This window comes from Oryza glaberrima, chromosome 8 (assembly GCF_000147395.1).
Source record: "Oryza glaberrima chromosome 8, OglaRS2, whole genome shotgun sequence".
NCBI classification, from domain to species: domain Eukaryota; kingdom Viridiplantae; phylum Streptophyta; class Magnoliopsida; order Poales; family Poaceae; genus Oryza; species Oryza glaberrima.
Genome location: NC_068333.1, coordinates 18,617,145 through 18,685,890, shown reverse-complemented (window position 1 = coordinate 18,685,890; position 68,746 = coordinate 18,617,145). Strand labels below are relative to the sequence as shown.

At 41.5% G+C, this 68,746-nt stretch overlaps 9 protein-coding genes across 21 annotated transcripts; 4 read left to right on the top strand and 5 right to left on the bottom strand.

The window, feature by feature from the left end:
- Positions 1-3,844: 3,844 nt before the first annotated feature.
- On the bottom strand, positions 3,845-6,805 carry LOC127781186 (uncharacterized). 2 transcript variants are annotated; one of them, XM_052308105.1, is made up of 10 exons: positions 6,433-6,805; positions 6,223-6,317; positions 5,854-5,961; positions 5,652-5,734; positions 5,296-5,429; positions 5,105-5,154; positions 4,900-4,992; positions 4,680-4,771; positions 4,372-4,478; positions 3,845-4,052 (listed from the first exon to the last, which is right to left on the bottom strand). In XM_052308105.1, the coding sequence occupies exons 1-10, from the start codon at positions 6,706-6,708 to the stop codon at positions 4,011-4,013; spliced, it is 1,080 nt and encodes a 359-aa protein (XP_052164065.1). In that variant the 5' UTR covers positions 6,709-6,805; the 3' UTR covers positions 3,845-4,010. The 2 variants fall into 2 exon arrangements, with proteins under 2 accessions (XP_052164065.1, XP_052164064.1); XM_052308104.1 differs by lacking the exon at positions 3,845-4,052 and having other exon boundaries at positions 4,062-4,478.
- A 146-nt stretch (positions 6,806-6,951) lies between these two features.
- LOC127783234 (uncharacterized) lies at positions 6,952-7,694 on the top strand. The gene has a single exon (XM_052310470.1). The coding sequence runs from the start codon at positions 7,095-7,097 to the stop codon at positions 7,473-7,475; it is 381 nt and encodes a 126-aa protein (XP_052166430.1). The 5' UTR covers positions 6,952-7,094; the 3' UTR covers positions 7,476-7,694.
- A 1,521-nt stretch (positions 7,695-9,215) lies between these two features.
- LOC127783369 (zinc finger A20 and AN1 domain-containing stress-associated protein 12) lies at positions 9,216-9,980 on the bottom strand. The gene has a single exon (XM_052310629.1). The coding sequence runs from the start codon at positions 9,978-9,980 to the stop codon at positions 9,306-9,308; it is 675 nt and encodes a 224-aa protein (XP_052166589.1). The 3' UTR covers positions 9,216-9,305.
- A 5,085-nt stretch (positions 9,981-15,065) lies between these two features.
- Positions 15,066-20,333, bottom strand: LOC127782611 (uncharacterized). Of its 3 annotated transcripts, XM_052309880.1 has the most exons (10): positions 20,231-20,333; positions 18,081-18,233; positions 17,975-17,990; positions 17,646-17,868; positions 17,376-17,447; positions 16,395-16,459; positions 16,107-16,257; positions 15,949-16,026; positions 15,765-15,854; positions 15,066-15,514 (listed from the first exon to the last, which is right to left on the bottom strand). In XM_052309880.1, the coding sequence occupies exons 1-10, from the start codon at positions 20,316-20,318 to the stop codon at positions 15,392-15,394; spliced, it is 1,059 nt and encodes a 352-aa protein (XP_052165840.1). In that variant the 5' UTR covers positions 20,319-20,333; the 3' UTR covers positions 15,066-15,391. The 3 variants fall into 3 exon arrangements, with proteins under 3 accessions (XP_052165840.1, XP_052165842.1, XP_052165841.1); XM_052309882.1 differs by lacking the exon at positions 20,231-20,333 and having other exon boundaries at positions 17,975-18,000; positions 18,081-18,125; XM_052309881.1 differs by lacking the exons at positions 18,081-18,233; positions 20,231-20,333 and having other exon boundaries at positions 17,646-18,000.
- Positions 20,334-20,807: 474 nt separating this feature from the next.
- Positions 20,808-24,932, bottom strand: LOC127783342 (probable apyrase 6). 3 transcript variants are annotated; one of them, XM_052310597.1, is made up of 9 exons: positions 24,195-24,924; positions 23,842-23,954; positions 23,642-23,749; positions 23,450-23,504; positions 23,031-23,225; positions 22,519-22,616; positions 21,578-21,774; positions 21,413-21,499; positions 20,808-21,320 (listed from the first exon to the last, which is right to left on the bottom strand). In XM_052310597.1, exons 1-9 carry the CDS (start codon positions 24,793-24,795, stop codon positions 21,152-21,154), a joined length of 1,623 nt encoding a protein of 540 aa, XP_052166557.1. In that variant the 5' UTR covers positions 24,796-24,924; the 3' UTR covers positions 20,808-21,151. The 3 variants fall into 3 exon arrangements, with proteins under 3 accessions (XP_052166557.1, XP_052166555.1, XP_052166558.1); XM_052310595.1 differs by having other exon boundaries at positions 20,808-21,499; positions 24,195-24,929; XM_052310598.1 differs by lacking the exons at positions 20,808-21,320; positions 21,413-21,499; positions 21,578-21,774 and adding an exon at positions 21,781-22,446 and having other exon boundaries at positions 24,195-24,932.
- Positions 24,933-35,941: 11,009 nt separating this feature from the next.
- On the top strand, positions 35,942-42,593 carry LOC127782301 (polypyrimidine tract-binding protein homolog 1-like). 6 transcript variants are annotated; one of them, XR_008019160.1, is made up of 10 exons: positions 35,942-36,315; positions 38,016-38,225; positions 38,850-38,912; positions 38,985-39,058; positions 39,139-39,234; positions 39,338-39,395; positions 39,464-39,568; positions 39,658-39,739; positions 39,977-40,046; positions 40,615-40,727. XR_008019160.1 is itself a non-coding variant. In XM_052309450.1 (10 exons), exons 1-10 carry the CDS (start codon positions 36,133-36,135, stop codon positions 40,979-40,981), a joined length of 945 nt encoding a protein of 314 aa, XP_052165410.1. In that variant the 5' UTR covers positions 35,942-36,132; the 3' UTR covers positions 40,982-41,116. The 6 variants fall into 6 exon arrangements, 2 of the variants coding, with proteins under 2 accessions (XP_052165410.1, XP_052165409.1); XR_008019159.1 differs by having other exon boundaries at positions 39,977-40,075; XR_008019158.1 differs by having other exon boundaries at positions 39,974-40,046.
- Positions 42,527-43,805, top strand: LOC127782303 (chlorophyll a-b binding protein P4, chloroplastic). The gene is made up of 3 exons (XM_052309454.1): positions 42,527-42,711; positions 42,802-43,217; positions 43,337-43,805. The coding sequence occupies exons 1-3, from the start codon at positions 42,527-42,529 to the stop codon at positions 43,468-43,470; spliced, it is 735 nt and encodes a 244-aa protein (XP_052165414.1). The 3' UTR covers positions 43,471-43,805.
- A 1,584-nt stretch (positions 43,806-45,389) lies between these two features.
- On the top strand, positions 45,390-50,442 carry LOC127782302 (uncharacterized). 3 transcript variants are annotated; one of them, XM_052309453.1, is made up of 7 exons: positions 45,390-45,852; positions 45,965-46,203; positions 46,570-46,718; positions 48,809-49,027; positions 49,112-49,523; positions 49,638-50,007; positions 50,115-50,442. In XM_052309453.1, exons 1-5 carry the CDS (start codon positions 45,668-45,670, stop codon positions 49,112-49,114), a joined length of 795 nt encoding a protein of 264 aa, XP_052165413.1. In that variant the 5' UTR covers positions 45,390-45,667; the 3' UTR covers positions 49,115-49,523; positions 49,638-50,007; positions 50,115-50,442. The 3 variants fall into 3 exon arrangements, with proteins under 3 accessions (XP_052165413.1, XP_052165411.1, XP_052165412.1); XM_052309451.1 differs by having other exon boundaries at positions 48,809-49,523; XM_052309452.1 differs by having other exon boundaries at positions 48,809-49,523; positions 49,606-50,007.
- Positions 50,443-56,489: 6,047 nt separating this feature from the next.
- Positions 56,490-59,776, bottom strand: LOC127781375 (transcription factor CSA-like). The gene is made up of 3 exons (XM_052308322.1): positions 59,292-59,776; positions 58,780-59,196; positions 56,490-57,742 (listed from the first exon to the last, which is right to left on the bottom strand). The coding sequence occupies exons 1-3, from the start codon at positions 59,641-59,643 to the stop codon at positions 57,411-57,413; spliced, it is 1,101 nt and encodes a 366-aa protein (XP_052164282.1). The 5' UTR covers positions 59,644-59,776; the 3' UTR covers positions 56,490-57,410.
- Positions 59,777-68,746: the final 8,970 nt, after the last annotated feature.

The window sequence follows — 68,746 nt, the reverse complement described above, 5'->3', positions numbered from 1 at the left end:
ATCCACACGTACAGGGATGGAACGCCACGCGCAGATGTGCTAGCACCTGCGCGCGGCTAGGGTTTTGCTCGGGGAGGGGAGTGACGACTAGGGTTTCTCACGTGATGCAATACCTCCGCCGGTCACACCCCTCGCGAATATATAGTATCCATCACTCAGGTCTCTAAGGCCCGTAGGACTCCTATTCGGATCCCTATCCGCATTAAGCTCATATTGGATCTCCATCCAATCCCCTTATTCCGGCCCATTAAGCGTGTGACCCTGTAGGTTCATGTATACTCGGCTGTAACCCGAAAACTCCTTTTCGGTCCACGCGTCAACAGCGCCCCCTAGCAGAACGTATTGACCCAATGGGCATACATAAAGATCATATCGGCTGAACCCCTAGTGTATACTTGTATGAACCACTTTGCCTCACGATATCAATTAAGCTCAAGGCTAGATATGTGCCATCCTCTAATAGCTCAATCATTCACTCGAACCTGTTGATAGATTATATAACTTATGATTGACTCCTCAATCACCTTTGGCATGGCCATGCACTTCCATAATCTACAACATCGAGGGGCCCAAAGATATCTCTCTATAGGAGGGGCAAATCCCATCTTGATTATTCATATCTCACTACATGTTTCATAGCATATCCGAAAACTACTTTTATAACTACCTAATTACGGAGTAGCATTTAGCAGTCCCTAAGTAAACTATTACACATGTTGGGAACCATGATAATCTCAGGTATAAGGATTCAACACCAACACTAAATGAGATCACTGATGACACAACACATATGGCTCTTGCAGTGTCTCATGTTGGGTCTATCCAACAACATGTTCACTAATATGTGTCCACATTATTAATTTGGTATCTCTATACCATGATCCATGAGACATGATCATCAATTAATACATGTGCTGATCATCTAAACATATTTATTTCACATATGATATTTGATCAGGGATCCTTTAGAAATAGCACCACACAACATAAAGAGTCTCATGAAAGAATCACATATTCATTAACCAATAATGAGTTATCTATTTCAAGGAACAAAGTCGGATAAATATGTAAATATAGTATGTGATACAATCATCTCTATGATTGCCTCTAGGGCATGTCACTAACAGAAATCAACTTTTATTTAACTAAATGTGTCGACACAGGTAATCTTATTTATAAGTAGATACTCCTATACTCCTATTGTCCAGAAAAACTCCGTTTTTAGCCCATCTTATTTATCCTAAAAAAGCTTCATCTTTAAAGCAATATATGCATTGGAGTTTGCTAAAGTGAAGGGCATTCTAATATTTTCAGATTTCTATTGGTATGTGTGAGATTTGCTAAAAATAAAGTTTGTTTAGGGCAGGGAGTATACATGATCCTCACATTATGAATTTCGAATATAACAAGAAAAAGGTGTTATATATATATATATATATATATATATATATATATATATATATATATATATATATATATATATATATATGCAACAAGCAAACAAGGTTTTTTTAAGACTCAAGCATAATTTTGTCTTTTATCCTGATTCTTAAAAACATTTTGGAGTAATTTTTTTCGAAAGAAGCATTTTGGAGATAAACTGTCTGCCGATGAGCAATGGCAATTTTAAAAGGGACATTCTTTACACTTTCCATCTTTATCCATGCAGATGATGACACAAACTGAGAATTTTCCATACGAAAATTCTTCCAAATCCATCAGGCAGGCATCTTCTTCTGATAGTTACAGGCTTACAGCGATGGAAAAAATAATTTCTCAGAAAGCAACGTGTAACATCCACCTTGCAACGTCACCAGGAATGACACCGAGCAATACCGCTGCTGGTTAATAATAATACAGTAATTAAGGTTTGTCCCCTGGGGTTACATCTTTGATGTCACCATCAATTCAGTTCTCTGCACTAGTACAAAAACTCCAAAAGCAAAGAAACACCTTCTGATAATATTCAGATCATTATGGAACTCCAAAAGCTAGAGATTAGTGAAAAAAAAAGAGGAAACCATAAAAGCAGTGAAAGTAAATTATTTCAGAATTAATGGGAATTCTACTAAACTATTTTTGGGGGCACAAGGATATCTGCATCATCTGTATATATGTGATACAAATTGTTCTAACAACAGGAAAGTTTCTACAGCGGCAAGACCTACTTAACAGGAGACAGATGTTCACCAATAGCCCATATTTTCATTACAAAGATCCCTTTAGTGCAAAATACAATTGATTTCATAACTTGCAAGATACTCTTACATATCATGTTCTATATTAAATGTAGGTTTGCCTTCACACATGCATGTACTAATCAGACAGCTAACAACAGGGGTCAATATCACAATAGTAACAACTTATCACTCTGCTACATTATAATGCAGTATTTGGCCCTAACTGGATCCATACATCTTATAGAGATCCCTTGAGCATGCTTTACTCTCCCTAGCTATCCTAATAAATTAGTGGATGACCCTAAAGCATCCAATTGTGAGTTCACATTGGTTAGATGCATGAAAGAAAGAGCCACCCCTTTTTTAGTGAGAAAGCAAGTAAATCCTATTGGTGTTTTGCTTAAACAAGGAAGGAAAACCAAGGGGAACTTGTCAGATTCCAATATGGATTGAGCTCTTCTTGGTCAAATTGGAGAACATTAAAAACTCTGAATTAAATGAAACACTATATAATTTGATGGAACATTTCCCAATAGATAGCTACCTTAGTGGTCCAAACTATTCAGGGAAACAGCACGTGTAGAACAAAAATGTTTGTAACAAGAGGACAATGCACCTGATGGAGTACCTGACTAGTTTCATACTCTCATCTAGTTCAAGGAGAGTGGATACTGGGTAACAATGACATGAACATTCTGATCAGATACTATACTTTACATTGGCCATGATTGTATTATACACTTCTACTACATGTGTACATGGTCCTCAACTCCCCAAGAACATAAAAATCTCTAAAAATTAAGCACAGACTCATGGTCATGGACTGTACATCGATGCAATGGTTCTTCCTAGAAGTGATAAATGTATGAAATAATCAAAGATAACATGAGTGATGCATTATCAATGCAAAACATGGATAAGTGCTTTAGAACTCTCCAGAGTGTGAAATTCAAAATTTTAGAGCAAAGTGAAAGCCTGAGTTCCAATCACCAACATTCAATAATTAAATGTATTGAGCCATGTTTGCACTCACTTTAGTTTCTATAAGAGCACACAACTGACACAAGCACTAAAATAATCCCTCCATTGGTTTTTGTAAGGCATATTTTGATATCAAAAGGTCAAACTTTGTATATGTTGACCAACAATTAGTCAGATTAAAAGTACATTTATTCATATTCAAAGCACTTTCACAAAATGTTACATCAACAGTATATTTTGTAAGAAATAGATGGCCAAACTTTATTCTTCAAGACTTCTTCCAAAATAAATATGCCCTATATAAATCAACAGAGGCAGTACACCATTTACTATTAACTGAGTTACTGGTAATTGGTTGCTGAGGTTTCCTATAAAGTTTTAACCTTCGTAAGGAAAATGATCCCCCTCTGTTTACAATTGACATGTTTGTAAACTAAACCATTCATGAGATGTGAAGCTACTAGCCTACTACACTTAGGTTAAAAAATATAAATAAATGATTACTAGAAAACTATAATCTAGATGGACTCCACAAAGTGCATATGTTGACCACAGAGCAAGTACTCAGAGTTTCTGTTTTGCGTTGCCTTGAAATACGCCGTCACATTTTTTTAGATCAAAGGTCATACAACCCAGCTTTTAAATTGAGAGCAAAAAATAGCATGGAACCTCCTGAAAAATAAAGATGACATCATAGGAGAGCAAACTCTTAAATTGCTTGACTAAAAAGATTACTAGACCATTCTGAAAAGAAAAATAAGGATCATCTAAGAGTGTATTTGTCATCTTAGGTGCCTTTATAATATGCAAGGCAGCACAATATAAAACTAATATAACCAACTGAAACCTTCAAGATGCCAACAACAGCTCCTTGATATTGTATCCCTGCAACTGATGGACAATAAGTCAATAACAAAGCACATACATTAATTTAAATATGTTTTGGAGAAATACATTTACTGCAGTATATATGATTGGATGCCTAGTTTCTTTAGACAAAAGGAACCTTGCAGTTTGTCATGAAAACTCATAGCAGAGTAGATTAAACTTCCTCTAGAACTTTCTTTACAGTTGGCCCATTCTCAAATAATTTAGTAGATAGAAATAGAACTAAAAAGGGAATCATCAGAGCTGTCCATATTTCTCTCTAATACCAGAAAACAAATGTAAAAAATATGGAACAATGTGATGACAAGAGAACAATACAAACCTGAAGAACTGTTAGCAATAATATTACTCCAGAGTTCCACATAGCATGTATAATAATAGGAGTGAGAAGATTGCGAGTTTGAGCATATGAGAATCCCAGTACAATACCTGTGATCATTCAATGGATATAGGAAATACAGTCAAGTAAAAAGTGCTATATCATGCCAAGACAGAAGTCCCAGAACTTTTCAGTTTTTCCAAATTATTTATACCCAGGTGCAACACCTCATTGAGTAACTACACTGCGAGTGGGGATTTGGCAGGTTGCACTTTCTTGTGTTGTGTACTATCTAGCTAATAGTCACTTACCAAGCACAAATAGCTGTGGAAATTCGCCTGGTGTAAGATGAGCAAAGGCAAACACTGAAGCAGTGATAAGCACAGAAATTGGAGTAGAAAACCTGCATAGAAAATTATTTATTAGCTAAGGATACAATACCCTGAATGCATTGTTCTGTAATGTTCTATTTCTAAGATAATCTTTTGAAAGGAAGCCTCTGGACCAAGAAAAATATTATTTGTATAATACCACATGGTCAAGGACACCATTAGAAATCCTCGAAACACAGTTTCTTCCAGAATCGGCGCAAGAACCCCAGTGATGCCCAGTAAACAGGCAGTGCTACAAACAAGGGGGGAAAAATCAAAAGTTAAGTAACTCTGTATTGCCTGTCTTATTAACAGTAAATCAGTAACTTCTGAAAACAGCAAAAGAAAGTCCAGATAAACCGCACCTAATATTAGACGAGCCAATTAGTGGCAATAAAAGGACCAACGAGTCGGTCTGGAAGAAGATTATCAATAAGTAGATCAGTAAATGTGAAATATAAGCTGGTACCCCAACAATCAGGGTTGTCAACTTATAAAGGGCAGTACTAAGTATGACAACAGGAAACTAGATACTGAAGCATAAAAATGTGTACACCTCTCGCTCTGGAGTTTCACCACCCAGAAAGGACATTGCAGCTCCAGCTAAAGCAATAGAGATTATTGCGGCAAAGAAACCGATCCCAGCCCATAGTAGCCAACCATTTTCAAGCTTAAACGGCTCTTTCAAATCTGAAGGTTTAAGAACATAATTGCATCAATACATTGTCATTCAGAGCTTGAAAAGATCGAACAGGCTAATCATAGTCCAGAAAGCAGCAATATTCTCAGATATTAGGTATTCTTCATGCCATCAAAGTAATGTATACCAATCTAATCTTTTGAAATATGATAATGTGTTCATATGTTATAAGAAAGAACATCATGAAATGAAACATAACAGTATAATCTTACCATAACGAAATATATCATTTGAGAACGGCCGGTAGGTATTGGTGATGCCAAATATAACTCCAAGCACAGCTGCAGTCACGCTACTGTACTTGCAAATATCAGGTGATTTTACATTATGGCATTCAGTACTTGAAGATCATCTAGGTATTGAATTGCAATATCAGGTGATTTTACATATAGGAAGAGTAGGTTAGATCCATACAATTGCCCCAGAAAGAGTACTTCCGCCTTCTCATCTATAGTTGCCTCCCCAGCTTCAAAACCTATATACTCCAGAACAGCCTGCTCAACCATTCCTGTCAGAAGAAAGCTGTCTAAAGAACATTCAGCAATTTCTACAAGGCATTTATTGATTGATTTACAGAACATCCAAGATGCTCAGATTAATGTGGATCACTAGAAATGGACTGCACTAGAAAATTGCCAAACTGTAAAAGCAAGGCAGCTCATTGAAGATTTAACGACGAGTAACACAAACTAAATTCCATTTTACACAACAATGACAACAAAATTCTGAAACTAGAATGCTACCGCACAGCATCAATAGTCCAAGATGCATCATATATATCACCTTACTGCACAGGCCATCATGGTGAGTGAAATGGTTGGCCATTCCCATGGCACATCCCACCGGCGAAGCACGGACCAATCGTCCAAAATTTCCTTCTGAAAAAACACAACGTTTTTTGCAACGACTAAATCACAATTCACAACCGAACACTTCGGAAAAGAATTTTTTTAAAAAAAATCACAATTCAATAGAACTCATCATAGCACACACATTGTCAGGAGGAAGCTGGGGCGACTCGTTGCTGTCATCGAAGGAGCAAGAGCAGGCGAAGCCTCCATCGCCCCTTCTCCGGCCAGTCTCCGGCAACCGTAGCACCAGCTGCTCCACCGCTGCCTCTCCCACCCGACGGCGACCGGTTCTTGGCGAGAGAAGCTGGCGCAGCCTCCTCCGCTTGGATACGACGCGGAGCGGCCACATCCCCCCGCCGCCGCGAGGCGTCGGGCGGAGGCGGAAGAGCAGAGAGGGTGGCGCCGACGGCGAAGCCATCGGAGCAATCCTTCGACCGGAGAAGCCGCCGCCGGCGTGGGGACTCGAGAGAGAGGAGACGGGGATAAGATACAAGGGCTTTTTCGCAAATAAGTAAACTTTTTAGGGTCTCTATATAAATTAACTTTTCTATAAGGGTCTTTTTGTACATTGTCGTAAATAGTAGAGTTCGGAAATGAATCCGATTTTTTTTTTTAGAACGTTTCGGAATCCGACTCGGATATGGCGCGAACCGCCTTATCTTCTCTCTACTTAATGGCGCGAAGGAGGCTTTGCTTCCAGCGTCGTCCACGAAGCAAATCCGCCGCTGCTCCCTCCCTCCCTCCAGCTCTCCGAATCTCCGATTGCTGATTGGTTCAAGCAGTTCTTGATCGTCGCCGGGTTTGATGGCGGCGAAGCAGCTGGAGCTTGACGCCGGCGGCGGCGGCGGCGTGCCGTCCTGCGCTAACTGCTGCGGCGGCGTCGTCGCGACGACGACGGCGAGGAGCAAGAACCTGTGCGCGCGGTGCTACCGGGACCACCTCAACGCCGTCGACGGCACCGCCGAGGCGGCGAGGACGCGCGCCCTGCTGGCGTCGCTCGCCTGCGACTTGAACGTCGGGACATTCGGCGACGCGCACGGCGGCGCCAGCGTCTTCGGCTTCAAGAATGCCGACCGGGATAGCGCGAGGGGTGGTCATCATCAGGTCGTCGAGGTTGGAGACGACGGCGAGGGCGCCGCCGTGACACGGCTCCGGCGACGGCGAATGGTCCGGACGTGCGAGTGATTTGCTAAGCTTGTACTTAATAGCATCAAGAGTTGAAGGCTAATCGCCTAATGCTGTAGGGTAGTGAAGACGATGGATCATCGATCATAATTTAGAAAGATCTTCGGTTCGTGTGCCGATTTGTGTGCATGTGTACATGTTAATTACAACCATCTACATAAATTAGTTATTATGAAAAACCCAAATTGGGGATATTGGATCTCATCTTTCATTCTTCAAGGCGGGGGATCGATCATGACCTTGTATCAGCGCTATCTATAGATTCTGATCAAAAGTGTTCGTGCTATATGTGTTAGCGAACGAGAAGTCCTAGCTACTAGCATTACATGTCTTATTAATGGGACTACCTATATATATGCCACCATATTTTTGATGAAAAAATAGTTAACATATATTTACATTGTAAGTTCCAAATTTACATATGTAATTTGTAATTACAATGGATTTACACATGTGTAATTACAATGTATTTACTGTGTAAATAGAGTAATTAAATTCATTGATTACTAGCACGTGTCATGCAAAGCAAAAAGGAGTCGCCAACTTAGGAGCAAGTTGTTCGATGAGCTTATTCAGATGCACTTTGCATGAATCGTGAAGAAGATTAGATGGCAGACATCCCAACCCTGTATCTGATAGGGTCACCGCCACCAATTGACAGAGTTCATCAAGGTCACAGATGACCGGAGCATGTATCGCATTGCATATCAAGAATTTGTGAGATGATTTTCATTTTTAGTCAAAATGTACTTTGGCAAAATTAAAATTAATTTTAATTGTGCATACCAATTTATGTAGACTTCAATTATTCTTTACTACCAGAAAAACATTATATTATTAAAAGTTATTAGTAATACGCTCGTACTTTAAAAAAAAACTAAGCCCATATAGTTGGGGGCTAGGTGGGTGGAATTGAGGAGAAATGATTGGATCCTATGGTGGTTAACACCCACGAAGAAGTGTACAGTAAGAAAAAGAACGACTGCGTTTTTAAAATAGTAGAGATATATGCCAGTTGGCTAGCTCATATCTTTATTGTGTAGATTTTAACCAAACATCCAAACCAATTTTTAAGGTATCTTCTTCAATAACTTACACATGTTGGGCAGAAGTATGAGCATTGAGCAAAGGCATGGTAGAGCTTGTTAAACCACAGATTATATCCTATTCACACAAGTTTCCCGTGCACACCAACTAGCAAATATCATAAAATATTTTCTTTAAAAAAAGAATAGACATTTACTCTTGATAGTATTACACATATATACAAAGTCTCATATTTAAATTCATTATACATTGGCCGTAAAAAAAAAGATAAAATTCTGATAGTTTTAAGGTAAAAATCTATCAGACTTTTTTGTTATGGCTAAAATATAATGAATTTGAAGATAAGATTTCACACGTAGGTATAATACTATTGGAAGTATACGTGCAATTTTTTTTAGAATTTCCTGTGATATTTGATAGTTGATGTGCACGGGAATTAAGCTTGTGTGAATAGAATATTTTCCCTAAATAAATAATCGCAAGTTTGCATAAAACCTTATTATTGAAACCAGCAATTAACACCCAATAAAACTAAACACAGATGCTGATTATATATGAATAATCTGATTCTCATGAAATAGGTAGCATATGCATTACAGGTAGGCTGGTTACAGCAACCAACAGAGTCATATAGATGACTGAAGTAGAAACTAAGAACAAAAAAAATCATCAAGCCTTGAGCCACAGCCTGACTGAACTAAACTAGAATAGTAGAAACCTAGAAGAAAAATTTGCATGCATATGGTCTATAACTAAGATCGATGAATTTGGGGTGCTTCTTCTTCAGAACTTGGTGATCTTGGGCGCTACGATCAGCGGGTTCTCCTTGGCGATCTTCTCCCGGTCGCTCTTCTTGAAGTCGAAGGTGCAGGCGTGCTTGTCGGCGTGGCGGTGCGTCGAGCAGAACGTGCCGCCGCATCGGCACTCGAAGCCCAGCAGCCCCACCTTCTTCCGGCACGCCACGCACCTGTTAGGCTTCGCCGCCGCCGCCGCCGCCGACGATGACGCGGCGGCGGTCGCCTCCTCCTCCTTCCCCTTGAGCGACGGCGTCGGCGCCGTGGTGGCCGGAGCAATGGGGACGGTGATGTCGGTAGTGGATGCGGTGGCCGGCGACGACGACGACGAGAACAACGGCGACGTCGCCTTGAGGTGGTCGCGGTAGCACTTGGAGCACATGTTGTTGGTCTCCTTGCTGCCGAAGAACCCGCAGCCGCTCGAGCACAGCGCCAGCTGCTCGTCGGCGGCGGCGGCGGCCGTGCTCGCCTCCTCCTCCTCGTTCGCGACGAGGTCAGGCGCCGCCGGCGGCGACGACGGCGCCGCCTTGAGCTGGTCGCGGTAGCACTTGGAGCAGAGCTTCTTGGTCGCCTCGCTGCCGAAGAAGCCGCACCCGTTCGCGCACATCGACGCGCCGCCGCCGCCGCCTCCGCCGCCCGCAGCCGCCGCCTGCTGCTCCTCCATGATCGCCGTCGCCGCTAGCTAAGCCCGATGCTACAGGTGGTGGACGTTGTAGCCGCTAGCTCCGGTCGCCGGAGAGAGAGTCGTCAGCCCTTGCGCGCGGTGCTCGCCGGAGAGAGATCTCGTGAAGTCGTCGTTCGTGATCGCGATCGCATACGTTTCGTTGCCACGTTATATATAGAGAGAGGCAGAGAGGCCACCCACACGCGTGCGGACTCCGAGTCGTGTCAGACTTCGGACTCGCTCGCGCGTGCACGTACGTTACACTAGTGTAACGCGAGTCCGCGTCGGCGTCGCAAAAGCCCCAACCACAGGAAGGTTCTGGAAGGTTGCTGAGCACGTGTAGGGAGGGGGTCAAAATCACTTGTACTCCCTTGGTAATGTTTAAGTATGTCGTCGCTAATTAAAATTAACTACCAATCATTTTATTTAATTTTTTTTATAAATATAAGAATATTTATGCCATTCTTAAAGAACATTTGAAATCAAATCACAATATAATAAATGATAATTACATGAATTTTTTGAATAAGACAAATGATAAAAAAAAATAATCTTAAAAAGTCAATGGCGTAATACATTAAAATACTGATGAGGAGGGAGTAATTAATTAAGCTGTAACCAGTAAGGGCATGATTGTGTCCAAGTGCATCTACAAGGTTTTATATGAAGATAAGTCTAATTAATTAAAGTGCATCTACAAGGTTTTATCTGAAGATAAGTCTAATTAATTACAAACATAATATATATCTGCAAGGGAAGTCCATGATTGTGTAAGATGTGGACTAGTATATGAAAACAAATCATGAAGCTCTAATTCATGTTTCTATTAGATTAGATGCAAAACTTTCAGATTTGCTTAACCTAGGCATAGATCTTGGGGGCTCTTTTAGCAAAATTTCAGAATCTGTGTTGAACCTTAGAAAAATAGAAGAGGAAAGGTTGTCCGAGAGTTTGAAAGGTTCTTCGACTTTTAATTGCAATAAGTTAAATAACGAGGGGTATGGTTCGGAGGAAGAAGAGGAGCTAGACAACCTTGTTCTTGGCCACTTATGTGGTGGCTTAGTAGAGGAGGTTATGGATGGGGAGAATGGTCACCTAAGCTGTGATTTTAATAATCTCTCCATTAAGGGCATTGGGAAAAAGATTGAGAGTAGGAGCAAAAGAAAGAAGGTTAAAATTGTTGTTTTTAAAAAGGGGTCATCATGAGAGAAATGTTTTGGAATAGCAGAGGTCTTGGTGACTTGGCTAAATTTAGATTTCTGTCGGATACCTCAAAAGAGCAAAAGCTAGACTTTATTGCTCTTTTGGAGACGGGTAAAAATGATTTTTCGAACTCTTGCCTTAAGAATTTTTGTGGAGGTAGAGATTTTTTTTGGCATTGGACAAGGCCAAAAGGGAGATCAGGGGGTATCTTGCTAGGGATTAATGATGAGGTTCTTGACATTTCTAGTGTTGATAAAGGTGATTTTTATGTTAAATTTCATGTTAAGAATAAGGATGATGGCTTTCAATGGATCCTCGTGGCAATATATGGGGCTGCACAGGAGGATTATAAAGAAGCTTTCCTTGTTGAGCTGGTCAATTCTTGTAATAAGGAGGCGCTACCAATTTTGCTCGGTGGCGATTTCAACATTATAAGGAATCCCACTGAAAAGAATAATGATAATTATAGTGAGAAGTGGCCATTCCTTTTTAATGCCGTCATAGATAGTTTGGACTTAAGAGAGTTGGAGCTCACAGGACGTAAGTTTACGTGGGCTAATTCGTCATCAAAACCAACATTTGAGAAGCTAGATAGAATTTTGATGAGTACAAAATGGGAACAGAAATACCCGTTGTCTACTGCTCGAGCTTTGAGTAGGGAGCTTTCCGATCATATGCCATTATTGTTGGATACTGGTGTTAATTCTCTCAAACAACCACTATTCAAGTTTGAGCTTGGATGGTTGTTAAGAGATGGATTCTATGATATGGTAGCGGATGTTTGGAAAAAGGAGGTTAGGGGGGTTACAAGGTTGGAAAAGTGGCAAAATAGGTTACGAAGGCTGCGTCAATTTTTGAGAGGTTGGGCAAAAGATACAAGTGGGGCCTACAAGAAAGAAAAGGCTAGCTTGCTAGCAAAGGCGGATGAATTAGATAAGAAGGCTGAGGTGCAATGTTTGTCTGAACAAGAATTAAATCTCAAGAACTTTGTTAAAGATAGATTAGCACTTTTGCTAAGAGAAGAAGAAATAAAATGGTACCAAAGGGAAAAAACAAAGAAAATTGTGGAGGGCAATAGAAATACAAGATATTATCATATGATAGCTAATGGAAAGCATAGGAAAACCCGAATTTTTCAGTTGGAACAAGAAGAGGGTATAATCAAAGGTGATGTGCGACTAAGGAAGTACATTACAAGGTATTATAAAAAACTTTTTGGACCCCCAGAGGAAAATAATTTTTCCATGATGGAGTCTAGAAAAGAGGACATTCCTCAAGTCTCGAGTGAGGAAAATGAAATCCTAACAAAGGAATTCTCATAACAAGAAGTAAAACAGGCTATTTTCCAAATGGAACACAATAAGGCTCCCGGTTCTGATGGATTTCATGCGGAGTTCTTTAAAGTGTTTTGGGAGGTCATTAAAGATGACTTAATGGCCATGTTTAATGACTTTTACAAAGAAGAGTTGCCGCTGCATAGTTTGAATTTTGGTACAATAACTTTATTACCCAAACAAAAGGATGCTAAACAAATTCAGTAGTACAGACCTATATGTCTGTTGAACGTGAGTTTCAAAATTTTCATGAAGGTAATGGCTAATAGAATAGCTCTAGTAGCTCAAAAAGTCATTAGACCTTCTCAGACAGCCTTTTTACCAGGAAGAAACATTATGGAAGGTGTGGTTATTTTACATGAAACAATTCATGAAATGCATAAGAAGAAGAATGATGGGGTAATTTTTAAACTCGACTTTGAAAAAGCTTATGATAAAGTAGACTGGAGATTTCTCCAACAGACGTTGAGAATGAAAGGATTCTCACCACTTTGGTGTCGGTGGATAGATAAGATTGTCAGAGGGGGTAGTGTAGCAATTAAGGTGAACGATGAAGCTGGAAACTTCTTTCAAACAAAAAAAGGCTTAAGACAAGGGGATCCGTTATCGCCGATCCTCTTTAATTTGGTGGCTGACATGTTAGCAATCTTGACTAAAAGGGCAAATGAACGAGGGAGCTTTCATGGGGTGATACCGCATCTGGTAGATAATGGGCTATCTATCTTGCAATATGCAGATGATACGATCATCTTTATGGAACATGATTTAGAAGAAGCCAAAAACCTCAAACTTGTACTAAGTACATTCGAGAGGTTAGCGGGTCTAAAGATCAACTTCCACAAGAGTGAATTGTTCTGTTTTGGTAGGGCTAAGGAAGTGGAGAGAGAGTATGTCACGTTGTTTGGCTGCGGTTCCGGTAGGTATCCCTTTAGATATCTAGGGATCCCAATGCATCACAAAAAATTGTCAAACAAAGATTGGCTTACAATCGAAGAGAGAATTCAGAAAAAATTGAGTAGTTGGAAAGGAAAGCATCTATCGGTAGGTGGTAGATTAGTGTTGATAAACTCGGTGCTTAGCAGCTTGGCTATGTTCATGCTCTGTTTTTTTGAGGTACCTAAAGGTATTCTCGAGAAGCTGGACTATTATAGGTCACGTTTCTTTTGGCAATGTGAAGAACATAAGAAGAAGTATAGGTTGGCTAAGTGGAGCATTTTATGCAAGCCAAAGGAATGTGGGGGTCTTGGGATACAGAACCTAGAACTACAAAACAAATGCATGCTAAGCAAATGGTTATATAAACTTTGGAATGAAGAGGGAGTTTGGCAAAACTTGTTAAGAAGGAAATACCTATCTAAGAAAACTTTGACTCATGTAGAGAAAAAACCAGGGGATTCTCATTTCTGGTCAGGACTCATGATGGTTAAGAACATCTTCCTTTCTTGTGGATCGTTAAAAGTGCACAATGGGACTCAGGTCAGATTCTGGGAGGATAAATGGAACGGGAATACTCCCTTTGCTGCTCGTTACCCGGCCTTATACAACCTTGTGATAAACAAGTATGAATCAGTGGCAGTGGTTATGAGTAAAAGACCTCTAAAAGTGTCCTTTAGGAGGGCTATTGTGGGTCATAATTTAAAAGCTTGGTTGGAAGTGGTCTCAAAGGTTATATCAATAAAATTGACCGAGCAAAATGATACCTTTTTGTGGGAGACACAAAAGAATGGGCGTTTCTCAGTTAACTCAATGTACAAAGCAATCATGTACAGGGAGGTCGTTCCTAAAAAGGACATGATTTGGAAACTCAGAATACCACTAAAAATTAAAATTTTCTTGTGGTACTTAAAGAATGGAGTAATTTTAACAAAGGATAATTTAGCCAAAAGGAAATGGAAGGGTAATGTTAAGTGTTGTTTTTGTGATTCTAACGAATCAATTCAACACCTTTTCTTTGATTGTATTTTGGCAAGATTCATGTGGAATGCAGTCTATATATCTTTTGGAATTCACCCGCCTAGGAATGTTGCTAGTATGTTCGGCAATTGGCTAAAGGGGGTTCAACCCAAGCTAAGAGCTCAAATCCTTGTGGGGATTTCAGCTTTGTGTTGGGCGGTTTGGTTATGCCGGAATGATGTAGTCTTTAATGGCTCCAATTCTAATTTTCTGTTGCAGGTGATTTTCAGGGGGACTTTTTGGGCAAGACAATGGTCTTTGCTACTTAAGGAGGAAGATGGCCAAAAAGTGAGAGAATGTTGCTTGATTCTAGAGAAGAGAGTTTCTGGCTTTTTCGCAATGAAGGGATGGAACTTAAGGAAAAGATTGGGAGATTAATGCTCTCTTGTTTTCTTGTGTGGTATGGTTGAAGCTTTGTATTAACTTTTTAAGAATTGTTGTTGCTAGAGCCTAAGTGCTTGGGTCTAGTTGCTTGTGATGGTGTTAAACCTTGTGTAAGGGTGTGAGTCTATGTACTCTTGTAAGTTTCGTTGTGGCTGTGTACATCCTTTTTTGGGTATAGAGGCCGGTTTAATCCATTATCTAAAAGAAGATGCAAAACTGAAATAAAATCAAGGATTTCTGGGAGACAAGAATTAGGAACCTACTGAAAGTGTTTCTCCGTGCTCTCTGCCTATACGCAGGACACTGAACACAGAACCCATACCATACATACATAAAAAAGGGGCTTCAGTATCACAGACACCTCTTACACACACACACACACCAAAACATACATGAATTAATACATTCTATCTGATAAGAGATGACATTGCATCTCATCTTGTGCTGAATAATTAATTAATCATAATTAACAAATTCTTCGCCAAGTCATCAGCTAAACAATGCCACATGAACCTGAGTGATGCTGACAACATTAATTCAAGGGATAGGCTCATGCTGAGGTGTGGCAGGGGAATCTGGCGCGATGGTGAAATTCATGCCCCTTCTTTGTCCCGACTGTAGAATGAATGCCACCTCAGTTGCAGCTAGAGCAGCCGCTACCTAGATGGGAAGAAAATTACACAAATTTAAAGATTGGGTAGTGTTGAATCATGAAACCATATAAAAAGTACCAAAACACAATTTCCTAACTGTTGGTTTTCCATGTTTAAAGAATTCAAGCTCTCCAGAAAATTTTAATCGAAGCAACTTCCCAATTAACGTGGTTGTAGTCAAACAATTAACTGATTAGGAGTTCTTACACAATATTTAATAATCTACTTGTCCATTGGAATGTTTATGGTACCCTAACCTGCCTCCGCCTTCGGCCTTGTAAGATATTGATTGCCCAAGCCATGATGTAGAATGGTAGCAGAAACCCGGCGACTCGTAGTAGAAAAAGCTGCCAAACGATCGGTTTTCTATCAGTATGAGGGGGCCAGAAAGACAGAAACAAGTGTATCAATGTACACTTCCAAGAAGATTATTTCACTTGCCGAAAACATCGAAGAAGCGTCGTCTTCATCTTCATCAGTTAGTACCAACACATGCCTCAACACTAACAGAGCCATTAACTGAACACAAAATACAGTTCAAGTGTATAGTAAGCGAGAGCTATTAATAGATGTCTCGTGAATGCACAAAGGGAACTTACAATAAGCGCAGCAGAGCGGCAAAAGGCAGCAGAGCTCGCATTTGTTACTGAATAATCATCATAGTCAGCTTCCATTATGTGATTTTGTGCCATTGCAATAATCCTTGGATCACGCAAATCAAATGCTGTGCCGGTAATGGTCCAACCACCACTATACACCAGAGAGGAGGATGAAAGACGCATCAGAAAAAACATACAATAGATGATCATTCCTCTTACATAGTTATGGGGACAGGTAAATAGTTAAAATAAATAAAAAAATGACTATAGTAAAGTATGGATGCCTGCCTTATATCAATGGTTGTCTCATCAGGATGAGCTCTAGGAAGTGTAGTGTACCCGTGTTTGTATGGCTGCAAACAAGTAAACTTTCAGCCACAGAGCTCAGATGACTTGATTTTTGAATGATATTATGATGTGAACTAAGAAATATATGAAAATAAACATTGATCCATTTATTTTTGCTCCAGGTTCAGTCTACTTCTACTTTATAATCACTTAAAATGTCATCCATTGCTTTCATGAATTTATCGCCATTCGTTCTAGTGTTAAAAGAGATCGACTTCAAGACAACCTAATACAAGAACATGATACTATTCACAGATATAAGATAATTGATCTCTCAAGTCTCCCTTAGTTTTATGTTCTTCATTGAGATGTCTACAATCATCTACCAATATACAGTACTCCCTCTGTTTCATATTATGAGTCGTTTGACTTTTTTTCTAGTCAAACCTTTTAAGTTTGACCAAGTTTATACAAAAATATAGTAGTGTTTTCAACATAAAATAAACATATTATCAAAATATATTTAATGTTAGATTTAATAAAACTCATTTTATATTTTAGATGTTGCAATTTTTTCTATAAACTTGGTGAAACTTAATAAAGTTTGATTAGAAAAAAATCAAACGACTTATTAAATCCTTGATCAACACAAGAACACCACCTTTTGCACAAACATTTTTCCCATCTTTAACATACTTAAAATAAGAAGCCAATATGGAAAAAAAATATTGGAAATTTTTAGATGGCTTCGTAGTTGATACTCCATCTTATCACTTTTAAGGTGCACACATACTTCAAAATTCAAAATTTGTAACTTTTGGCTCCATCTGATCATGATTTTTCTAGATTAATTATATGATATAAGAGAAATTAATGCTCAAAGTTCATTTTAAAAGACCTTGTCGGGTAAAGCCGGGCTAGGTGCCGACTAAAATCCAGCAAGAAAATATAGAGATGTCATTTCAAAAAGTGTTAATTCACCTCATGGCAAATTTCACATGTCAAATCTCCTTTCTCATCGCACCATCTCTGCACGCAAGCCCGATGAGCATACTGCAAAACAAAATATTAGACAGATCTTTGTGAGTTTCCACACAAAATGCATTTTTAGTCCTACAGAGGTATACTAGTACTTGATGCTCATATAAAACAACCAAGACAATTGAACAATCTTTTTTTGCTTTTCATTTTCTGTTGTTTGCAACTGAAAGTACACAGGATGCAAAGGAAAGTTGATGGATGAATGAATACCTTTAGACTTCCAGTGCAAGCACATGGACTCTCAAGGTTGCTGATGTTATCCTCCTCTTGGCAAATACGACATTCTACTGTCTGAATAAGAGGCTCTTCCTCAGCACCCATGCTTTCCCGAACTGACAAAAGTGTATGAGTTGTAGACAGCGGTGGTAGAGAAACTCCCCCGGAAGGCAGATTCATGGCTGCCTCGGTCGCCTCAACAGACTCGGGAAGGTTGCTAACATTAAGCATTAGATGATCCTTCATTTGTTACTTAAAACAAAGAACCTTGCCAATAGAGTAATTCTATCCACAAGCAGTATTGAATAATAAAATTGACGTACTCTACTAAGATCCCTCCTGAAATGGGCTAAAAACACAGAACATTCAATCAATACACGATTAACTTGAATATTCTCTAACAAAATGGCTTCTGGAGAATAACAATGCCTGTTCTCAGGAAAGAAGGGACTTGAGTTATTAGTGGAACCGTGGAAGCTTCAAGACAAAAACAGGCACTGATTTTTCGCCAGGCCGGCGATGCAACGTTAGCCAACTTTATTAGGATTGAGAACAGGCACCGAGAACATGAGCTCCACCGTGCTGCAAAAAAAAACTTTATGAGCATGTATTTCTTTACATTGTTAACATTAGAACGAACAAATTCTCATGACTGGCAACTTTATGAGCATGTATTTCTTTACATTGTTAACATCTAAGCACCAAAGCAATTCAAAAGAACATATCTAAGAGAATATTACAAAATGTTTTTAGCAAACGTGTTTCGTGTAAAACTCTCATTACAAAAACAGACAGAAACAATCGGTTTGCAATACATTATTCATGGATGTTTCCTAACATTTATAACTAACAAACAAGAAAACAATTGTATTGGACAAGGATTGATTATCCAAAAACATAGTGGCAAAAAATTCACCAAACAAAAAATGTGAGTTTGTAAGAAACATTTCCTACATCAACCTATAAGCCATCCATTCCTTAGTAAAAAAAAATAAATGCCCGAATCCTACTTTTTGGACAAATGAACACAAATAATTGTCCCCAATCAAAACACAATTCATAAAAATCAAACAATGTTGCATTCAAACTTCACTTTGTGTTGTGATCAAATGTTACAATGTAACAATAAGCACTCAACCATCTTGCGCTTAACCACAATGCGATCAAATGTTTCTAATCCAAGGAATCAATGGGAACCAAACGTTTCTCCCTTTTTCCAGCATCATTTTTTCCTACATCACACCACTGTAGAAAATCGGAGGAGAATATAGATCAGGCGCCCGATATTTGGGAAAAATCGGGCGCCCGTCCGCCTGCTGCATGCAAGCTACATCTTGCACTCTCTCCCCGCCTGCAAGCCTTGCACATCTGCTACTCTGAGCGTCTGACACATGCAACAAATATTCACTATTCTCTCTCCTTCTACTCAAATACTCCTATATTGTTAGCAGCACATAACTACTTGTTTACAAATTTTAAATACTTTTTCTCATAAATTATGCATCAGATCTAAAATCTAATCACACTATTATATTCGATATAATTAAATCTTTACAACAAGATCTTACACTATTATATTTTTTTAAAAAAAAAAAGTTGTTCCACTACTCATAAAAAGATGTTTCTACTTATTCTATCAAATGTTTCAAGGAGATGCGACAGAAACAAAATATTGGCTGCAACACAGACAATCACTACACGAAACATTAATTACCAACAAATGAAACATCAAATAAGATTCATATGAAACATAGGTATATTTACAAAATACATGATTTGTTGAGATACTTTTATATATATTATACATGAATTATTGAGACTTCACAAAATACTATGTTCAATATTTGCAAATGATGCAGTGCAACATCAGGAAATACTTATTGAAACATTTAAATAACACTAGGTGCAACACTAGAAAAAATCCATTGCAACAAGAAAACTAAAAATGTGCAACAAAGTTGGTTTTAGGTGAAACATTCCCTTTTCACATATGTGACATATTTTTTTAATTATTGAGACATATATATTTTTTCATTGGAATATAATTATATGAGATCTTGTTGTAAAGATTTAATTGTGACAAATATAATGGCATAATCAGATTGTAAATCAGATAAATGGTTTAAAAGAAAAAAAATAGTTTGAAGTTATGTTTGAAACTAATGTAGTACCTGGGAGGATCATGCTTCATCTAACCATATGATGTCACCTTTATTTTCTTTCTTTTATGCATGCATGCACTATTACCTTTTATCTTGCATGTTGTTGCATGTTGCGGCGAATTCCTCCCAAAATCTCTCTCCCATCGATCCCACATTCATATTTGACAAAGGAGCAATTAAATCCCACGACATGCACACACAAACATCCCCTCCGCGCTCGACTACATCGATCGAAATCCTTCCGCAAATTCTCTCGCGCGTGACGCCACGTTTGGGCCAGAACACAGATCGCCCCTGGAATACTCCTCCCCTTCTCGAATCGAATCGAATGGAATCAATCCCCAGTGGAAGGAACGAAATCCTGATGATAAGAAGAGCGGATTCCTAGGTGGGGGGAGAAAAATTGCATGTTCTTACCTTGGGTGGGAGGAGGAGCTCTCGTGCGTGCCTCCTCGTTCTCTCGTCCTCGTCGACGTCGCCTCGCACTCGTGCAGGCATCGCTCATATTAAGGGGGAGGAGGTGGGGCCCATAGACACAGAGGCTGCCACGTGGGGTTGTCCGTCTGCAAGTGGGGCCTCAGAATGTTGCAAGCGAGAAGAACGGTGAGGCTCGCAGCAGTATCATTTTTGTTTTTCTTTTTTCTTTTTCTTTCTGAGATATAATTTCTTTTTCGTTAATAATACTATTACCACCGTTGAGAAGTAAGTAAACTGTATTTAAAGAGAATCAAACAGTAAATGCATGGTTATGGTACATTTGCATTTTATGGTTTCTTAAAAATACCACAATCGGAATTTGCATTAAATAAGAAAATGATTACAATCTCCTACCGTTTCTATTGTTAGAAATAAGGATAAGCTATGGACTCTCGTAACAACTAGACACAAGATAACGAGTTCAGTAGCATATGGATCATATGGATAACATGAAACTTGAAATTTGTCAATACAAACAATGAAGCAGGTGAAGTGCTAATATACAAACCGGATACTGTTTGCTGAATGTAAATGAAACAAAATTTCAAAACTCTCTCTTTTGGTGGTTGTGTACCTGATATTGATAATTTGTTCTCTGGATGTACATTTACAAATTTTAGCAAGTCAGCTCGAGAAATCATTGGGTACATTTTACGGAGACAAAATTGCTGCTATACATCAGGTCATCAGCAATATTTTGAGACCAGTACATCATTGAGCATTCTGGAAACACGACCGTTGCAGCAAAAGCAACCCACATCGTTGTATTAACTACAAAGGGCTGCTTTTACAGTCAAGATTCATTCAGCAAGGCAACGTCAGAACCATATATATGGCTGCCTAGCAGATATCGTGTATATACTACGAGAATTTACAAACACGATCACTGGCACCCCACCGCAGGAACTCCACCAAATCCCAGCGACGACGCGCAAGGCTCATCGTCTCACCCTGGTTATGATGTACCGGCCTTTCTCCATGTCGTATACCGTCTTCAGGCGAGATCTTCTCCCCCTCAGGATGGAGCATGCTGTAAATAGAACGACAGCGGAAATGAAGAGGAGTGGAACCAACCCAGAATAGTAATAGCTGTTTAGATATGGAACTGATGAATCTGAGTACTCTGTCTGGTTTGACGCCTTCTGCACAATGAAAGCACCCAATGCCCAGTCAACAGGCACACCGCCAATTTGATTCGCAACATCAATCCTGAAACAAAATGAACATTTTAAATCCTGAAGTTCAAAATGTGAAATAGAAATATTAGAACAGCAGAAAAGATCGCACCTCTTATCATCCAGCGGGACCTTTAGAGTATCATGCAGCAAAGCAACAATATATGCTGAGGAAAAGCAAAAAAGAAGCAGCTCCCCCTCATTGAAAGAACGGTACTCCTTTTTAATCTTTGACCAGTCTCCTCGGCAAAATTTCTCCCCAGCCAGCATCAGGTCAGAAAGAAAAGACTTAGAACGCAACCTAAAGAACTGCCAAGTAATGAAGGATCCAAAATTAGTTCCACAAAAAAGTTGAAATGTTCAAGCCGACCATCCTCGCAGACCCAGGGAACTGAATCTAAGTAAAACGATAGACTTATAGTAAATGACATGCTACAAAACACAACCTACTATAAAACAAATTAACATTAAAGAGGGCGCAGAAGGCCTGTGAGTAGAAATATTACAATGGCTGCACTATCATTTTCCTCAATGGGCAAACATTATAAAGACACATCTCAAGGCACTAACCGAATTTAGTGGAACTAACCAAATTTTGAGGCACAGGAGCATACCATTTTGATTCATGGGCACTCTACATTCTGCTAAGTCATTTTATTGCATAAATGCAATCCTCTTGTTTTAATTTTCCAAGATTTTCCCAGAATTCTTAATATGTCAGCAGATGTGAAGTCATGAACATGAGATCCACTAGGCAGCCTATCATGTTCTCGCTCTTTTCTACTAGCTGATCAGTCATCATTATCCTCTTTTGTCCTTGTCGTGTTGCCACCAGTGGTGGCAACTGGCAACAACCGAAAACATCCATAGTGAGTTCCATGTGTTGTGTCTTGTGAGATATGGTTCTGACCTATGGGGATATTGAACTTATCCCAAAAAAGGTGAAAAGCCAAAAGGTTGCCTTTGGAATTCTCGTCTTCCCTACACATACCAAATACACTTTGAAAGACACCCAAATGGCCAACCAGAAGGAGGGAGAGAGGGGAAATAAACCTTGGAAGTATGGTAGAAATTCTCTGTTGCTAAAAATTTCCCATCAAGGTCTGGTACAAATGCTGCTCCCATACGGCATTCATGGTACCTACATTCCTCTGCAACAGGAGGAAATTCTCAGCTCCTTTTATTATATTATGGAATCAAAGAACAAGAAACTGCCAGAAAAGGTATACACCATTGAATTGTTTACATTGCAAATCATGAATCAAGAAATAGCAACCTTAGGAATGAGTTTAGAGAACAGAACATGGCTGTTGTGGTCCAAACAAATTCAACAGTACAGACAACTTTGCTTTTGCTTTTTGTCATCTTCTCAAGGATAATAAGAAGTATAGAGAACTTCTGATCATTTATCAACAAAGCATGTATTTTTCATACTTTACAGTTTACTCCTCAACACAAAATATCTCATCAGTTAAATAACCTTTTTAAATTAAAGATTTTCCTCTGAAGGGTGACATATGTTCTTAACTAAAGGACAGCTCAATGCAGTAAGAGCAGATATATACCTCTTCCTTTCTGCAATAGTGTTAGTGCTGCAGATCTACATTCGGAGAAGTTACCAACAGCATGAGCATAAGGTCTGTACTCAACCTTCGACTCAAGAACACTGGCAGGAAGTTTAACTGCTCCCTCCATGGGCGAAAATCCCCTTGGAGTGCAAGGATCTCTGTACTTAGCTTGAGAAATTAAATGTGTTGCCACTGCATAACAAATCAAATCTTAAGTAGAAAGACCAAAGAATTGCACTGCTAGTTGTTTTACAGGGTAGGTAAGTGTATCCCATGGACATAGAAAGGAACCATATAAAAGGAAAAGAGACAATGGCATATTAAATGAGCAAAAAACTAATATCTAAGCTTTGGAATGGAGTGAAGTCTCAATCAGTAACATTAGCAACTACACATATATTAACAAATCAACTTACTTGATTTATGCCCAGGTGTGCTCAGCATGTCATGGAGTGATTCGTACGCAACATTCTGCACAGGAAACAAGCAAGATATTGTAACATACTTTTACCCAAAAGTTTATTGATGCCACATGAAACTAAGATAATGATCATAGCTCATCACAGGTAACAGTTAAATACACAATAATAAATATTTGCACAAATCACCTGACCAAGTTGTAGAAAGCTGTGACTGTACAGATTATATGTGGCATCACCGAACTTCAGAGTATGAGAGAACTCTGGAGGCAAAGGTTTGTCCGTAACAAAAGTTACCTATTCAACAAAAAGGGTACAATAATAAGACATCCTGACAAACTTTCATTGCATGAAGTTCAATTCCTTCGTGTGAAAATGATACATGAAACCTGAACGGAAGCTCCACCAAGCTCAATTATCCCCGTAGTATCTTGTGAGTCATCGCCTAGGGTACCCAGCGCATAATTTGCCGCAATCCATGCATACATCCCTTCCTCAGCTCCTGCACGAAAGTAATAAGCAATTTTATGATCACCTGAACAAAAGTACCCAATTATTCCAAACTATCATGCACGCAGGCGCACAAATCAGCCCAGATCAAACACAATCCCATCCCTAAACAGGCAATTGAAATGAACTCCATTCGATATCGTATTGATCAGTAGCATGAAAGAACTGTGGCTCCGCACTTTTCCACTATATACAAAAGATAAGAATTCTACGCTTTCATTATGTAGCATGCCTGAGATCACGGTGGCCCAATCGTCCTGGAACTGGAACCCCGATCCCCGCAGCAACACCCTGCACGAATCCAACACAGCCTCGGCCACCGCGGCGTCGAGCAGCCGGAGCCCCGCGGTGGCCATGAGGCGCACGTCGGTCTCCGCCCAGCTCTCCGGCGGCACGCGGCGGCGCGCGAACTCCAGGAGCGGCGCCAGCGACCGGCCCGCGCCGCCCGGGTCGGAGGCGAAGGACGACAGCCCCGGGGCCGCCTTCATCGACGCCGTGCGCGCCCAGTCGATCCGCGGGAGCGCGGAGGCGGGGGAGGAGGAGGAGGAGCGGTAGGCGATGACGTGGACGCGGCTCCCCGTGCTACCGGCGTCGATGACGACGCCGTACTCGTGGGGACGACGACGCGGCGAGCGGGGCACCAGCAGGAGGAGCGCGACGGCGAACGCGGCGGCGAGGAGGGCGGCGAGGAGGCGGCGGCCGCGGGCGCGGCGGGAGCCCATCGCGGAGGAAATGGTCGGACGAGGAGGAGGAGGAGGAGGAGCTAGGGTTGTCGCCGCCGCCTCCTGCGATTCGCCACGCGGGTGATGGGCGCGGGCATTGGGGCGGCGCATGCGAGGGGGGGGGGATCGATCGGAGGAGAGGCGACGGCGACGCGTCGGCGGCGAGGGGTGGTGGTGGTGGTGCCGGCGCGGCGGGCCGCGAGGTGGATGGGATCCGGTGCGGGGAGGGGCGCGTGGGGGCCCACGTGTGGCCGCGGGGAAGTGGGTGGGGCCAGGGTAATCGGCTCGACCGGTCGTGATGGCGATTGGCGACGGGGGAGGGGGTTGTCTGTTGCTGCCTTGCTGGTGCGGTGGAGTTTCTCACGATTTCGTGTCGTTTTAAATTTGACTTCTTATGCTACTAGTAGCAAACAAGTGAATAACATAATCACGTGCTCCCATAAAATTGGACTTAAGGAAGCCATTAATCGGCTAATTTTAAGCATAAGAGAAACGGTAATTTGTGAATAAAACTTTTATATATATGTTCTTAGTAATTTATAAGCAAAAGTTGAAAAATGAACTTCGATAAAAAAACCTCAAAATCAACTTCAAATTTAAGGTTGAAAATTTAAATTTTGGCTGATGAGTATAACCATAAGCGAAAAGATGAGGCTGTTATGTGCAGGGGCGGGCCTACAACAATTCAAGGGTATTTAAATGAATACCCAAGAATTTTGGCAAAAAAAAAAGATATATATATACTATGTATTTTATATGTGTATTTAAAAAATTAAAGAAAAGACATCAAATGGCCCAATCAAGCAAAGAAACCATCTAACCGTGTCATCCCCTTCTTTGTTGGCCCATTAGCACAATTGATTCACTCCATTTTACCCAACAAAAAATTCTATATACATGAAGTTATGCTCAATTTTGTGTTATATATGTTATATATTATACAACTAATAGTATGTGATAGGATATAAGCCAATTATTAGGATTTTTTAGTGTAAAAATTCTTTTCCCCTCTTTATTTTGAATACCTAACCTTAAAATCCTAGGCCCGCCCCTGGTTATGCGATAAAATTTTCAATATGTTTCCATCTTTGCGTAAGTTCATACACAACATTGTGTTATTATCGGTTATTGTAGGACAAAATACATATAGTTCAATTGTTGTTAATCACCAATTTTATGTAAGAGTGGACGTACTTGTAAGAAAAAAAATTCAAATACTGTACTTACATAAGGGGTCATCTATGGGTATAAATACAAGACCCCCTAAAAGGAGAGGGGACAAGCCATAAAGCCACAATACACAAGCCAATACACCGCCAAACGTCAATATCAGAGATTAGTCTAGACAAACCCGATCCGGTACCTATGGAGACCGGCAAGAGGGATCTAGCGCCATCTCTGATCTCAACGGGTTCATATTCAAGGAGGAAGACTACCCCGTAGTCGACTACGAGTTGGTGTTCATGCCGCCAAGTTGACGACGGCTAGATAGGTTATCCCAATTGTCGTACTCTGTGGATCTCTATATCAATCCCATATGAACAGGATGTAGGGCTATTACTTGTCAGATAAGGGGCTCGAACCTGTATAAAAATCTCTGTCTCCATCTCTTTTATCTCAATCTCGCATATACCCTGGTACTAACGATCCCCATACCATCCAAATACCGTAGTCGCGATCTCAAACGTCAACTGTGGCGCACCGGGTAGGGGGATTTTGGTGCTTCAAGGTTTCGACGAGATTGGTTCAAGAGATGGATTCTCCAACAATAAACTGCTCGACGACTTCGGCTGTAGAGAGATCTAACCCGACCGGAGTATGTCCCCCGACGAGATCGGAATCATCACTATCAACTATTCGATTCGGCGAGATCGACCAAGCTTCGAGACGTCACCACCGCGGATTTCAAGAGCACAGATGTTCTCCTGAGAGCAAGGATAATAGAAGAGCTCACTTCCTACTATTAGCCTATTTTAAAGCCAACATATATAATAGATTAGCTACAAGGTTGGGTATAATTTTCTTCTCCTTCCTCTATCTCTCACTTCACTTGTACATTTAATGTATTTGTCTTGGAGCTTGTATTAAGTTAGCTCTTGCATGAGAGTCAACACTCTTGAGTTTTGATTACCGCTCACCTTTATATAAGCTTAGATTAGTTTTATATAGCTCACTGTTATATTTGCTCTAAGGAGCGCCATCCACGACGCACGCGCGCTTCGAGAGAATCCGCGAGGAGGCGCTGTACTGATATGTTTCTTGGCCTATGTTCTAATAGGAATCGAGGAGTTCGTGTGTTTGCACTAGTAGAATTCAATTGCTAGTCGGCAACCTGACCACGTTCCAGGGATGCACGTCACAAGTAAACAGAACAATTAAACAGCTAAAAGTATAGAGCATATGGAGGTATATATGTACATGTGGCCCTATATAAATCTAACAGTACACCTGTCCATCAGGTTGCTGCACACAAATTAAGGTATTTAGTAAGATTGATTTCTTAGGCTGCGTTCGTTTGGAGAACAAAGGGAGTTTGTTTGTTTCGTTTTCCGCGCGCACGCTTCCCAAACTATTAAATGGTGTGTTTTTTAAAAAATTTTCTATATGAAAGTTGTTTTAAAAAATCATATTAATCCATTTTTGAAGTTTAAAATAGTTAATACCTAATTAATCATGCGCTAATGGCTCACCTCGTTTTGCGTATCTTCCCAATCTTCTCAATCACCTCTCCTCAAACACAGCCTTAATCGAAATCAATCTACTAATTCCATAGATATATCCGGCATATATCTACACAGGTACGCAATATTTTATATGCAATTTACCATACCTATATTTTAGATCTATACAATATTGTCAGATCCGTGGTTTATTATGTTTACCAAGAGTATGTTTTTTATATAATATCTATTGTGCGAATGTTTCCGATGTTAGGCCGACTACGATTTAATGCTGGGGGCTCGCTCTGTTTTCTTCTGTATAGATCATGCTTGTTTGCGGTTTACATAATGCCTGATATTTAATCTGCTCATTATATCCTGATAATACTAGAAGATTCATGCAGTCTTTTGAGTACATGCTCGATATTCTCTGCATATAACTTGTCTTCTAGAAAATATTTTTCAGGAACAATTGAGCACTCGAGTAGGATGTGGTCGAGTACACCGCATTATCGAGAACGTTCTCGAAAAATGCTGAGTTGTCGCACCCAACCTACCAACAAAAACCGACGACTTATCTCATGTATAGCGCTGGCTACGGCTGGACTATCTGAGAGAAGGTTGTTAACAGATAATTCCTCGTGAACGTTGTCGGCTTGATCACCTGACATGATTGCGAACAAACATCCGGATATGCTATAGGTTGGGTATGTGAGTCATGTTGGCCACATGAGATGCACATGTAATAACCAACTCTAGCGCCCCTATAGGTGATTAAGAGATGCCTACTCCTGGTTAATCGACCAGACAGTTGTAGCGACATCTCGCCGCCTATCAATCTAAATTCACTTGTGGACCGTTGAACTCCATCTATCGTTGTCGAAAACTCCATATCTCTACGGTCTTACACCAGGATCGACCAAGTGAGTACGGCGAATATTGATAATGGGAGTCGCGGATAACAAGAGATGCTTTCGCGAATACGGTTTGTTTCCGTATGCCTATCAGTTGCCTATAGGTGATCGAGGTACACCTACACTGAGTCCTCGACCAGTAGATCATAGCGATCTCTCACCACCTAAAATTCATCTTCAGGTGATCGAGATACGCCTACTCCTGGTCCTCGACCAGTCGGTTACAGCAATCTCTCAACATCTAACGACAATCAACATTGTCATGATAGCGACAACCAAGACCGACTAGATCGTCGTTGTCACCAGGACGACAACGTCTAGGACTAATGACATCAGGACGACAACGGACAAGGTTAACGACATCACGACATCACGTGATGACGACAAAACTCGAGATCCCCAGACTTCTAGAGGGCCCGAGGATGAGGTAGTAGGTCTAGAAGCGGAACCCCCGACTACAATAATTCCTCATTGCATTCGTCGTCATCAGGAGGCAGTTCTCACAGGTCACGAGAATGTCGTCCATCTATTATTCTAGATTTCCTTCAAGTGGTCGAGGTACTACTACGGTTGGTTCTCTACCAGCAACGTAGCGATCCTCGTACCACGACTTCTAATGGTCGAGTTATGACTACGACTGGTCTTCCACCAGCAGCGTAGCGATCCTCGTACCACGACTTCTAATGGTCGAGTTACGACTAATTGGTCTTCCACCAGCAGCGTAGCGATCCTCGTACCACGTCTTCCAAAGGTCGAGTTACGACTACGACTGGTCCTCGACTAGCAGCTTAGCGGTCCTCGCACCTCAATTTCAAACGGTTGAGAGACTCCTACTCCTGGTTCTCGAACCAGTAGGTCGTAGTGATCTCTCATACTTCTACTTCAAGTGGTCGAGTTATGACTATAACTGGTCTTCGACCAGCGGTGTAGCGATTCTCCCACTACTTTTGCGATTTGTTGAGTACAACTATACACCTGGCATTTGCCCAGTGTGGTGGTCGTCTCATCATCTACATCAACTTCTGTAAGTGTTTATATGTGCAATATTTGTCCGGTGATCCTCTTTTCTTATATCACCTCGTCTTGAAGTCGTTCCTATTGTCCCTTTACGCTATTCTGACAAGCCTCCGAGAAACCTAAGGGAATTTCAGCTGGGGACGCCCAGAGCAGATAATGTCTTATTGGATTATGAGAGCCAAACGACCATGTCAAACCTGGTCATGTAAGAGTTCTCAATTAACGCATATTAACCAAGCTGTGTAATCGGAAATTGATTTTTCCAACTTCATGGCTGGGGGCTAGGATTTGCCAGCTTCAGCATGGTTTGTTATAAGATTCGAGCTGTCTTTGTGGAAAATGGCTTTTCCATAAAAACAGTTGGGGGCTAGGAAGAGTACCAAACTCCATTTGCTGAGGGCAACTCTAGCGAGCATACTCTTTTATTGTCACATGCAGATTCAATTTATTTTCAATTTTTCCATACATATTGTATCATGTTACCCTTGAGCGCTCGCTCGAGGGCTATTTCTATTTAATATTCTATTTTAAGTATTGATTTCAGGAAAGTTCTATTCAACATTGTTGAAGACTCCGTTTCTCTACGGTTCTACATCGGGATTGACTAAGCGAGTACGGCAAATGTTCTGAGTATTGATTTCAGGAAAATCAGACATCAGAACAATCAAGTCAGATTTCAAGGCTTTGTCGCAGACTCTACGCCTACTTGATTACTCGAGAATGGTTGATGGATCTCGAAAGGAATATGGAATGAAGCGATGGTGTACCCGCCGAGATGGTTCTCTATATCAATCCCATATAAACAGGATGTAGGGCTATTACCTATCAGATAAGGGGCTCGAACCTGTATAAAAACTAGATGACACCCCGCGCGTTGCTGCGGAGATTTAAGAGAAATAGGAGATATGAAAATTTGGTATGAACAATCATGTCGAAAGAATAGCATATAATGTGCTAAACACTTTGTTTATGATTTGAGATCATACAATAAATTATATTGCCAACTTATAGGATAGTAATTAGCAAATGCATTTTGAATTGAAACAGAACTGTTGTTTAATCTATTTGGTGTTAAATAAAAGACAATTTAATTTCCTACCTATTTGGAACAAACAACAGTTGTACATGGACATTAATCGTATTAGCAGGAAAAAAATGGTAATAAAATACTCTAAGGTTAGTGCTTACTTAAATATGTTAACTCCAAGTTGTAGTGTTTTATGGAGCAGAAACTTCCTAAAGTCAGGTGAATATACAGATTAGTGCGGTCCGTGTGGATATGATGAACATGTCTATACATTACTAAAACACAAAAACAAAATATAATACTAATCAACTATGTGTGGAGACAATTGAAAACCGAATAACATAGACATAGAGAAGAACAATCACATAGCGTACTTTTATTATATAGTATAATGCATCACCCCCTTGTAATTTCCTCTTGTGGAATTGGCAACCTGCAAATCATTTGCGGTGCAGTAGCATCCATAGGTAGGTGAGAGTGATTTATTTAGTAGCTAGCTCAATCACTGTATAAAGAAAATTTCAAATTAATTATAGGTAATGATTCTTCATGAATGAAAATTTAAACGCTTGCTACTAACCGCATAAGACATGGTTGTTTGTAATCTGCAAGAAATAAAACAATTATATGTCCAATAATACCAGGAGCCTGCAACAGTATTAGCAAAAGCATGACATTAGGTGGTACTGCTCTGGAAAACTGAACTGGCAGCTCAGAGTACAAATTAACCAATGAAAGAAAATAGAAAAGAAAAGAAATGCTCACCAACATGCAAAAGAGATGACAATAGATTGAAAGAGACATGTGGTATGTTGATCAGCATCCATTTGCAGGACTGCCGAAGACAATCGAACTGCAGCTGCTACATTCGTTTTGGTAAGCAAGCATATAAATCATCCCAGGAGACAAACTGAAATAAAAATTCACCAACGCGGTAATGCCGACTGCTCACCTAAAACAGCAGTTACATAGGTAATTAAAAGATATAAGTGGAAGATGTACAATATCTGTGTGCGCCATGGTGGGTGCCTCCAACGCTTCGGCTCAACATAGGAAGATTTGCCAGGACGGAGTAAATGGTGAACTTCTAATGGGCCTGTTTGATCTGTAACTGGCATGAGCATTGAGTTGCCCTGCTAATGATTGCTATCCAAACGTTAGTCAGCAATCCGATGGCTAGGATGAATAGAACCGACGTGGCTTACTCTCAGAGCAGGAAAATAGTTTTAATTGCAATTAGTGGGGATGGTTTGTATAGGTATATAGGATTCCTATCTCCATCTCTTTTACCTTAATCTCGCATATACCCTAGTACTAACGATTCCCATACCATCCAAATACCGTAGTCGCGATCTCAAACATCGACAGGTTGCTTTTGTTGCCATTTATATATGTTAAATATGTATTAGATAATATTATAATGGTTGATAATATTTTTTTTCTTTCCTTGTTGAGAATAGTACCTAATTTGTAGTTTATTTGTAAACAATTTTTTATACGGTAACGTAGAATATAATAAGGCTAGCTTCTAAGACTATGTTATATCAGCATAGTTGTATTAATAACTTCTTTTCAAAACCAAAACGGGTGTATCCTTGTATACAAGGAGAAGGTCAAAAAGCACGAACCTTGGAGTGGACCAGAGTGTAAAAAGTTCTTTAAGAAATCTTCCCTAATTTTCTGTCGAGCAAATCCGATAAAAGAATATGAGTATATCCATTTATTGTTAGTGATGTAAAACTACATATACCTGGAAAAAAGCATATGCTTTGTAATCAAAGTGTGCAAAATTCTCTCTTATCACTACATTATTCTAGTCACAACAGAGGTTTGGCACATGGCATATAACTCGAAGTATATTATGGTTCTAGAGCTCTATAAAACCGCACAACTGACATATTGTCCTTTTGATACATTGTATTTGTAAGTTTTGAAAACAAAACTTAAATTAATGAAATTTTTGACTTATTATGTAAATATCCTAGCCATCTAAGTAGTGTATTTCTTTCGCTTTACTGTAGGGCTAATCTATACTACTCCCTCTGTCCCTTATTATAAAGGATTTTGACATTTTGCTTGCACTGTTTGACCACTCGTCTTATTCAAATAAATTTAGGCAAATATAAAAAATGAAAAGTTGTGCTTAAAATACTTTGGATAATAAAGTAAGTAAAAAATTCCAAATTTTTTTGAATAAGACGAATAGTCAAACAGTGCAAGCAAAAAGTCAAAATCCATTATATTAGGAGACGGAGGGAGTATATAAAAGTTACAACCCACTACATTCTAAAGCTCAACGTGCAAAGATACCACATTATCATCCATTAGCAATTATTACATCCTAATTCTCATACAAACATGATATATCATCTATATTTTATTATATTCCAAAGCTTTAAAATACAAGCAAGTTAAATCATCATCCCATACAATTTACACAATGGGGTTGTTCTCTTCAACCATACCATTTTTTGATAAAGTTGTCAAAAAAATGTCTACGTTTAGTTTGTTGCCAAATTTGGTAAATACATAAGAAATCCTGCCAAAATTTTGGCAATGATAAGATTTATTTTTCCTATAATCTAAATAGTCCCAATATTTCAACACATATCTCTTCATCATTCTTTACAATATCCTACATATTTTAGCCCCACTTAGTAAAATTTTCTATCTTATCTCATTAAATCACATCACCTCAATTGTTTATAGCCTTTAGATGATTAATCTATGGTCAAAATTATTCCCTCGTTTTTTTCTCTCATAAAGACACATCACCTTACATTTACTTTTGGATTATCAATCTAGACACTATTTAAATTATTATAAATCGCATCACCTTAAGTGGTTTATAGCATTTTCCAATGATCAATAAAAAAAATCTATAATTAAGCTTACATCACCTAGCTATTCTACACATTATTTCTAATAATATTATACTAAGCTCCCGCAACAACGTGTGGGGTTTCATCTCCTATGTTCTTTTCACGGTGTAAACCGCATACCTATATTTGGGCCAGGCCCTAGGCCAACCCATTGTGTGTTAGGCCCAAGAGAAAATTATACAGTAAAAATGCATATCACTCCATGGGCTTTTATCCATAGACTCTGGGCCATGGTCTAATGGCCCAAGAGTTTGTTTGCCACTAGCGTAATGATTTTATGAAAATTTATATGAATAAAACTGTTTTTGAGTGCACCAGTTTTACGGAAGGTACTACAAATGTTTCAAAAATCGGGCAGTCAAAATGTTTCAGTTGAAGATTGGGTGAAACATTAAGTCATACATGGAGAAACATAAAAACAACAATTGAAACATAAAAAAAAATGCGAAACATAGTGAAAACACATGTTGAAGCATGCCATTGTCATGTATAATACAATGAGTTTTAGCAGTTTGAAACATATATATTTCTTTTATCGTAATATATTCATGTGATATCTTATTGTAAAGATTTAGTTCCTATGAATATAAACGGTGTCGGATCATAGATCGGATAAGTAGTTTAGGATAAAAATTTATTTTGAATATCACTACATGCATGCATGGGTGGATGGGGTGGAGAGAGAGTATGGACGGCTAGTTGCGTAAATTTTGTGAAACACAGTGAAAACACGCGCTGAAACATGTTGCTATAGCGTGTGAAACATTGAGTTTTAATGGTTTGAAAATATTTTTTTCTTTCATCCGAATATAATCATATGATATCTTGTTTTAAATATTTAATTACAATGATGTTGTGATCGGAACGTAAATCAAACAATTATTTTATGAGAAAAGTTATTTTAATATCAATAAGCATGGAGGGGGAGCACGATAAGGGGAGAAGCTTATGCACTATATGGTCGCATCTAGTGGGTGGGAGCCCGATCGTTGGAGCTACATCGGGCACCCGACAGGAAGTAATTCCCAAGTTTTATAGTAATTTGAGAAAACAAGTACTCCCTCTGTTCTATAATATAGCAACCTATAATCGGATGAGATATTTTATAATACAAAGGAGTACTACCTCCGTTTTTTAATATACAACACATTGACTTTTTACATCATGGTTGACCATTCGCCTTTTTAAAAAATTTCAAGTAAATGTCATTTCTTTTATTGTGGTTTGATTTATCACTAAATGAACTTTTAAGCATTATTTACATTCGTAAGATATGCACAAATTTTTTAAATAATACAAATGGTCAAAAGTTGTAAATAAATCAATGGCATCGTATATTAAAAAAGAATGGAGTATTACCTTCTTCCTAAAATGTTGCAATCCAACCCAATCATACTTGCATATGAATTACTAGTAGATGTACGTGCACTTAAGGTTGTGTTCTTCCCCCTTTTTCCCAACTCACTTTCCTCTTTTTTCGCACACACGCTTCTTAAAATTGCTAAACAATGCATTTTATCCAAAAGTTTTTATATAGGAAAGCTCCTTTGAAAAGTCATATTAATCAATTTTCAAGTTTTTTAAGCTAATACTTAATTAATCATGCATACTTAATTAATCATGCATTAATGTACAATACTGGTTTTCCACACGGGAGGTGGAGTTTCCGAATTTAAGTAAGGCTGAGTTCTTATGTTCACTTTCCCAACCCACCACTCGTTTTCCACGCGCACCCTTTTCAAACGTTAAACAATGTGTTTTTTATAAAAAATTTCTATATGAAGTTGCTTTTTTAAAAAATCATATTAATCAATTTTTCAAGTTACTTAATTAGTTATACATTAATATTATTTTTTCGTCCCAAAGTCCCGATTCCCGAACACAACCTTAAGTCATTCATAGTGCATACATATGGCATTCAACCCTGATATTCCACATCACAGTTTCCATGCCACATTTGCTATTCCCGTAACCAAGTGAAAACCAGGGAGCTAAAGTAGGCCACGCGTTCTTCATTAGATTTGTCAGAGTGCGGGGAGAAATAGCTCGGGCTGCGCGTCGGGGAGAGGAATCGGGGGAAATAGGGGAGACAGGAGCGGTGCTGTCGTAGGGCTAGTCGCCACCCTCGGCTCCACAGGCCACTGCAGCCACCACGGGGGGAAGAGGGAAGAGGCCACGGATGGAGAGAGAGGAGCGGCGCTACTGCGACTGCTCGCTGCCCCCCCCGGCTTCGCTCGACTCGATGCCTGAGATGGCCGCCGCTTTTCCTCATCTTTGCTCGATCCACTGCTGCCGACAAGTAAAGGGGAGAGAGGAGTGGCGCCATCGAGCTCCCGCCACGCAGAGGAGTCAGGGCGTCGACGCGATCGATTCGCTGCTGCTTCGTGGGAGGAGAAGAAGGGTGGTGCGGCGGGGACCGCCGGTGGATCTGGCCGCTGCTCCGTCTGGCGCCGTGTCTGCTTGACGTCTCAGCTTCCTCCGCTCATCGCCATGTTTCCTTTGCCGGTAGGGAAAGGAAGAGATGCGAGAGAGGGGGCGATGAGAAGTGAAAGAGATGATACTAGTAAGACTCACTAAAAGTAACTTACACTGTGGAGGATATAACGTAACACATTCTTGATTCAGTTAGCATGTAAGGTTTGGCAAATGTAAAGGGACGCACTGCAATTGCCCTTTAGACGTCTACGGTCCCACACCGGTCACGCTCGCGTCTATCATCGTCTCCTTCTAGAACCACCCAACCCAGCCCAACAATCCCAATCTCTCTCTCTCTCTCTCTCAATCTCTCATCTCCAGCCGCGCTTTCTCTCTCTCTCTAGCTCCCAGCCTCGACTTCACCCAAACCCTAGCCCTATTGCGCGCGGGAGACCCGCCGGCGAGGCGCGCGCACGGAGCGAGCCGGGGGGCGGGAGGGCCAGCCGCCGCCGCCGCCGCCTGCAGCAGCGAGGATGCCGTCGGGGTCGGCGACGCAGTTCCGGTACACGCAGACGCCGTCCAAGGTGCTCCACCTCCGGAACATGCCGTGGGAGTGCACCGAGGAGGAGCTCGTCGAGCTCTGCAAGCCCTTCGGCAGGGTCGTCAACACCATGTGCAACGTCGGCGCCAACCGCAACCAGGCCTTCGTCGAGTTCGTAAGGACACCCCCTCCCCTCCCCCCGATTCCTCCCTCCTCCGCCCCCTGCCCCCTCCATCTGATCGATTACGGATTTACGGCTGCGTGTGCGATCGTCTCCTCTGTATGTGTGTGAGGACGTGGCTTATTAGGATTTGGAGGAATCTGTCCTTTTGTGGGGGTTGCGATTTAGGGTTTATGGCGGTACCAAGTCGTTTTGTTGCTCGATTATGTGGGAGTATGATGTATGAGAGGGAAAAAAAAATCTTATCTTCTGTGATGATTTGGGCAGTGGTAGTTCCAGAATTTGGTGTTTAATTGTTAGTTTAATATGTGGTTTGAATAACTAAGATAGTACGGCTCTGTCCAATGAGATGCATACAAACAATACATCCTTTTTGTCATGTGCTGGAAATGCGTGACTCTTGTTGGTGTTTGCACTTGTGTTTGTGTTTCCATGGTTTATTTTGGCATCTTTTGTTGTTGCGTGCAATTGGATTTTGTCTGGCATGACACGGCGAATATTCGTAGGAGCAGGGAAACAAACTGATCTTATTTGTTAACCTGAATAATAAAATTAACAGCGAGGAAGATACTGCTGTTGGAAGGATGACTTATCTAGTGAGCAAGCTTTGGGCTATCTGATAATTGATAAGAGATCTGCATTAAGTTTTTATTTATACATGTTTGATTGTTGATTGCTAAAAAGGTTGTGTTCCTCATTCTGTATGCTGTAGTATCACTTTTTGGAATCAGGATTTTTATGGCCAGTTTTGGTTCCTTGAAACTTTTCTATTTCAATGTTATTTGTTTTGTAAGGTTGTTGGCCTGTTGGTTATGTTGAATTGGGGTATCAGAAAAGATGATTTATTAAAGCAATTTTTCACCTTGTTGTAAAAGAAGTGTTCAGTGTTATTAAGGTGTTAAGGTGGTTTAAGATGACGTGGGTATGCCTAAGCATCATAGCACACAAGGTGCAACAAGGCAGTGTAATATGAGATGGAGGAGGCTTGATTAAGGGAAAAATCTGCAAAGAAAATAGCTAGGAGAAGGAGAAAAAAACCACTAGGCCAAGCTGCCAGTCCACAGAAGACCAACATCAGCTTCATGACAATACCCCCACGTCATCGTGCGCAGCCAGTTGAGGAGCAGAACACTAGGCACGCAAGCTGAGATCGACATCTGCAGCCGCCTGTTTTCAGCCACCTCCCCCATAGCTGACCTCTGCCAGCTATCACTGCCATCAGAGGTCAATGCCTCTGCCCACCTCTCTGTCCACCGCTGCCGCTGCCAGAGATTGAGCTGCAGCAAGCAGCAGCAGCTGGGATCTGGATCTAGATCTGATGGTAGGGGTGTGGGATCTGTGACAGCAAGCTGGCTGTGGTAAGGATTGAGGAAGGTGACCACAACCAGCTAGGGTTCCAGTATGAGCTTGCCCCCTTCTTTCCCTTTCTTCACTGGTTTTGCCTATAAGGCAGAGTGGGTGTCTTGACCCATGCAACCGCTAACCACTATGGAGACACTAAAGTGACGCCTTAACAGCCATGGTGTTCTCTATGTAATAAAAGAAAATGACACAATTATTATTATTTAGTTGCATAAATGTGTTGCCCTTTGGATTGATTTAGCGGAAGTTTCAAATGAACAGTGAACTGTAGACTGGACATTGAATTGCTGTTCTTTGTTCCTCACTTATATTATAAATGTACCTTTTTTCAGGCAGATCAAAACCAGGCAATTTCAATGGTTTCATATTATGCTTCTTCTTCAGAACCTGCTCAAGTTCGTGGCAAAACTGTATATATCCAGTACTCAAACAGACAAGAAATTACCAACAATAAAGGAACTGGTGATTCCTCTGGCAATGTTCTTCTTGTCACTTTTGAAGGTGTCCAGCCTAATGATATTAGCATAGATGTCATTCATTTGGTAAGTATGCATGTTTTACATGTGATGCACTTCACTTAGCTAACAGCTTGGTTGGAATAAACTTATATTGCCTATATTTCAAAATTGACTTGGGCCTCTGTTGCTATGATACAGTGATCTTTTTTTTATCGGGACATATCTTTATCAAAATAAAAGCGGCTTGATGTAAACTAATTACTAAATGCACACTATTATTGATTTGTTATGCTTGCTAGACAATGTTAATCCATGGACTTTAGGACATGCATACTGATTCCTGGCGAAAAACTTAATGATTCACGTAGTCTTTAAAAGCACTGCAGACTGCCTATTTCACATACATTGTATGGCAGTTAAGATACTTAAATGGCACCTCCATGTCAAGGGAAATTCAAAATCTCCTCTTTCTTCTACCAGGTTTATTACTTCTTCAATTTGTCATCCTGCATCATATGACTTGTCAGCATAGCATGTTCACTAATATAATAATAGCATCCAAGTTCATTACTTCAGTACAATTCAGTTCTATGCTCCATGTCCTTCTCTTTCTGCATAATCTTGCATGTGCTCTTCGACTGATTAGTCGAAACTCGAAAGTGGACTTGTATCCTCATCTTTTGTTGCAATGGTTTGTGAATGTTTTAGGTATTTTCCGCATTTGGGTTTGTCCACAAGATAGCAACCTTTGAGAAGGCTGCTGGTTTCCAGGTAAGATAGTTCTTATATTGAGCTGCTACTATAATTCTTGTAAGTTCAGCTTATCAGCTGGAATTTTCGTAGGCACTTATCCAATATACTGATGCTCCAACTGCACTAGAAGCAAAGAATTCGTTGGATGGAAGAAGCATCCCGAGGTAGCACTTCATTTTATAACTATTATTATTATGCGCTACAAACCTCCGATGCAGCATTACTGAAATGTCAAGTCATGCAGATATTTACTTCCTGAACATGTCCCCACCTGTCACCTGCGCATAACCTTTTCTGCGCACAAGGATTTGAATATCAAGTTTCAATCACATCGTAGCAGGTAAAGAGGGAAGCTGGCGATGTTTAAATTTGATTTTAACCTCCATTAGCATATGCTTGATGAGACAATACTCAAATTCACATCACTAACTGTTTGGTTACAGGGATTACACGAATCCATATCTTCCTGTGAATCCAACAGCAATCGAGGGAATCGCTCAGGTATGCTTTAACATTTCATACTATTCGTTGTGTTCTTTCTCTCCTTCCTTACAGTGGAGGTTATACAGCCCACTTTAGGCCCTGATGGGAAGATAAAGGAGCCTGAGAGCAATGTGCTTTTGGCTTCAATAGAGAACATGCAGTATTCTGTGACGGTGGATGTTCTACATACTGTAAGTATATTTTATTCTTACTGACTCCAGGTGTTTTATCTAAAATAAGGACAAAATTAGTATATAATCATGTTATGAGATAATTTCAGGTGTTCTCTGCTTTTGGTACTGTTCAAAAGATTGCAATGTTTGAGAAGAATGGTGGAATGCAGGCCTTAATTCAATATCCAGGTATTTTCCAACTAGCATGCAGCTCACAGGATTTTTTGCACCTTGTTTTGTTGGATGTACATAACCTGAATGCACTTGGGTGTGATATTTGTTCATTCATCGTATAGTACTATAGTTAGTTCCTGATAAGCCATCTCATAGATGATAATAAACCGTGTAACCTGTGATGCCATGCTGACTATTGAGCTACATATTTGTTTATGCATCATAAGTTTCTAAACCTGGAAACTTCAGCAGAGGGGTGTCGGAGTTCGTGAAGGCTTAGAATGGACATCTGCAACTATCCACAGCTATAAAGTTGCCTTTAGTAATTTCTTGATCATTTTTACCTTCTGTGTAAGCATATTCTCTTTCTTAGTAGAGGTTTGCTTCTGAGGTCTTTCTGTCATCACTGCATCAATATTTTCCTCCTGGTACTCTGCATTAGATAATACCTATCTTAATTGTTTCCAATCCTTGCACTTTTGAGTAAGATTAGCGTTCACCATGTCAACAAAGACCTGTCTTGCATCTGCAGTCCAAAAGCCATCGTGGCATTTGATGTGTGGTCAATTTCTATAGCTATATCTATACCTAAGTGTGACTTCATAGTGGCACCTCATATTACAATATTTGGAATTTGGTTTTATCAAATCTCTGATCCTCCAGAAATGACTTCACTAGTTTGTGTAACTTGGGACAAAAAATATTACTTCATCAAACGGAAAGAGTTTTGCTGTTCACTTTGTTTCCTCGATCACAAGCACTACAAATGCATTCCTCATTTGCCAATGGAATCTATTTTACTTCAGCTTTTCAATGATCTAATCATGCATTGCAATACCATTTTAGTTTACTGGAGTTATCTTATAATTGAAAAAACTGTTTTATTGCAGACATCACAACGGCAGCAGTTGCTAAACAAGCTTTGGAAGGGCACTGCATATATGATGGAGGTTACTGTAAGCTTCATCTGTCATACTCTCGTCATACTGATCTCAATGTAAAGGTATAAATGATAGTTTCAGGCTGTGTAAATTAACAAATATTGAAGTACATATATCAGTTGACTAATTGTTGACTAATGAATAGTGAATGTAACTCATTTAGAAAATAGTGTACTGCTACATGAAAGCAGAATAATATATCATTCATTCAATTTGACAAAGTACGCTTTCTGAACATATTTCTTTTTTCTCCTACAGCTTCCTTCTGCATTTTTCCTCCTAATGGAGTTCTATTTTTTTACATTCAGGCACATGATGAGAGAAGCAGAGACTACACTGTTTCATCAGATCCTAGTGCACAAATGCAAGCTGCAGCGCAAGCCCCAGGTCCTAGCACTCCAGGAGTGGCATGGCAAAACACCGCACCTAGTGCTTCCTTTTATGGCAGCACTGCGGCAGCGACTCCTGTTGGACAAGTGCCAGCTTGGAATCCAAACATGCAGGCAGGTGCTTTTGGATCGGCATCGTCTGCATACCCAACCCAACCAATGATGCCAGGATCAGTTCCACACTATCCAGGAATTGGATCCAGTTCCGGAGCACTGCCAGTATCGTTCCAGGCCTCGCATCAGATGCCACAGTATGGTGTACCCCCAGCTGCTCCACACCATGCTCCACCGGCTGGCCAACCAATGTATTTCCCGAAATAATCTATCTTTATCCGATGTACAAGCAATTAGAGCAATTGCAAATGTTGCCTGCAATACTCGGGTCTGGGTATCTTCTCTTCAAATTTTGGGTTGTAACTCGTCTATGCAGCTATTCATATTGTAACTCAGTGAGCTCCCTGTCGCAAATGTGCCTCTGCGTCAGTCGCTGTCTGTAAACTGTCCGGCAATTAGAAATTCCCATCCTTAGCATGCCTGGTATTGTTCAGCTCGAAACTGAAATTTTTCTTCGTGCCCTATATTTTTTCGGTGTAGATAAGTGTTCCGCTGGAATTTTATGCAGGTGCTGTACCCTATGTGCTGCTTTTTTTTTTTGTGTGGGGCGCCCCCCGGGGGGGGGGGGGGGGGGGTTTGTTGTTTCCTGGATGATTGCAAATAAGAACCCCCGCAAATCTGCTGGTTGGTTGCAAATAATAACCCCTCCAAATCTGCGCAGATGAAACCCCATTCAGGACATGAATTACGATTGTTCATGAGCTATTTGGATCATGGAAAGATTGGAAACAAACTCTTACGTCAAGGTTTCTACTAATTACGTGATTCCGATTTCAGAGTCAGCCATGGCTATACTGCCTTTGCTCCAGTAAACATCGCTGCTCTAGTAACAAACATTGCAGTAAACATCACAACTATCCAATTCCCTTGTTGCTGCTCTAGTAAAAAACATTGCAATTATCCAATTCCCAGATATTTTCTTTCACTGCTCCAAAACCTAAAGTACATATACGTGAGTTGAGTGATCCAGCAACATAAAAATCCGAGGCTCCGAGCGATCTGCACCAACCATCTCACCCGTCCGACGTGGCAGCAGCAACCAGCCACAGCTGAGACCTCCATCCAATAGAAACCCTCCCTTTGATTCCCCCGTATCCCGGCATCCGGATAACGCTGGATAAGAGGCGACGCCTCCCATTGGCCACACCCACCCAACAACGCATCCTGGCCGTCCGATCCACCCCCACCGCCGATCTCCGCCGTCCGTCGCCGCCCTCGCCGCCGTGGCCACCTGGCAGCGCCGGCCACTCCCGGACAGTTTAATACAAGCCACGCCTTTGCTCCGTGCCGGCCAAAACGTACCCTTGTGACTACACCCGCTTCGCTTCCTCCCCTCTCTAAGCCGGGGAAGCTAAGCCATGGCGTCCGTCACCGCCCGCGCCCCGGTCGCAGCCCTCCGCCCGTCGGCGTCGCTCAAGTCTACCTTCCTAGGGCAATCCTCCATCCGTCTCGCCCGCGCACCGACTACGAGGCGTAATGTTCGGGCGGAGGCCAAGGGAGAGTGGCTCCCCGGCCTCCCTTCTCCCACCTACCTCAACGGCAGGTGAGCACACACATAAAAAAATATATTTCTACTGCCAATAGAGAGCATCATAAGAAACTACTAACATGATAGTTAAACGGGTGTATACAGCTTGCCAGGCGATAACGGGTTCGACCCGTTGGGTCTGGCGGAGGACCCGGAGAACCTGCGGTGGTTCGTGCAGGCGGAGCTGGTGAACGGGCGGTGGGCGATGCTGGGGGTGGCCGGGATGCTGCTGCCGGAGGTGCTGACGAAGATCGGGTTGATCGACGCGCCGCAGTGGTACGACGCCGGCAAGGCCACCTACTTCGCGTCGTCGTCGACGCTGTTCGTCATCGAGTTCATCCTGTTCCACTACGTGGAGATCCGGCGGTGGCAGGACATCAAGAACCCTGGCTGCGTCAACCAGGACCCCATCTTCAAGAGCTACAGCCTCCCGCCGCACGAGTGCGGCTACCCCGGCAGCGTCTTCAACCCCCTCAACTTCGAGCCCACCCTCGAGGCCAAGGAGAAGGAGCTCGCCAACGGTACGAATCTAACCAAAACACGTAAAAGCATTGCACATCAATATATCATAAGAAAAGAAGAGCAGCATACAATGAAACGACGCCATTGTTCTGAATTTTTGTTGATGTTGTTGTTGCAGGGAGGCTGGCGATGCTGGCGTTCTTGGGGTTCCTGGTGCAGCACAACGTGACGCAGAAGGGGCCCTTCGACAACCTGCTGCAGCACCTGTCTGACCCGTGGCACAACACCATCATCCAGACGCTGTCAGGCTGAGCGTGTGATCGATTTCATCAGGGCCAGGGCATCTCAAGGAGCTTGATGAGTTCAGGCTGGTGAAACCGATGATTGGGCGATCGAAGATGTTCTCTTCTTGTTTCTTCTTTTTTTTTTTGTGGAGTATGCATGTATAAGATGTTAATGAATTGGGGGGAGGAGAGAGAGAGATATGGATGTGATGAGATTCAGACTTACTGTGTGTGTTGTGGTAATTGTTTCCTGCATGCATGGATCTGGATGCATGGGTGAGGGGGTGAGTTGAGTGGTGAATTTCTGATGTACAGTACTACAGGGGGATAAACTATCTCATGGTAGCAGCAGTGTTCTAGCTATCTCATGGTCTCGATCTTAATTATGGTGGATAAACTACGCTTAATTGCTTGTCAAGTGCTTCATTTGCGCATTGATTCAGTATTGCGTATCGATTCAAAGACAAAAAAAAAAAAAATCCGTACAGATTCAGTCACTTTTAATCCAGAGCTGCATCCGCAATGGTGAATGCTTGCTACTCTTTGGTGTATTCCCCCCAAAAAATGGTCAATGCGTACTTATATTTGTTCTGCTAATACGCTTAACACCAGACTCACCAGTAAAAGAATCACATTTTTTTTTCACCACACAAAAAAAGCCATAACAAAACAAGATAATTCTAATAACGTTTAAGCTTCTTAATAAGATTTACTCTGTTTGGTTTCAACGCTTCAGAGCAGTCACACAAAGCGACAACTGGTTTGCAATGAACACTTTGGATATAATCAGTAAAAGAAATACCTGCATGATAATGCACACAGATGCTTCGAAAACCATCATTAGTTATTCCTTAACATAATCACATATTTCTAGACTTTACACATAAGCTCGCAGATAATTATTCTATCAGTGATAGGCTAGGCAATGCATCCGTCGACAGCGAGACGTCTGCGATGACTTAGTTAATCTTAAGATATGCTCCGCTAGTCTTTCAAAAATGCTCATAAGGATGGTGTGTACGTGTGTGCGTTTATAGGGGTGAGTATGCATAAGTTATGAGAGCTTATAGTTTTTTTTTTAAAAAAATAAGTTCACAGAATGGAAAAGATGATGGTTATTTTGACGGAAATTGGCCGGCCTTCTTCTTCGGCTAGCCTGGTTAAAGAAAAGATCGACTGGTACTACAACCGAATAATTATAAAGAGAAAAAACGGTGTTATATATACTTACAATATTCTTGAATTTTTTTTCTAAGAAAATTCTAAGTTGGATCAAGATTCAATCACAATGTGTTACAACATATCGGGCCTTATCTTTTCGCTTATACTTATACTTATCAGCCAAAATTTAAATTTTCAACATTAAATTTGTAGTTGATCTTGGGGTTATTTCATCGAAATTTAATTTTTAGCCTTTGTTTTATTTCGCTATAAACATGTATATAAAAGTTTTATTCACAAATTATTTTTCGTTTGCAAATATGTTATTTCCCCAAAAAATATACATGCATGTTCCCCAAAGAGGAATACACTACCCATTTTATGGAGAGGCAATAACCCAAAATCCATTTCTAAATATATCAAAAGATAAACACACAATCAAATGATCATCTGTTTGTTGTGCAAGTGTGATTCGATATAAATTAGTGTACAGTTGAAAAACAACAGTTGATTTGATATAAACAGGAAGAAATAATGTGTTTTTTAAAACAAAAATAATGTGTATTGTATCTGCTAGTACGAGGCATCTACAACATGGGCTGGTCTGGTCATCTTTGCCCGTTGCATATGTGCAATTGGGCCCACACGAATGGGCCACACCTGCTAACTATCCGGCCCATGGAGGCCTAAAGGCTTCTTCTTCTGGTCCAATTTTTTCCAGCCCAGCCCAGATAGGACAGTATAATAAGAAAGCGAAAGTAAAAAAAAAAAAAAAGAAGAGGAAATCTGGTCAAACTCGTCCTCCTCTCTCGTCTCCCTCCCCGTCTCGCCGGCGGAGGTAGGATTCGCCCTCTCGCGGCCTCGCGCGCGCGTCGCCGGCGAGAGGGCCGCCCGTAGGCACGGCGCCGACGGCCTCGATCCTTCCCTATCCACGCGCTCTGCGTGGCATCCTCGCCGAGGTACCGGAGGGGTTGACCCTGCCAAGCTGCGGCGCGCGCGCGGCCTGTTCGACGGAATGCGCCACTGAGAGACTCCCAGCGTGAGCCGCCCATTCCGAGACAAGAATGGCCGCTGGGGTGGCTGGAGCGAGGGGCGCAGGTCGCCCGCTCATGCGGCTGGTCACCATGAGCGGCGTGCCGATCCTGCGGCAGCTGCACCTGGAGGAACGGCTGCTGCGCCGTACCGGGGATAACTGGTGCATCATCAACGACGGCACGGCTCCTGCCACCATCGTCATGGGCGTGTCAGGGTAAGCAAGCTCTTCTTCCTGGTGGCCGCCGTAAACAATGTGGTGTAGTGCCGTGTCCTGCTCGTTGTTGAGGAGACGACTTCTGTTGATGACGGGGTTTCGGTGATGACAGGAGAGTTTCGGAGCTTGTCGAGATTGAGCCGGTCCTCCGGGATAAAGTTCCGGTTATAAGGAGGTTCAGTGGTGGTGGCACAGTCATCGTCGATCAGGGGACAGTGTTTGCCACATTCATATGCAGCAAGACCGCCATTCCTGGACTGCAGCCATTTCCGCGGGATATCATGTCTTGGACTGGTCAGTTGTATGACAAGGTGTTTGATAGTTTCGGTGAATTTCATCTGCGTGAGAATGGTATGCCATAGCGTCTGGTCTTTCATCACTTGACAGCAAATTTTGTAATGCCCCTATTTTACTGAAATTGATGGAAATTTCCATGTTCGTAATCGTTATTTCATTTCTGCCCTCTATAGCATGTATGACATTGATTAATAAAAAAAACATGATGTGTTTTATACTACATGTACAACTTGCATATTCATATCCTAGTTTTCATTTAAAAGTCTCAAATTAAATGTTCAGTTTTTTTTATTAGTCCAATTTTACTATCGAAGAGATACTAACAACATATTTCCTTCTGATGTTGCTTGAGTATGTACTTTATGCTGTAGTAAGTGTTCTCCTAGAAGTTAATTTATTCACGTATTTTTACTTCTGCAGATTATGCCTTTAGTCAAAGGAAGTTTGGAGGAAATGCTCAATCCATTACAAGAGATCGTTGGGTTCATCATACATCATTCTTATGGGATTATGATATGAAGAATATGGATTATCTCAAAATCCCAAAACGTGCACCTGATTATCGACTGGTACAGTTCTTTTCATATTATTTTTCCCTCTATATACTTATCAACACCTAGATTTTAACATTTCAGGCAAACATAAAATTTGTAGTTTGGTTAGGTAGTAGATATGCTTGGATATCAGTTCCTGTAGTTTGTAAGCTAATAATCAAATTTAGGATTACTAGCTAAATACCCATGCTTTGCTATGGATTAGAATAAATTATAAGTGTGCCAATATTGCTTGGAGTTAATTAATTGTGAGGTTTTTGGGACAATTTCGTCCCTGTTAGATGTCTTTGTACAATAAATTTGTATTCTAGAGATGAAATAAGATAGAATTCATATGTAGAAGGATTATTTGTGATATCAAAGCTCATGAAGGAGTATTTGGTTCCAAAAAAAGGACTATACAACAAAGTTGGTGGGGAGCAGATTCACTGCCACCACCATTGCATTCTTTTAAAAGAGTATAGATATTTCCACAATATAGCGAAGAAAAACTGAGCTATAAACTGCTGGTTAGTAGCTACCTGGCTATTGTAGTTCAAGATAACTAATGCACTGAACAAGCTGGTAGTGGCTTCAATATTTTTTTTTCCTACCAGACGGTCTTATAATGTGTTCCATAGTTCTGAAAACTTGTGTTGACGGAAAACACGAGTCCACTGGTTGTCTGGTTAATGATTTGCTGCTTGAACCACCTTTATCTTAATATTGATAATTTATTACCAGGGTACTACTTTTATTCTGAAATACTATGAACATAACTATAGAAGTGCCACTTTATATTAACGACAAAATGGAGATACAGAGTAATCTAGTCACCTGTACCTGCATGGAACCTAACTGCATATGTATCCCGATTGAGCAATTTAGGTCAGGCTGTCTCTGCAAGCCTCTACCTCTACTGATCTTTGCCCCCACCCAGTCTGTACCAATGGCAGATGATGGCCCTTCTGAATTTTGGTGGATGACGGTGATTGTGGATCTGTGCTCCGCTCCATATTGTTGGACGACAATAAACTAACCAGATTGGGAGAGAAGATAGGCCATGGGAGCCCAAGGTGCTGTCTGGGCCAGACCACCAGTCAGCCCATTTAACCCTTTTCTATTTCTTTCTCTTCTCATGTCCAACAAAAAGGCAGTTCGATTGCTTCGAAACTGTCCGTTTGCTGGTTTTGCAAGATTGTTGGGCCTGTTTTCTCTTGTCCACTTCCACAAACAATCTTTGAAAGGAGCTGTGCCATTAAGGCCATGGTTCAGCTTTTCTCCTGTTAAAACTTCCAGTCTGATCTGGTTATTTAGACTATCTATGCACATGACTTCCAATACTGACTTCTGTTGTAGTAAGCGAGCTTCTGCCTAGAATTTGGTCTGAATTGTGAAAACATTTTTGCAGTCTGTGGTTAGAACCAAATGCCAGTAACTGATCACTAATGATTTTAGCAACATCAACAGTAATTCTGCAGAAAAGTAGAACAGTAGTAGTTTTAAGGGTGTATCACTCGACTAGGTCCAGCCAGCCCAAAGAGTTGAGCAATGCAAAACTCTAGCTTACCATTGACTGATGATATTGAAACCTTTTCTTTTTCCGGGGGATGATATTGAAACCTTAAAAGTGAAGTACTCAAGGGATTTCAATATAAGCATTTTTCTTGTACTTGAATATCATCTAGCTGAAAACAAAGCATTGAGTGGAGCATACTGGTTTTCCACCTGCTGTTGGATGTGAAGATCTGGTATTGCATGAAACAATTTATAAATTCCAGCGGCTGCAAGCAGCAACTTGTCTGGGAACCTGCTGATATCCTCTGGACCACTAGCAGATTAGCTTTGATCCTCAAGTGGCCCATTGCCACCGGTACCTAAATGTACACATCTCCTTTTCCCGTAGAACAAAATTCAATTATTCGTTATATGTAATGATGGTTCTGAAGTCATCACACGCTTTTGTTCAATTCAATGTATGTTTTGATTTTAGGAATGCTAAAACTAGAACTGAGCCTAAATCACAGACGCTGTGATTGCGCGGCTTGCATTTGTGAGCTTTTTAACTTTAGGGCTCCTCGACATTATGCTGATGTTCATATCAATTGCCCTATCTTATTTTTCAGGCGAGGAACCACACAGATTTCTTGTGTCGCATGAAGGAGTATATGCCATCACGATCCGTTTTCACCGAAGGGATCATCTCTGCCCTCGGAGACCACTTCACAGTCGAACCCACAGAACCAGAGGCAGTGCTCTCTGATGACACAGGGTTTAAGCCTTCCACGAAGCTGTTATCGCCACAAGACCTAGAGGATGTTATCGCCTCAAAAGAATCACTCAAGGTACAGGAAGTCGAAGCATGACAACAGCTGTGAAGATGACTTCTTTTCTCATGATCATGCCTGACAAGCGGTACCATCGAACAGTGAATAAAATCAACCTTCCAGTTTGGACGGCGTTGTGCTCACTGAAAATTTGGCACCGAAGGACACAACCACAGCTTCCTTGAAGCGGACTTCCGCATCTAAAGCATCATTGCTCAAACAGCTAATTGTTATTCATTCCGGTTTCGGAATCTTTTTTACTGGAATAATCAGCTGGAGAACACAAATGTTCCTTCGCTAACGCCATCCTCATCTCTTATAAGTTCTAACCACACTCTTTTTGACCTATGTTAACCTGTTCTTCATTCCTCAACCATAGTATGTGATATGTCCAGAGCAGTCAAGCAGAAGCTCTCCTTGTCACCACCACCAGCCAGTGCCCAGTAACCCAAAGTGGCAGGCAGCCTGAGTGATCCCCTGCTCCAAATTATTCCCCTCTGCCAATCCTAAGCAGGTACTATTACTAACCTGTGGCTCACCTCACCTGACCTGCTCCCTTTTTTTTTTTGACTGCATGTGACTTCCTTACCTGCAAGTTTGCATCTGGTTTTTTAACTTTTAACCGCAGATCGAGCTGATCACAGTCATGGATCGACCAGCCAGGGCGGCCGGCCGTGTGGCTGCTCTGCTTGATCTGGATAGGCTCCGGGGGAGGAGAAAGACTGAAAGAGAGAATAGTAGCTTGTACTGTTACTTGCGTGTGCCCCCACAAACCTGCAGGATCACACGGGGGGAGCGAGGGGGCGTGTGATGGATGGATGGATGGGGGATGGAGGAGGTCGCCATGGATAACGGACAAAAGGCCATCGCGTCATGCACGAACGCGGCCACAGTGCCCCGTGCACGGACACACGGCGCGTACCGTCGCCAGGGCGGGCGCGGCCGTACGCCGACCGGAGCAGAGACCGGATGATGATATGATTTGGTGTTTGATAGTAGTAAGCCGTTTCTCTTGTGAATTTGTAGCTGGTTATATTAATCGCGAGTGATGAAACAACCAGATATATAACTTTTTTTTTCATTTTTTTTTTGTGTTTGTGTGCAGGGTGGCAGCGTGGATGGTGACCGGCGGCCATGTACTCCAGTTACAGGTGGCAGCGCACGTTCCACGTAAACAATATTATAGTCGTTTGGTAGCCCTGCAGTGCAGTGCAGTGCACTGGTTGCAAGGAAGAATGGCACTGCGGCTGTTTGTCTGATGCGGCGAGGGGAGCGATGTTGATGGAGATGGAGCGCGACGTACGGGGACGGGGGCCGTCGATCTCGTGGCCGCGTCAAGCGCTTGGCATGGACCGTTTTTGCCTTTAATTTCTCCGATTGACACTTGCGTCTCCTCCACCGCCCAGGCGCCCACTTACCCCCACCCCCGGATATATCGCTCCCTGCACTGCCTACTTGCATCGTACATGGTACTCCATCAGTCCCATAATATTCCCTCCGTTTCAAAATGTTGGACACCGTTAACTTTTTAAGTATGTGTTTGACCATTCGTCTTATTTAAAAAATTTAAGTAATTATTTATTCTTTTCATATTATTTGATTCATTGTTAAATATATTTTCATGTACACATATAGTTTTTACATATTTCACAAATTATTTTAATAAGACGAACGATCAAATATGTGCTAAAAAGTCAATGGTGTCAAACATTTTGAAACGGAGGGAATATAAGGGATTTTAACTTTTTACTTATACTGTTTAATCATTTGTTTTATTAAAAAAATTATACAAATAAAAAAAATAAAAAAATATGCTTAAAGTATTTTAGATAATAAAGTAAGTCACAAATAAAATAAATAATAATTCTAATTTTTTTTAATAAGACGAATGGTCAAATAGTGTAAGCAAAAAGTTAAAATCCTTTATATTATGGGACAGAGGGAATATGTATTTATGCTCCCAAGGATTGCTAATTTGCATATCTAATCTTTCTTAGAAATACTGTAGAACACACGCACTAAAGTTATTATGGGTGTCTCGCTGCCGACACGTATACATCGTCTACAAGACTACAACTGAAAGAATAATTAGACATAAATTTGAGCACATGTGTAAGTTTAGAACTTAAATTTGGATGAGCTAGCTTCGTCTCATGAGAAATTTAACTAGTTAAGTTACGGTTACTTCGCGATTTGCGTATTCCACGGAGCTGCTCAATCCCATATATTGGTTGTTAAGTGCACTCTGCCTGTCGAAGTGTGTGGTTTGGAGGACACACTGGCAGTTGTATGAATGAAGTACGTATTGCACGAATAAGATCGATACGTACATGACGTGTGAATAGCGGTGACTGCATATATATGTACGTGCATCAATCGTGTAATAGAAAAAGACGACAGATATGCTGTGTCGAAGCTACCATATATTCACGCTCATCAGTGACTGTCATGTTTTTTCACCTCTACTGAAATTCAATTCAAAAACCATACATATCCTGCTGCTAAACGTGACGTATATGCGACGACACGTACGTACGAGAGTTCAATCAATAAATCAATTACTACTACTGTATTCACACCGGGAGCCACTAAAATAGAGGCTTGTCTCCAACGACGCATGGCGACGTCAGGTGCGTACGTAGGCACGTATTTAATCCGCATCATGTGCCGCCGCGGCCGACGATCCCGGCGAGGAAGCGACAAATTAATTAACGTCGTACGTACGCCGCCGCCGCCGCCGACGGAGAGCCAAGAGCATAGCATTCCTTGCATCCACGAAGACGACAACTCGATCTCTCGATCGATCGATCGCCGGCCGGCGCATCCGTGGCCGTGGCCGCGTGAGCCGTCGCCGTCGGCGAGCGTACACGTACGCGTCCGTCCATCCGATCGATCGATCGATCGATCTCACGCACCTCTCCGGGGACCATGCATGCCTGCCTTTGCCCGGCATCTCCGGACACCGGCCGGCCGGGCGCGGCCGGCCGCGGAGGAGACGAGTTTAACAAGGCTCCTCTCGGAGTATTGAAAACAGCGGCGTGTTCTGCGTGCGCCGAGAGGCACGGTGAGTAGTAGCTGTACTACTACTACTAATTGACATGATTCATATATAACTACTACTCCCTTCGTCCGTCCAAAAATATAAGTACTTTTGGACCCTGATATGATCTCCGAGATATTAATTTGATCAACAATATCTATACTTTAAATATAAAAAATACATATCATGATAATAATAAATCTAGTACCATCAATTTTACATGATTGATTATTTTTATTTTTTTCTATTAATAGTCAAAGTTACAAATATTTGACTTGATACTGTGCTAAAAATACTTATATTTTGGGACGGATTGGATATCTAGCTAGCTAGCTAGGGCCTAGAGATGGAGACGTAAGTAGTCCTACGTGTGTGTTTATCAGCGTCGTCGTCGTCGTCGTCTTGGTCGCCGGCCGGGCTGGGCGGGACCTTGGTTCCGGCCGGCCGGCACGTACGCCGCGCGAGCATGTGGCCGACAGGTCTAATCAACCGCTGCTGCTGCCGCGGCGGCCATTACGTTTTTGGCGCGTGCGCGCTACCTCTAAGAGCAGCTAGCTTGCATAAATCGAAGACCGCTCCTAGCTCACCGGTTTACCCAACCGATCGACCAAAAAGTATTAATTAGTAAAAACCAACGATTTTCTATCAACGTTGTATGGAAACCGACTAATACCTATTGGTTTCTGCAAACTGAGGCCTAGCGATTTCATGAAAACCGATCGCTTTTCGCGAAAGCTGATTGACTAACGAGTCGTTGTTGGCCTAATCGGTCATCTTGGTCAAAAAATGTTTATTTGGGAAGAAAATTACACTCCCTTCTCATAAAATTAATACATGAATATTTGATGTTTGTAAATAGATTTGGTCAAACATTTATGAATTTCGGAAGTTCTGGATGGTTAAAAAGTTTTAGGAGTTCAATCTATATTGCTTTAAAAGACATAGTGGTAGTGATGGCGACAATGGATCCCAGGCACGGGAGTTTCATCTATTAGGTTTCAGATATTTTTGAGATTTTCTTTTTATTATTATTATTATTGTTTTTTAGGTGAGCTCCTTTTGCGTACGGTTGTACCTGGAGAAGACGGTTACTACCCCACCTACGAATATATGTTTTAGCCGTTTGGAAAAATCGATTCTAAAGTAGTGAGTAAATTTGGACTAACCATCAACATTCGGGAGAAGTTGATGAATCTTCCATCTGCCACCACCAATTCCCACACCATCAGCTGACATATGGAGGCTACTATACCGAACAATGACGTGCACGCAGGACTGTCTTATCAAAACTATGGAGGAGAGGATAAAAGTATATTTAACATCTCGTCACAATTGGGCATTTGACCAATTAAATATGACATATTTATGAGCAACTTAGGGGTGATTCAATAAAATCTCGTGTGTACGTAAGGAATTTTCTTAGAAGTCGTGGAACAGAATATCTAAATTCATGGGTTTTAATTAATTCTGGAATCTATGAAACTAAATTTAATTATATACTTGAGTCGAAAGTGAGGATTTTAGTTATGGATGAGCTGGAGCTGAGAGCCTGCAGAGAAGAGCTAACAGTACCTTGACAATGCCCAATGAATCGACCATTCAGCAACTGATCTACTTGTACACAGGGTTTGTATCTGCGACCTCTCCCTTTCACTCACATAGGACCATGGGAACGAACTCCTTCAATCATATCACGCATGTTCCCTACCTGTGTTTTTTCTCAAAAAGGCTGTAAAAGAAACCAAAAATCTTCTCATGATCAGCAGTATAGTACCCCATTAGCTACCTAATCACGAATGATTCCAGCACAATTAAACTATACTCGATCCAAAAACAAGAATCAGTTGGAACAGTTGTATGTTAGCTAATTCTCTCTCCCTCTACAAAAGAGACAAGCCCATTATAACCCCGACACATGGAAACGTACGTATCTGAGATGTAGGACGTCTCAACTGAATTGAGCAGTCACTTTCTACTCAATTGAGTGCATGGACGCATTCATTGATTGCCTACGAACTATACACACATACACACACTCACACCATGGAAGGACAATCTCTAGTTAGCCAGGATGCAAACAAGCCCTTAATTATGAACACCATTTGGAACATGGTCAAGCTATAGCCAGCTTGTGTACATGTACAATCTTCACACTCATGAGCAGTGAAGTAGTTAATGTGGACACAAGTAATACATGCAGTCACTGGGGCTTTGCTATTTGCTACTAGTATAGTAGGAGTACTATGGTCTTAATTTTGCCACTAATTTTATGTTGGCACAGTTGATCACAGTGTTTTGTGTACCAATTCAATCATCAGAGGGCTTGCTTGCATTAATTACACTAGACCATACACACTTGAGTTTAACGACATTCTAGGGCTATATTTGGTATTGTGTTGACTGTTAATTTGTTTGTAAATTTAAGAAAATACTACTATCAAGTTTTTATAGAGCACCCTAAGTTCTTTATGAATGACACATTTCAATATATTACTGTGACTTGTAATACTCGTTTTTTTTTCAAATGGTTGTGGCGTTGTGTTACTGTTTGCTCATATATAATGCAAGTGACAATCCCCACACTATAGATTAAAACCTCACAAAGGAAAAAATGTTTGAGTTATACATTTGTTTTTCCTAGTTAGACATTATATATTACCCTAATCAACAATTTTTTTTACAAAATTCAAAAATCTAAAATCCAAACATTCCTATAATTTTTAGCTAAACTTTGTTAATTCATTCAAAACACAAATTTTGATCTTTGAGCAAAAAAGGTTGAGAATACCAAAACTTTTGGGCATTCGGGTAATTTAGCCTTTATTGAAATTGCTTCAAATTTGGTTTAAGTTTGTCAAATTTAGGGGTGGGGAATTCAATAATTTATGGTGATTTTAAATTATTCAAATTAAGCACTAGTTTTTATTTGGTTAGGGGTTTTCTCAATTAGAGGTATAAAGGATGAGAACATTATGAATGCAGAGATAGTTTTTTTTTTTTTTTGAAAACTGATAGTGAGCATATATTATATTCTCTCTGCAGCACAACGCACAACAACCACAATCTCATATACCTGTCTTTATCAAAGAGACAAATTAACATTATGAAACAACACCTATTATATTATAAATAGGAAAACATTAGTAGTAAGCATATATATATATATATATATATATATACCAACTAATACACAATTAATTACAGAAAATGTTCCACCGATTCTATCAATTTGTTTGCGTTACCTCATTTTCAGTCTCTCCCACTTAAATTAACATAGCTTTCTTGGATTAGTTATATTGTATGAAGACATATGTCAGAAATACACTTCATAGATTAATTAAGAAACCATCTATGTGTCACTCGACACATTTCTTCTGGCTACATCATGTAATTCTTCCGGTTCACTGTTGGACCACGCTGCACATTCCCACATCCTTCTCCCCACTTCTCGATTTCACAACTCTCTTTTTACAGCTCTAGTCGCTTATCACTATAAAATACGATTTTTACGGACATCCCCTTTATTTTTACAAATAGACTAAAAAGAGACCCATATGTAAAAATATACAGCAGATTTTCACAAGCGGTGGTTGAAGGGCTTTGCATGACTGAACACATCCCTCTCTTAATTTATTTTTCATGCACCCGGTTCTATATTCTATCCATTCACTTCTCCCTTTATTTATTTTTCCTTCCACTCTCCCCCATCACTTCACATCTTTTCTCTGCATTCTCTCCTTCCCTCTCCCTCTTCACTTCTCCTTCACTTCTTGAATGTGGCAACAGACGGCGACGGGAGCAGCTGCCACGTGCCTCAGCTCCTCCAACGTCTGCAGCCTCGCGATGGCCAGATCTAGCAGTGGAGGCCCCAGGATGACAACCATGAATTGCTAGTAGTGGCGGCGAGAGTGACGGCAACGGGATCGGCGCCGCACACCTCGAGTCATCCTCCATCATCGGTGGCCTCACGATGGCCAGATCTGGTGGCCGGAGGCGCCCTGAGACAACAACCTCAACAACGACAATGACTCTAACTGCATGCTAGCCGCTGCAGCTGCGCGACATCCCCTGAATCTAGCGCGGGAGGGGCAATGAGCAGTGGAGAGGGCTTCGGATTTGTTCCAACTTCATGTTTTGGCCATTTACAAAGATCATTTCTGCAGTAGTGTATACCTTCGTCCTCCTCCGACTCCAATAGCTCCCACCGTTAGATGTGTCGCCACTTCCCACCGTCTCCTAGTCACTACCTAGTTACCGTCCTATGCTATTGTGTCGAAGTGTTGCCACAAGCCATCGAGCCAATGCTAGGTTGCGGCCACTTCGATCACATCCCTCTTAACCAGGGAACATCTTTCATCTTAGCTTCCAGCCCCCCACCCACGTCTAACCCCGAATCCAAATCGGGTGCTTGGTGAAGACTAAGGCTGTATTCGGGAGGAGGGCCCCGGCACGTAAAACGAAGCTTGTATTATTTTATGATTAATTAAGTATTAACTTTTTTTTTTGAAAAAATGGATTAATATGATTTTTTAAAACAACTTTCATATAGAAAGTTTTTATATAAATCACACCGTTTATCAGTTTGAAAAGAGTGCGCGCGGAAAACGAGATAGGTGGGTTAGGAAAATGGGGGAAGAACATATCCTAAGAACGAACCACAGAAGAAATCACAAGGTCGGAAATTCTTGTGATTTTGCAATACAAAAATATCGAGTGATGTGTAACATTTATGTTGATTAATGCATATGGCAAAAATACCCTCCATGTTAAATGGTTTGATGAAAAGCTTTGAGCCATACAAATATAAGCACTAAACAACAAAAACTACACCCTGGTGGTCTCATCAGCTGAAAATTGATCTACACTTGGCTAAATTAAACTGATCAACTGAAAAAGCATCAGTTCACATTCATGAAGCTCATCAACAACATGATCTAGCCTTGCATATATATGCATGGGGGCTAATTTAACTAAAATCCCAACTAATCAAAGTGTAATCCTCCCTCCTCTATAAAATCAAGCCCCAAATTACCAACCCCCCCCCCCCCCCTTCTCTTCCCAGCTCTAGCTAGCTAGAAATAAATAAACACATACATATATATAGTTACACACTAGAGATAAATTAATTACTAATCCAGAAAATATTTATAGCTGGCTCTAATTGAAATTAAGCTAGCCATGCATCTAATGCTACTACTTCTTATGGCAAGCTAACTAGAGGAGCTAGAGCTAGTGGTAGCTAGTAGCTAGATCCACCTGAGCCGCATGCTTGAAACAGCATGTCAATGGAGTATATGCATCATGATCTTGAGCCCTCGTCGTCGTCCATGGATGGATTCTTGAGTTTGATCCATCGATCGATCATGTGGCGCCAACCCCGAGGAAGTCTATGAATGCCGGCGCCGCCGCCGCCTCGAAGTGTGAGCCGCCGCCGCCCTGATCCCTGCCTATCATCCCGTCGTACGACGACGCCACGCCGGCGGCGACGTCGCCGCCGTCGTTCACCATCACCATCATCTCGTGGCCTCCGAGCCACCCGTGCGGCGCCGCCGGCACCAGGAACGGCGGCGGCGGCGGCTCGGCCACGACGTACCGGCCGCCGCCGGCGCCGTCGTCGATGACCTCGCCAGCGGCCATGGCGTCCGGCCATGTCATGCCACCGCCGCCGCCGCGCCCGGCCGTCGCCGCCGTCCCTGCAGAAGCTAGCTCGCGTTAATTAATTAATTACCTAAATTAGCCCGTGGAAAATGCACAGTAATTAACCAGCAGGGTAGGGTAGAGCTGCTACTGCTACTCGTGGTCGCCATTGACCGCCACGAATCAATGGAGTTGGTTGCGTGCGTCACGGCGAGGAGGCATGCATGCAGAGACGAGATAGCGATCGATCGATGTAGCCAATTAAGCAAAACTTAAACCAAACTTTTTGCAAATGTGTGGCTAATAAAAGAAACTAAACACACCAAACCAATCCAATATAATCCAATCAAGAAATGAAGAGACTGAATTTTTATGTAGCTAGATGAACAGGGAGAGAGGAAGAGGGAGGCCGGTGCAGGGGTTGGGAGAGGTCAGGGCATTAATGGAGACGGATGGGTACGTGCAAAATGAACAACTGTTGCGTGTGTGTGAGGCCCGAAGTTCACTGGTGGCGTGCGTGCGTGCGCATGTGGTGTTGCACGGGCGCGTCACGGCGCGGCGCACGCACGCACGCACTGTGCTCGACGAAAGTCCAAAGCCAGTACCTGGTCTTTGGGGGGCAGAGAGAGAGAGAGAGAGAGAGAGGCGCTGATCCATCTCGCCATGGTTCCTATTTCAAGAAGCAAAAGCGACCCATCCATTTACTCCTCGTCGACCGGCCCGGACCGGACCGGCCGGCCGCCTGCTCGATCTGCCATTGGCGCCGGCCCCTCCGTGCACTGTCCCCGAATCACATTTCTCCAGTGCCATGCCATGCCTCTCTCTCTCTCTCTCTGTGTGTCACTGTGCATCAGTGTACGTGTACTAGCTAACCCGTGTGTGTGCCTAACCATGGCGACTGGCTAGCTCACAACAACAATGGAGGATTATTTTCTTTGTATAGGTGTGGTGGGCATGGCATGGCTGTCAGCGAGAGGAAGGAGAAGCAGGTGCAGAATAATCAGTGCGGTGTGGGGCCCACCTGTCATTCTCTCGGGAGCTGGGAGCGTGTGCAGAGATGCTGTAGCTGAGAAGTGTTTACTTGTTTACTTACCGGGGAACAAGCAGGTGAAGGGCGGCTCGTCGGCGGCGGCGGGGCAGGCGGCCGGAAAAGGGAAGCAGTAGTGGCGGAAGGTGAAGGCGTAGGGGTCGTGGGCGGCGGCGTAGGGGTGGTGGTGGGCGACGACGACGTCGGAGGCGGTGGTGGCGTCGAGCTTGCGCTGGACGGCCTGGTTGAGCTTGCGGCGGCGGTAGGCGGTGGACTGCTCCCTGTACTTGCGCGCCATGATGACGTGCCAGTGGTTCTTGACGGCGTTGTCGGTCCGGCCGGGGAAGAGGCGCGCGATCATCGCCCACTTGTTGCCGTAGAACCTGTGCGCCGCCATCAGCCTCTCCTCCTCCTCGTCGCTGAACGGCCTCTTGCTGATCCTCGGGTCCAGCTGGTTGAACCACCTCAGCCTGCAGCTCTTCCCTGCACGCCGGCGACGAGGACGACGACGACGATGTCAGCATCAGCCATCAGCAAGCACGGCGGCGGCGGCGGCGGCGGCGTGCGTAAGTACGTACCGGATCTGCCGTCGAGCTTGTCGGCGATGAGGTTCCAGTTCTGGGGGCCGTAGAGCGCGACGAGCTCGCGGAGCTTGGCGTCCTCGGCGGGGCGCCAGTGGCCGCGCGCCGCGAGCCTGGATGACTGCCCGCCGCCGCCGCCGCTGCTGCTGCTCTCCTGGTGGTCGCCGCCGCCGCCGCCATTGCCACCCCCACCCCCACCACCACCTCCATTATTGTACCCGCCCGTGTCCATCGTCGTCGTCCCCGCCGTCACCACCCTCCCCCCTCCCTTGGACGACGACGACGACGACGCCTGCTCCGCCGCCGCACCACCCACGTGCAACATCCACGCCGCCGACGTGCACGGCATCTCTCTCACTCTCACACAACAACACAGCTTTAGCCAGAGCTTGAGGTAGAGCTAGCGAAGTGAGCTAGCTAGCTTTTTACTGTTGGATAGGGGAGAGAGAGCTAAGCTAAGATAGCTCGAGCTGGAGGGGGATCGTCTGTGGAGGGAGAGAGATGGGAGACGGTGGCGGACATGGGGTTATATTGGTGGAGATGGAGATTGGAGAGGAGCCGGGAGACGAGACGAATACCCCACCGGCCGGCGACTGATCGAGCAGCTACTATACGTACGTACTCCTAACTAGTACTATACACGCGTACGTGTACGTACTACCAATATACCTACACCCATCATATCCTCCTCTTGCGTCCCTTTTGGAATTTAGTTACCGGTATTAATTATGGGAGACGCTACATGACGGACGGAACGATATTTCTGAGAAATCCCTTGATATCCTTCCGTTTCAAGTGGTAAAATGTTTTAACTTTGGTTAAAGTCAAACTGCTTTAAGTTTGATCAAGTTTATAGAAAAACGTAGTAACATTTTCAACCCAAAACAAATTAATTATAAAAATATATTCAATTACTGATTTGGTGAAACTAAATTAGTATTATAAATATTATTATATTTATCTATAAACTTAGTCATACTTAAAACAGTTTAACTTTGATCAAAGTCAAAAACATCTTATAATCCGAAACAGAGGGAGTAATAGGTATCGGTTGATACCCATAAACGGAGGGAGTAATAGGTATCGATTAATAACCCGTTCGGACATACTCCTCCATCCTAAAATATTGTATTTTTGGACTCTGACATGATCTTCGAGATACTACTTTGACCAACTATATCTATAAAAATAAAAATTAGATGTTTTAAATAAATAAAAAGAGTTTGTTTAATAATAAATCTAGTAACATCAATGTTACATGATTCATCTTTTTATTTTTATGCTATTAATAGTTAAAGTTAAAAATGTTTGACTTGTTACTATGTTAAAAATTCTTATATTTTAAAATGGAGAGAGTAATGATATCTCTGAGATATTGCATGATACCTGGCAGGTATCGATTCTGAGCTATCATCCTGTCCGAACGAGATACTGTCGTGTAACATTTCCCATTAATTAATGCCATGTTTTCGTTTTGAGTTAATTGATTAGGGCAAGGTGAATTCAATAGTAACGAAATGAATCGGAGAAGATATGTTTATTAAGATGAAGGAATATATTTGAAGTAGTACGTGTTTGTAAAACGAGTTATTTTTTTCTAATATTTGTCCTTGTGTTCCTGAATAATCGAGACGGTTGACTAGAGCGGTACATTACTTGCTCAGTTTCATATTACGAGTCGTGGTTGACTTTTTTTAAGTCAAACTTCTTATTTGATAAAGTTTATGGAAAAATTATTAACATAAACAAGATCAAATTAGTTTAATGAAATATAATATTGAATATATTTTTATAATATGTTTGTTTTCTATTAAAAATATTGATATATTTTTCTATAAATTTGATCAAACTTAAAAAATTTAACTAAAAAATCAAAACGACTTATAATATAAAATGGAGGAAATACATTTTATATTATGATGAATAAAGTTAAGTTGTGTGGCTATATTAACGATGCTAAACTTCAATTCGATAATTTAACATATATTCAATTTGTTATTATTTTAATAAAAAAATTATACTTGAATGGTATCAATGCAAATAGTGCTAATTATTCAAGAATGAAGGGAGCAATATTATAATTAATTTGGTCTGTTTGGTTTGAAAAATGTGAGAAAGCTAGTGGGGAAGATTGATCACTCAGTTCGATACGGCTTGTCTGGGGATAAAAAAACACAATACTAAATCAGTGCGTCACTTCGGTCCTAATTAAAATTAGGGATTAGCTAAAAAACTGTCGAAAAAAACTTTCAAATCTAACTATAGTATATAATTTCAGTAGAACTACACTATAATAATAATAATAACTCGTATATATGTATTAAAATAATATAAGCAACTATATCTAATTTATATAGAGATAACAATATAGTTATAGTATAGTTACACTATAATTACAATGTAGTTACAATGTAACTATAGTATAACTACAATGTAAGTAGCATGTAACTAGGATGTAACTTAGGTGTAATTTAAACAAATCTACCATAAACGTGCGATGGTGGAACTAGTTTGTGAAAAGAGGGTTTAGATCCGATAGCAAAATATTTGAGTTCAAATCTTAGCGCGGAATCAACGGTAAAAAAAATTGACAGTTTTCAGTCCTAAAAACTGTCTACAGCTACCTAGCAAAACATTTAAAATTATATATTGTCTTGAGAGTCGAAAATTGGTCTTATGTATAAACTCTCTTTGAAATAATTCTAACAATAAAGGGCCCTTTGAATTGGAGGATTGTCATAGAAATTTTGGAGGATTTAATTTTCTAAGAAATTTTTCCTATGAAACCCTTGGATTCATAGAAAAGTGTAGGAAATTTTTCTTAGGATTGCATTCCTATAATTCAATTTCATAGGAAAATAAGCAAGAGGTTCAACCTCTTGGAAACTTATCCTTTGCTTTGTTTGTTTCCTATAGTGCTATCAAAGGGACCCTCTTCATCTTTCCTGTGTTTTTCATTCCTGTAGAATTAGGAAAACATGCCACTTCAATTTCCACGTTTTTTCTATTCCTATGTTTTTCCTATCCTGTATTTCAAAGGAGCCATAATTCATTAATGGTTCGTTTAGTTCGGGACGACCGCACAATTTTGTACAACTTGTATGTCTTAAATAACGGATCGATGAGGATTGGTGATCATTACATAGCTATTGGGCCTGAAAACATTGTACGTATGTTCTTTAATTAAAAACGACATTTTTGTTTTTCATTGGCTGAAAAGTTACTGTAATGATTAACTGATAGCCATTTGGTTCGACGAAAAGGCGGAATTGAACACTCGGTTTTACACACAACTTGTCCGGTTTACATGACTGGATGAGAAATGTTTCAATCATTACCTTAGGTCCTAAAAAACATTAATTGTACGTGCATCTTAATTAAAAACCGACATTCTGTATTTGTTTTCTTAAAAACGATTCTGACCATTAATTGAAAGCATATGAAATATACATATATTCATAGAGGACAAGGATGTATTCCTACCCTGCATGGTTGGCCACAGGGTGTGACATGCATTTGTATCTCTCTCACCCCTCTTGGCCGGCCTATTGAATTAGCATGCATATATACGTGATCGATGCTGCACAAATGGGGTCAAGAAAAGAGTTGAAAAGGTCATCAATGTTTATATACAACTGGTTTAAAAGTTTATCTCTAACTTTGCACAGCTTTTGTTAAAGTTACATAGCTAGTACATGATGAAAAGATATACCTGAGAAAAAGGATAGGCTAAAACCTGTCTCAACAATAAAATGGACAAGCTCTATATATCTTAGAGCAAAAGAAGTTAGAAAGCAATACATTTTGTTTGACATATGAAATTGCCAATCACATGCAAACTGAGAACTCATAATAAAATAGGGATATGCAACACTACTCCACGTTGATATTTCCTTTCTTCGTGTCTTTTTTGACCTTTGATTATTTTCTTTGGAATAAATGTGTTATGCTTGGTTGCGTAATATGTACATCTCTAGTTGGTGCGGACGTTAGAAGTTTATCACCATTGTTACGGGACAGCGCTCTCCGCGTCGTCCACGCGCGGGCGACACGGGGAGGAAACCCTAGCGCGCCGCCAACCTCCCTCCCCCTCTCCTTCACCGCGCTGCTGCCGTAGCACGCCACTGGAAAGCCGGTGGCATGCTGGGAGGGCGGCGGCGGGGCGCAATCCCGACGACATCCTTCGACTCTGGCGCGGGGGAGAAGAGGAGAAGCCGGCAAGGAGGCGGCGGCGGGGAGCTCCAACGACGGCGGCCGTGGATCCGACGCTGACATCAATGGAGAGCCGATCCGGCTCTCCCACACCTGGACTCGGCGCCCTCGTGTTAGATTTTTTTTTTTGGGGGGGGGGGCGGCGGGGATAGGGCGTGCACAGTGGCGTGACGGGGCGCGGAGGAGGCCAAGCGGCACGCGTGCTGGCGGCCGGCGCGGTGCAGGCCGGAGTGAGCACGGCGGATCTGGCCCTCCAATGGCCAGATAGGAAGGGGGCGGCTGTGAAGCTCACGGCTCCGACAGCATTGGTTCTCGTCACTGGAGCTTACGGTTGGAGGCGTAGGGCGGAGTGAGAGAGCTCTCGTGACCAGTGGCGGAGGAGGACGACGCAACGGTGATTGCAGGCACGGAGTTCATCGTGGCGGTGGCGTCAACGGCTGTCTGGCGACAACAGGTGGCTGGACGACGGTAGCAGCGGCTGCTATGGCAACCGTGGCTGCGGTGGGAGGAGGCACGGTGTGGTAGCGACCGTGGCGGCCTCGGAAGGCTAGATGAGGGCGTGGCAGACGGCTGCATCTGGCCGGCGAGGCAGTGTTTGGAGGAGGGGTCGGAGACCGGCTTTCGCAGAGAGGCGCAGCCGATGGCAGCAGAGGTCGGCTCAGCGCGGGCGGCGAAGATGGAGGCCGGTTTGGTGCGAAAGGCGCGACCGATGGCGGGAGGCTGGATTGGCGCGAGAGGCGCGTCCGGTGGAGGAGGCCGGCTTGGGGCGAGAAGCGCGGCCGGTGGTGGAGGAGGCGACCAGGGTGCGAGGAGGAGCTATCGGTGGGTGTGGCGCGGTCTTCGGCGCACGAAGGCTAGCTGGCGGAGGGCGCCGATGTAGTGGTCCCACATGTCGGCAGAGGATGAGCGATGGTGGAGCATCGATGCGTCAGCCGTGGACTCGCAGGTGGTGAGCGGCCGGTGAAAACCCAGCCCGGCCTTGGCTGGACCGACAACAATGGTTCATTCCCTCTCCTGAGGGCATTGTCGTGCTGTCTCATCCCTCAAGGGTGGTTGCCGGGCGAAAGCCTAGTCTTTGCTCCTTTGAGCCCCTGACAGACGGTGGCGGCGGTTTTCCGTCGCTTGTCTTCTTAGAGACATCATTTTGTCATCCCCTTGCCGAAACCTCTTGAACGAGTGCAAGCACGTTGTAGGATAGAGTTGAGCTTTGTGTTGGTTGTGGGGGCGTTTTTGGGGCGATACCGTCTGTATTCCTTTGTTGGTCTAGTGGCGGTCGGTTACACTTAGCGGTGGCCGGTCCGGTGCTAGCCTTCTCCCAGATTTGTGTGTTGGAGCTGTTGGTGTGTGGGTGGTGGTATATTTTTTCCTTTTTCCTGGTTACGACCCTCCAGGATTGTAATCTTGTAAATTTTTTCTGCTCTATCAATAGAACTTCACACCGTCTCGTGCAAGTTGTTAAAAAAAATCACCATCGTTACATTTTGGGACAGAGATATAGTACTCCATTTGTCCCATAATATAGCAACCTAGTGCTGGATGGGACATTTCATAGTACAATGAATCCGGATATACTTCTTGTCCAGATTCGTTGTACTATGAAGTATCTCATCCGGTTCTATATTGCTATATTATGGGACGGAGAGAGTATATAGCAGTAGCAATGAACTGAAAATTCATCTTTCTTCAGATTACATGGCGCTGCGCAAGATCTAACCATTACCATACGATCCAGAAGAGAACTACTTGATCTGCTCTGCTACTATTCTCCTATGTATCCGGAACACACGCACTGTCCACGCTGACCAGCTTAGCTTGGGGAGAAAAAAAAGAAGAAGAAAAGGGCCCGGTGATTCGGTGAACACCCGGAGCTTTTGGCTGCAGTACTCAGTCATGTGGCATGGAACAGCGAGACTTTGCAGCTCGATCTCTCGCTCGATCAATGGAGGAGATCGATCGAACTGAAGAAGAAGAAGGAGGAGGAGGTGTAGAGCTCTTGCATTGGGTTGGTTGCAGAAGATCTTACTGGCTTACTACTGCACTCTAGGCTTGTCACTGTCCCAGCTGTCTACTACTGCTACTGCTGCTGCTCATGGCTTTCACCGAGTTTAACAAAGGCATCAAACAGCTCAAACACAACACCACCCCGGCCCGTCCCCACCGCACGTGTAGATGTCATCTCAGTCTCGCACACATGTGTGGCTCTCTGCCCTCTTGCAACAAGGACGACGACGCACATCCAGTCCAGACCCCAGCACATCACAGACTCTCTCTCTCTCTCCTCGATTACATTAAAAAAATTTTAACCAAAAACATCACGTCAAATATTTAAATATATGTATAGGACACTAAATATAGAAAAAAAACAAATTGCTCAGTTTGCATGTAAATTGCGAGACAAATTTTTTTAAGTCTAATTACGCTATGATTTGACAATGTGATGCTACAGTAAACATTTGCTAATGACAGATTAATTAGGCTTAATAAATTCGTCTTACAGTTTGTGGAATCTGTAATTTGTTTTGTTATTAGTCTATGTTTAATACTTTAAATATGTGTTCGTATATTTTAAAAATTTTACACCAAATAACTATACACACGCTCTGATCTCTGATACTCCATCCATCCATATTTCTCTCTCTCTCTCTTTCTCTTGAGGATCTGAGGAGGATCATGCAGTAGTAGCTAGCTTGGGTTGGCGTATGGGAGGAAGAATACAAATGTTTTTGCTTCGGATCAACGTACAGGGAATCGATCGGTACGTACGTACGTTGGAATAATGTATGTCTACATGCGCCGAATAGTTCTTTGTTGCTTTCTTCTACTATTACCTAGCGTAAATAAATACTCCATATACTTTGACAATGGTATCCTTTTAGTATTTATATTTTTAAAAGAAGAAACATGACTACATGAGTGATCAAAATTTGTAAATAAATAGTACCCGGTGTGTATATGTTTTTGTACCCCTGGATGGCTCTGCAAAAATGGCTTGGTAACGGTTTAGGAGTAGATTACAACTATGTGTAATTTGAATTATGTCAGCATTTTGATTGATAATATAGGCATACTAGCTTCGGCTGTACCCTCTGCATGGATATAAAATACTAATGGTAAAAATGTTGCATGGAGAAGTTAGCTACTGGAGTAAAGTACTTCTTTCAGGGGAAGATCATATATGTACTGGTAACACATTAACTAGTTGCATGTACATTTCTTCTCAACGGACTTTCAATACTCCATGTTGGTAGCTCCTACTACCTGGCACAGGCTGTAGTACAAACAGGGAACAATTATTAAAGAAGCCAGAGATTAATAAAGACATTCTTAAATAAGTAGTAGTACTACATTTCAGTACATGCTTGCTTGGCATGTCACAAAGTAGAAAAATGTAAAAGAAATTAAGATAAATAGAAGCAGGATTAAGTAGTTGTTCAGATAATTAAACGGGAACATATCACGTGCACGCAAGCCTCTGGTGCATATTCCGTTTACACCAATTAACAAATAGCAAATATCATCGATTTTTTTAAAAAAAAAGTTCACGTACTTCGGCACTTTTGTATAAAGTTCTATCTTCACATTCTTATATTTTAGCTAAAAACAAAATTCTAATAGGATTATAAGTGTAAGGATCATATATTTATTGTTTGTTCTTCTTATCTAGGAGTATATGTTATCCATCACCCTTACTAATTATGTGCTACATCAAACATAACAAGCTAAGTCTATATTTTTCTTATGGATGAAACAACTAATGTTCTAACATACTTTTTTTTCTAGAAAATATGCTTTAATGTAGACCTGCTAATATGAGAAAAAAATCAAGGTAAGCATAAAAATACATCTACGTCAGTCCAATAAATAAAAACAAAGAAAATTAAAATTTACAGTAGATTAATATTAAAGTTGCAGTTTTCATTAGTGCACGTGAGTTTAGAATATTTATTTATTTTGGAAGGAGTTTAAGTTTTGAATTTTCATTATATTACATTTATATATGTATTTTTTAAAAGAAAATGCTAAATATCTATGTAGTGAAAGTTGTATAATATGGACTTTGAAAAATCCAAAAACAACTTGCTTCGCTGTAGCCCATCTTACTATGCCGCCAAATAATTGGCAAGCCAAGAATAGTTACTCATTTGGTTTGGAAAGAAAAAAATTGGCATTGCCTATCTGCTAGCAAATACTCCCTCCTTCCCTAAATATTTGACACCGTTGATTTTTTTAAACATGTTTGACCGTTCGTTTTATTCAAAAACTTTTGTGATATGTGTAAAACTATATGTATACATAAAAGTATATTTAACAATAAATCAAATGATAGAAAAGAATTAACAATTACTTAAATTTTTTGAATAAGACAAACGGTCAAACATTTTTAAAAAAGTCAACGGTGTCAAATATTTTGGGATGGAGGTAGTATATAGTTGAATTGAACCCGTTGCTCTCATAGCAAACCAAACAAAAGACTCGCGCCATTCTTTGCTAAAATTTTAGGCAGCGAGGCCTTATCTTTGACAAAAAAAAAAAAGGTTGATAAGGTTGCAAATGGCTGAAAACCACGCTTTGTGACCGGAGAGAGAGTATATATCTTGGATGTTAACAAGGAGCTATATGCCTACTAGCATCTCCAACCACTTTTTCAAATGATTCTTTAAGCTAAATTTTGATAATTCTAGCAAAAAGTCATGTTCCAACAGCTTCTCCAACTGATGGCCGAGCTATCCAGTTGGTCAAATCTCTCCCTTCACTAGCCAAACTTGGCCAATCAAAATCACTTGTCAACTATGAACCCCACACACTCTTCCTCCTCCCTAGATGCCTACTCCCTCCATCCCAAAATACAACGATCGAGGACCGGATGGGACATTTCCTAGTATAACGAATCTGAACAGAGGACCGAATGAGACATTTTTTAGTACAACGAATCTGGACAGATATGTTCTTATATTTTGGGACGGAGGGAGTACTTCCCTCTTCTCTCTCTAAGAGCAAGTTTAATAACAGCTCCAGCTGATGGCTCTAAAAACTTACCAACTCCTGCAAGAGATAGTATCTGACATACAACAAGTTGTGCTATTCTCTTGTTGCAACGAGTTGTGCATTGCTACATGTTGCTATCTTATTTTTGTATTGTCTGCTATGACATGCACAGGTCCCACGACACGCAGATTTACATATGCGCTGGTGCTTAGCTGGCGACTAATTAGTCGCTAGCTTTTCTCTCTCTGAAGTTT

Coding starts and splice junctions, on each gene's coding strand:
- LOC127781186 (XM_052308104.1), bottom strand. CDS start 6,708: ATGGCTTCGCCGTCGGCGCCACCCTCTCTGCTCTTCCGCCTCCGCCCG. Junction 5,962..6,222: donor ATGATGGCCTGTGCAGTAAG/GTGATATATATG, acceptor TTCTTTAGACAG/CTTTCTTCTGACAGGAATGG. Junction 4,479..4,679: donor TCCACAGCTATTTGTGCTTG/GTAAGTGACTAT, acceptor GAATGATCACAG/GTATTGTACTGGGATTCTCA.
- LOC127783369 (XM_052310629.1), bottom strand. CDS start 9,980: ATGGAGGAGCAGCAGGCGGCGGCTGCGGGCGGCGGAGGCGGCGGCGGC.
- LOC127782301 (XM_052309449.1), top strand. CDS start 36,133: ATGCCGTCGGGGTCGGCGACGCAGTTCCGGTACACGCAGACGCCGTCC. Junction 39,235..39,337: donor TTTCAATCACATCGTAGCAG/GTAAAGAGGGAA, acceptor GTTTGGTTACAG/GGATTACACGAATCCATATC. Junction 39,396..39,463: donor CAATCGAGGGAATCGCTCAG/GTATGCTTTAAC, acceptor GAGGTTATACAG/CCCACTTTAGGCCCTGATGG.
- LOC127783234 (XM_052310470.1), top strand. CDS start 7,095: ATGGCGGCGAAGCAGCTGGAGCTTGACGCCGGCGGCGGCGGCGGCGTG.
- LOC127783342 (XM_052310595.1), bottom strand. CDS start 24,795: ATGCGCCGCCCCAATGCCCGCGCCCATCACCCGCGTGGCGAATCGCAG. Junction 23,750..23,841: donor TTGGTGGAGCTTCCGTTCAG/GTTTCATGTATC, acceptor TTTGTTGAATAG/GTAACTTTTGTTACGGACAA. Junction 21,500..21,577: donor GTCCCGCTGGATGATAAGAG/GTGCGATCTTTT, acceptor ATTTTGTTTCAG/GATTGATGTTGCGAATCAAA.
- LOC127782611 (XM_052309880.1), bottom strand. CDS start 20,318: ATGAGCGATGCCTGCACGAGTGCGAGGCGACGTCGACGAGGACGAGAG. Junction 18,234..20,230: donor AGCTCCTCCTCCCACCCAAG/GTAAGAACATGC, acceptor TTTTTTTTGCAG/CACGGTGGAGCTCATGTTCT. Junction 15,515..15,764: donor AAGGCCGAAGGCGGAGGCAG/GTTAGGGTACCA, acceptor CTTCCCATCTAG/GTAGCGGCTGCTCTAGCTGC.
- LOC127782303 (XM_052309454.1), top strand. CDS start 42,527: ATGGCGTCCGTCACCGCCCGCGCCCCGGTCGCAGCCCTCCGCCCGTCG. Junction 42,712..42,801: donor CCCACCTACCTCAACGGCAG/GTGAGCACACAC, acceptor GGGTGTATACAG/CTTGCCAGGCGATAACGGGT. Junction 43,218..43,336: donor GGAGAAGGAGCTCGCCAACG/GTACGAATCTAA, acceptor TTGTTGTTGCAG/GGAGGCTGGCGATGCTGGCG.
- LOC127782302 (XM_052309451.1), top strand. CDS start 45,668: ATGGCCGCTGGGGTGGCTGGAGCGAGGGGCGCAGGTCGCCCGCTCATG. Junction 45,853..45,964: donor ATCGTCATGGGCGTGTCAGG/GTAAGCAAGCTC, acceptor CGGTGATGACAG/GAGAGTTTCGGAGCTTGTCG. Junction 46,204..46,569: donor ATTTCATCTGCGTGAGAATG/GTATGCCATAGC, acceptor TTACTTCTGCAG/ATTATGCCTTTAGTCAAAGG.
- LOC127781375 (XM_052308322.1), bottom strand. CDS start 59,643: ATGCCGTGCACGTCGGCGGCGTGGATGTTGCACGTGGGTGGTGCGGCG. Junction 59,197..59,291: donor CAAGCTCGACGGCAGATCCG/GTACGTACTTAC, acceptor GCCGGCGTGCAG/GGAAGAGCTGCAGGCTGAGG. Junction 57,743..58,779: donor CTTCACCTGCTTGTTCCCCG/GTAAGTAAACAA, acceptor TAGCTTCTGCAG/GGACGGCGGCGACGGCCGGG.